This window comes from Ursus americanus, chromosome 21 (genome assembly GCF_024610735.1).
Source record: "Ursus americanus isolate L20-20 chromosome 21, mUrsAme1.1.p, whole genome shotgun sequence".
Taxonomy (NCBI): domain Eukaryota; kingdom Metazoa; phylum Chordata; class Mammalia; order Carnivora; family Ursidae; genus Ursus; species Ursus americanus.
In genome coordinates this window covers 55,013,048-55,083,930 of record NC_142147.1, presented here as the reverse complement: position 1 = coordinate 55,083,930, position 70,883 = coordinate 55,013,048, and the positions used below count along the sequence as shown (strand labels likewise).

At 46.7% G+C, this 70,883-nt stretch overlaps 2 protein-coding genes and 1 pseudogene across 10 annotated transcripts; 2 read left to right on the top strand and 1 right to left on the bottom strand.

Annotated features, from left to right (window-relative positions):
* Positions 1–17,620: 17,620 nt before the first annotated feature.
* On the top strand, positions 17,621–25,223 carry LOC123787025 (cationic amino acid transporter 3-like). 3 transcript variants are annotated; one of them, XM_087853374.1, is made up of 12 exons: positions 17,621–17,631; positions 20,406–20,779; positions 21,504–21,662; positions 22,434–22,611; positions 22,800–22,912; positions 23,077–23,299; positions 23,451–23,590; positions 23,689–23,791; positions 23,967–24,169; positions 24,358–24,524; positions 24,828–24,936; positions 25,102–25,223. In XM_087853374.1, exons 1-12 carry the CDS (start codon positions 17,624–17,626, stop codon positions 25,221–25,223), a joined length of 1,899 nt encoding a protein of 632 aa, XP_087709500.1. In that variant the 5' UTR covers positions 17,621–17,623. The 3 variants fall into 3 exon arrangements, with proteins under 3 accessions (XP_087709500.1, XP_045645409.2, XP_087709499.1); XM_045789453.2 differs by lacking the exon at positions 17,621–17,631 and having other exon boundaries at positions 20,392–20,779; XM_087853373.1 differs by lacking the exon at positions 17,621–17,631 and having other exon boundaries at positions 20,407–20,779; positions 22,434–22,616; positions 23,226–23,299.
* A 10,570-nt stretch (positions 25,224–35,793) lies between these two features.
* Positions 35,794–49,395, bottom strand: ZNF331 (zinc finger protein 331). Of its 7 annotated transcripts, none has more exons than XM_045789423.2 (6): positions 49,256–49,395; positions 47,311–48,565; positions 46,552–46,651; positions 41,510–41,557; positions 40,149–40,275; positions 35,794–37,596 (listed from the first exon to the last, which is right to left on the bottom strand). In XM_045789423.2, exons 4-6 carry the CDS (start codon positions 41,516–41,518, stop codon positions 36,260–36,262), a joined length of 1,473 nt encoding a protein of 490 aa, XP_045645379.1. In that variant the 5' UTR covers positions 41,519–41,557; positions 46,552–46,651; positions 47,311–48,565; positions 49,256–49,395; the 3' UTR covers positions 35,794–36,259. The 7 variants fall into 7 exon arrangements, with proteins under 7 accessions (XP_045645379.1, XP_045645377.1, XP_045645386.1 ...); XM_045789421.2 differs by having other exon boundaries at positions 46,573–46,651; XM_045789430.2 differs by having other exon boundaries at positions 48,500–48,565.
* Positions 49,396–68,002: 18,607 nt separating this feature from the next.
* LOC123787041 (vomeronasal type-1 receptor 2-like) lies at positions 68,003–68,863 on the top strand (annotated as a pseudogene).
* Positions 68,864–70,883: the final 2,020 nt, after the last annotated feature.

The following is a 70,883-nucleotide window of genomic DNA, read 5'->3' as shown; positions in this document are numbered from 1 at the left end:
AAATCCCGCCATTTGCAACAACACGAATGGATCTTGAGGGCATTATGCTAAGTGAAGTAAATCAGAAAGACAAAATACTGTATGGTACGACTTATACACGGGATCTAAAAAAGCCGAACTTGTAGAAACGGAATGGGGGTTCCCAGGCACAGGGGGTGGTGGGTGGTGTTGTAACAGGGTACAGACTGGCAACTAGGAGATGAGTCCTGGAGATCGAATGCCCAGTACAGTGATTATAGTCAACAATACTCTAGTATAAACTTCAGAATTGCTAAGTGACTAGATCTGAAATGTTCTCACCCCCTCAAAAAAGGGTAATTATGTGTTGGGATAGAGGTGTTGCTAACCTGAGGTGGTGGTAATCATATCAAATATATAAACGTATCAAATCAATGCATTGTATACCTTAAACTTATACAGTGTTATACGTCCATTATTCCTGAAAAAGAGATCCAAAGCTTCGCTCATGCCGGGCACTTTTCTAAGAGCTTTGTGAATATTTACTGACTCAATTCTCATCGTTCCCCATGGGGTTGGTACAGATGTGTAAACTGAGGCACGGGGAGATTAAGTGACGGGTTTGAGGCTGTGCTATGGCCCATCTCTCGGGAACCAGTGGCCCACCCATACTTAACAGTGTAGTTTATTGAACTGGGCTCCAGGGTTCATGACCGAGTCCTAGCGTTCCTGTTTACCTGCTGTGTGGCTTTGGGGCAAGCACATCATCTCCCTCAATGTTCTCTGTAAAATTGAGACTTCCGGCCATAACTGCTTTATTATTTTAAAAAATATTTTATTTGCAAGTAATCTCTACACCCAGCGTGGGGCTGGAACTCGTGACCCTGAGATCAAGAGTCGCACGCTCCGCTGCACGGACCGAGCCAGCCAGGGGCCCCTAGTTGTAACCACTTTAAAGGGTTTGTTTTTTTTTTAAAGATTTTATTTATTTATTCGACAGAGACAGCCAGCAAGAGAGGGAACACAAGCAGGGGGAGTGGGAGAGGAAGAAGCAGGCTCACAGCGGAGGAGCCTGATGTGGGGCTCGATCCCACAACGCCGGGATCACGCCCCGGGCCGAAGGCAGACGCCCAACCACTGTGCCACCCAGGCGCCCCCACTTTAAAGGGTTTTAACGGTTGATTGTGTGAAAGTGGTTTAGCACGAGCCTGGGAATCAGGTATGTGCTTGGTGAAATGATAAGATTTCCAGAAATCTTAACCAGATTTCTTGGTTAAGCCTCCATTCTATGACTTAATCACCCCATAGGGATCAGAGGCCCCATTTCTGAAGATCAGTGGAAATGTGACACAGCTAACAAGGGGAAGATTTGGAATTCAAAGACAGAATTGGGTTTCCCTCTACTGGGTTTGCCCTTGGAGGACAGCCTCGTCTCCACCACCTGCATCAGCGGCTCTCCACGCCTTCACATGATGTCCTTCAGTTCCCATCCCTGGGCTTACCTTTAGGAAGGTCCCCTGCGCCTGACATCCTGAGATCTGGCTGGTCCTGGGTCAAGAGCGGGCGAAGGTGGCATCACAACTTAAAAACATCCCTCGGCAGCCACACCCAGTCCCACCCCTCCGCCTTTTGTTTTGTTTTGTTTTGTTTTGTTTTCCCCAATCCATTAATCTGATCCCTGGGTCCTCAAGCCCCTGGTTGTCTGCTATTTGTCTGATGTGAAGTCCACACCCAGCAGCGTCAGTGTCACCTGGGCGTTTGCTAAATGCAGAATCTCCACGTACTGGTCAAAGGGTGCAAACTTCCCGTTATAAGATGGACAAGTTCTGGTAATCTAATGCACAGCATGGTGACTAGAGCTAGTAATGTTGTATTATAGACTTGATAGTTGCTGAGCCAGTAGATAGATCTTAAATGTTCCCACTGCAAAAAAAGAAGTGGTATGTGAAGGGATGGAGGGTTTAGCTGCTAGGATGGCTAAGCTCTCACGTGGCAACTTGTTGCAACTTGTATATGTGTTAGATCACATCTCACTGCAACCGGAAACAAATGCAGATTGCACAGAGCTGCTGAGACTGAGTCGGCCTTTCCCAAGAGCCCAGGTGGTTGGAGTGCCCAGCAGAGACTGAGCAGCACGGCCCTGCCTCAGGTCAGGGCCTCAGAGCGGCAGGGAGCTCAGGATCACCTGGAGTGCTCGCTGAAACACGGGTTGCTGGGGCCTGAGGATTATGCTACCTGAGGAGGTCCCAGATGATGGGGCTCGGTGATGGGGACTGGTTGGGTGGCTGTCAATAACAGAGTCACTCGGGCAGCATGCGGAGTGCTTAGTGTATGCCTGACATTGCTCTAAGCACCTACAGGTATGAATTTATTTAATCCACTGAAATCGCATTTTGCAGAGGAGGAAACTGATAAAAAGGTAAATTTAATTGACTTGGCCAGTGTCCCATAACCACTAAATGACAGAGGCAGTATTTTTCCCAGGTCACCTTGCTCTGGTCACCCTGCTTTAATCGCTGAGGTGCTATTGCCCCTAAGTTGAGTTGGGGGAGCCGGGGGACCCACAAGTAAGCAAAGAACAGTGATTTAACACGCATAATTGCATGGAAGGAAACACGCTAAAATAAAGGCGCTGAAGACATGTTAGAAATAGCATTTCTAGTAAGCCTGCTTCTTGTAACTAGATTTCTGCCTCCCTTCTGTCTTGGGCTTCGTGTTTTGGACCAGAAAGCATCCGGCCAGTTCACCTATCATCTCAGCAAGTAAAAAATAATCGCATAATGAGACATGATGATCGGACAATGAGAAACAATCACACTGTTATCACCGTCAGAAAATTAGCCTCATCTGCTGTTAACCGGATTAACGAATAATGTATCTGAGAGGCAATGAAAACCTCTTTAGTGGAGAATCAGACGCACCAAGCAACAGTGTATGAGCCATAATTTCATCTTCTGGTCGTGTTACACCAATTTTAAAAGAGCCACCATTCTGCTTTGTTTTTCTGGATTTACCTGTTAGGGGTATTTCGCATAAATGGGATCGGACAGCATGTGACCTCTTGCGTCCTGGCTTTCACTGGGCATACTGTTTTCAAGGGGAATCCTTCATTCCTTTTTGGGGCTGAATTATACTCCGTTGTATGGATCGACCATAATTTGCTTCTTTATTCATCTGTTGATGGATGGGCTGTACCTGCTTAACGAGCACATGGATTCTTTTGGGGTAGTGAAAGCATTTTCAAGCTGGATATAGGTGCTTGCACTAAATGCTGCTGAATTGTGACTTTAAAATGGTTAACTTGGGGGCGCCTGGGTGGCTCCGTCGGTTAAGCGTCTGCCTGTGGCTCAGGTCATGATCCCGGGGTCCTGGGATCGAGTCCCGCATCGGGCTCCCTGCTCAGTGGGGAGTCTGCTTGTCCCTTTCCCTCTGCCCCTCCACCCTGCTCGTGCTCTCTCTCTCTCTGTCAAATAAATAAATAAAATCTCAAAAAGTCATTAAAAAAATTAATGAAATGGTTAACTTGGGGGCACCTGGATGGCTCAGTCAGTTAAATGTCTGCCTTTGGCTTGGGTCGTGATCTCCAGGTCTTAGGATTGAGCCCAGAGTTGGGGCTCCCTGCTCAGCCAGGAGTCTGCTTGTCCCTCTCCCTCTGCCGTCCCTCCCACCTCGTGCTCTCTTTCAAATAAATAAATAAAATCTTTAAAATAAAATGGTTAGGGGCGCCTGGGTGGCGCAGTTGTTAAGCGTTTGCCTTCGGCTCAGGGCGTGGTCCTGGTGTTCTGGGATCGAGCCCCACATCAGGCTCTTCCACTATGAGCCTGCTTCTTCCTCACCCACTCCCCCTGATTGTGTTCCCTCTCTCGCTGGCGGTCTCTCTCTGTGTCAAATAAATAAATAAAATCTTAGAAAAAAATAAAATGGTTAATTTTACTTTAAGTGCGGTTCACCTCCATGAAAAAAGCCACTAAGAAAGTGTCCCTTAGGGATGGCTGGCTGTGTCAGTTGGAGGGGTGTGCTGCTCGATCTTGGGGTCGTGAGTTCAAGCCCCATGTCAGGTGTAGAGATTACTTAAATTAATAAACCAAAAAAAAAAAAAAGTGTCACATCAAGTCCAGTTATTGGAGGTACAAAGGCCTGCTTTCCCTCAAGCTGTTACCATCAGTCCAAAGGGGCTAAACCCATGGCTTGCTTGTTTCTGTCTTTGGGTAAAGTTTCTCCCCCTTTCTTGGGAAAGGACCAATTGCTGTAGGTTGGCCTCAGGAGAACCTAAATGGTATAGAAAACTTGCTTTTTTAAAAAAAGGAAAGGGGCGCCTGACTGACTCAGTCAGAAAAGCATGCAACTCATGATCTCAGGGTTGTGAATTTGAGCCCCACGTTAGCTGTAGAGATTACTGAAAACATAAACTTAAAAAAAAAAAAAGACAGGGGCGCCTGGGTGGCACAGCGGTTAATCGTCTGCCTTCGGCTCAGGGCGTGATCCCGGCGTTACAGGATCGAGCCCCACATCAGGCTCTTCCGCTAGGAGCCTGCTTCTTCCTCTCCCACTCCCCCTGCTTGTGTTCCCTCTCTCGCTGGCTGTCTCTCTCTGTCGAATAAATAAATAAAATCTTAAAAAAAAATAAATTAAAAAAAAAAGACAAAAGATAATCTTTATATTCCAAGTTTTTCTTGAAGTGGTTCACTCCTCTTTTCCAAGGTTTCACTGCCCTTTTTATTTATTTCACTTCATATTTTATATTTTATTTATGGTATTTTAAATTTTGTTTTATCTTGAATTTAATTTTCTATTTTATTTATTGTCTTTTATATTTAAAAAAATTTTGTATTTTAATTTTGTGTTTGGTTTATTTACTTGGGCTGCGTACCATGCACTTTATTGACGGCAGTGACAAGGTGCCACTCCCTAAGCCCTCCCCCGCTCCAGGGAGTCTGGCATGGGCGCGGTCAAGGATGGAGATTCTCTGTGTGTTGGGGACTGAACTGGGCCAAGGACTTCCCAGCAGCCGAGGGCCTCTGTCTTCCTTTTGAGCTCTTGCTAGGGCCAGTGGTGCGGGGCTCTTACGCCTTGGAGGCCACACTGTAGTCAAATTCGTTGTCATACCAGGAAATGAGCTTAACAGGTGCCAGACCCGGCCGCAGATGCGGAAGAGTGGGCGTCCCTGTTAAAGACGCAGGAGACCAGCTGGTCCTCCGTGTGACCCAGGATGCCCCTGCGGGGGCTTGCTGATGCTGAGCCCACCACCTTCTTTCTTCAGATGGCAGGGCAGATCCAGGACCCATGTTGACTGGCCGTGAGCCAGCGTCCCATTCAACTCAGGGATGACCTTGCCAACAGCCTTGGCAGTGCTGGTGGACACAGGAGGGTATTCTGGGGAGCCCTTTGCTCCTTATGCACGCAGCTTCCCAGAGGGGCCATCCACGGTCTTCTGGGTGGCAGTGATGGCATAGACCGTGATCAGTCGAGTCCTGCCGTGATGCAGAGTTGTCATGGATGATGTTGGCCTGGGGGGCCAACTTGTTGGTGCAGGAGGCATTGCTGACAGTCCTCAGGGAGCTGTCCTACTTCTCACGGTTCACGCCCATCACCAACATGGGGCATCAGCAGATGGGGCAGAGGATGAGAGAGGATGAGCCTCTTGGCTGCACACTTCAAGTGAGCCCCAGCCTTCTCCAGGGCAGTGAGGACTCTGGCCGACTCCACAATTTGTTCGGCCTCAGATTCACCCCACGTGGTGCCCTTGATCCTGGAAGATGAAGATGGGCTGTTCATTGATGAGAAGCCTTGACTGTGCCATTGAGCTTGCGGTGGGTGGAATCACAGTGCAATGTGTGGCCCGTGTAGCTGGGGTCAGTGAAGGGGTCACTGGTGGTGACGGTATCCCCCTTGCCAGAGTTAAGAGCAGAGCTGGTGACCAGACACCCAATACGGTCAAATCCATGTACTCTGACCTTCAGCATTGTGCAAAAGTCACACGTCTCAGAGACGGCCACTGACAACACAAGAAGATCTGGTGGCCTGTCGAATGGGAGGAGCAAAGGGCCGGCCTAAACTTTTAAAATTCAGTGGTTTCAGAAATTCCACCTGAGTCTGAAAAAGCACCCCTCAAGGATAAGCCTGCAGCTTCAGGGGGGACAGGAAGACATTAATGACGTGGAGTTAGTGGTGTTTTCACCCATGCCCGTATATCGTCAGCCTCTGTGGACTTTTAAAAAATGCCTGGGGCTCCACCGCAGGTCAGTAACCCAATCTCTGCAGGTGGGGCCTGAGCATAAAGATTTGCCTGCAGTCTTCCAGCCGTTCTAGAGCCCAGGTAGGGCTGGAAATTGCTTCATCATCAGCATTATTAAGCTGGTGTCTCCAGGAATTCACCTTGGAGCCTGGGGGATCAGGTGTGCCGCAGAGTACTCGGGACGTCCGGTGACAGCAGCACTCTTTAGCTAACACTCATTTTTGTTTTTTAATTTTTTTTTAAAGATTTTATTTATTTATTGGACAGAGAGAGACACAGCGAGAGAGGGAACACAAGCAGGGGGAGCAGCAGGCAGAGGGAGAAGCAGGCTTCCCGCTGAGCAAGGAGCCCATGTTGGACTCGATCCCAGCACCCTGGGATCATGACCCGAGGCAAAGGCCTACGCTTAACTGACTGAGCCACGCAGGCGTCCCCCTAGCTAACACTTATTGCCAGTCCCAGGAAAGGAGGCTGGACACTACCCCCCCAAATCAATGGGATTAACCTCTTATCAGTGCCTGGCTCAGCCTCTAATCTTATCATGGCTCTCAGATCTTTTATAATCTGAGGCAATCCCCGGCCCACCTTTCCCTGTAAACCGTTTTCCCGCTCCTGCTGGAATCAGCGGTCTGACTTCAGCTACTCCCACTGGCATTTTTCTTTTTCTTTTTTTTTTTAAAGATTTTATTTATTTATTTGACAGAGATAGAGACAGCCAGTGAGAGAGGGAACACAAGCAGGGGGAGTGGGAGAGGAAGAAGCAGGCTCATAGCGAAAGAGCCTGATGTGGGGCTCGATCCCACAACGCTGGGATCACGCCCTGAGCCGAAGGCAGGCGCCTAACCGCTGTGCCACCCAGGCGCCCCAGCCGCTGGCATTTTTCAGTGCTCTTCTCTGACTAATCTTTCACACTCTTGCTCTAAAATTCCTGAGGATTTGGTTTTCCCTCCCGCGTGAGTGGAGGGTATTTACCCATCCACATCCCGTTGGTGGGTGGGATATGTATTCACTGCTCTTCAGTGCTGAACGTTGACTGTTGTTCACCCTTCGTCCTTAAACAGAGACATGAATTTGAAACATCCATTAGATGCAGCGTCTGCTGCCTAGACCCATGCCTCTTGACTAGGTCTTGTCCTTGGGTAGACCTTTGGTGATGTCTGGAGACATGTTTGGCTGTGACGCCCAGGGAGGGGAGGATTCGACTGCCATCTAGTGGGTTAGAAGCCAAGGATGATGCTAAAAGTCCCGCAGGGCACAGTACAGTCCCCATGGGGAACACTCATCAGTCCCCAAGCGTCAGGAGTAACAAGGTTGAGAAACCCTGCCTTAGACTGTCCCATCCGCTGTAATTCCTTAGTGAGGTTATCTAGCCTCGTCTTGATTCCCCCTGTCTGTAGACTGAAGACTAGAATGTTCTACCGGAGAGTCACATGGCTTCCTTCACCTTCCTCTAAATCTCTGTCACCTCCGCAAAGTAGAAATAAGCACAACAGATCCCCCTCCATCTCAAAATTAAAACAAGTAAATGCTGTCCCTACGTATCCTATCTTTTTTTTTTTTTTAAAGATTTTATTTATTTATTTGACAGAGATAGAGACAGCCAGCGAGAGAGGGAACACAAGCAGGGGGAGTGGGAGAGGAAGAAGCAGGCTCATAGCGGAGGAGCCTGATGTGGGGCTCGATCCCATAATGCTGCGATCACGCCCTGAGCCGAAGGCAGACGCTTAACCGCTGTGCCACCCAGGCACCCCCCTACGTATCCTATCTTAACGGCATCCATCAGGCTTCATCCCTCTGCACTGCCTCATTTTTCTTTAGCACACTTATCATTTCTTGGCATTACATTTCCTCTCTCTTCATTGCCTCTCTTCTTTACCTGAACGTAATATCTATGAAATCAGGGCTTCTGTCGTTCCCCACTGGATTCACCCATTTGCTCAACAGGTATTAACTGGCTGATGATACCAGTCACTGTTGTAGACACCAGAGATCCAGGACGTACAGACAAACCCACATCCGTTTATGGTTGAAGGAGATTGCATCATGTTTTAGGGGAGAGTGCAGCTAAAGGACCGGAATGTTCTGAGCTGATCAAGCAGTCAGTTAACGGTCCATGTGCTCTTCAGTAATGAAGGAGCTCCAGATGCAAGTATCTAGGGAGACAGGAAGGATCAGAGTCATTGCCCTCATGGAGGCTTTTTATTTCCCGGCGGGGCACTCTGCTGATAAGTTAACAAACGTAGGGCAGTTCATATTTTGAGAAAGCAATGAGTGCCGGAGGGAACAGAGCAGGATGAAGCTATGGAGTATGCCCGGGGAGGAGTGCGGGGTCAGAGCAGTATTCTGCTCTCATCAAGGACGCCCCTCATTTTCACGGGAGGGATTCGAAGGTTGAGAAGGATATATCCCGACGCATATACGAGGGTCCTTATCTTCCCCAAATAATTGTCTCGAAAGACCCCTCAAGATGGTTCCATTTGGAAAGTCTCCCCCAATTCATTTCCAGGGTGACGCAAAGGCTGCTGGTTTTGGGCGGACGCTGCCCAGTGTCCCGGCTGGTGGTACGAGCTCCTTGCTGCTTCTGTGCTCCAGCAGCCCCAGCCACGTCCAGTGGTGTCTGTGGTCGTGAGGACACTCCCGGCCTCTCTGGCAAGCGTCGGTTACAGAGCGCTTACACAGGGATTCTAGGTTCCGCAGCAAGGCCACGCCTTCCACGACGGAACTGCTTACTGTTGGGGACGCGGCTCCTGGAATGCTGAGTCCTGATCAGTCTTGCGCCTCTGAACGTGGGACATCAAGGGGCCACCCAGACAGCAATGCCCATCATGATTGGGGTGCGGTTAGAACCCCGAGGACTGGGTCCCATACCGGGATGGGCGCGGCAGCTGTTGCTTGCGTGTGGAAGACGTGCCTGGAGGAACTGAGCTGAGAATCTGGTCCAGAGAGCACGGGTAAGTCACACGAAAAACTGGCATCGGATCCCGGTGTTTCCAACGCAGTTTCATTGGTGCTTCTTCCTCAGGGCACACCACGGTCTCCCGGGGTTTCTTGAGGGCAGCTGAGAGAGGGGAGACCTGCAGCCTGGCTCACAGGGTCCATGGGTCCACGCGGGTGCTCCTCAGAGGTGGCCCTGCGGTCGTCGCGATTGGGAATTCTGGTCGTCCCAGCGACCAGAGCTGTGAGCGGTACCCACGGCTTCCCACTCTGCACGGAGGGAGACCTGGCCTGAAATCAGGTTGTATATGGACTTCTGGGGCCTGGAAAATTGAGTGGCTTATTAGTCAGGGAAAGGAAGAAGGTTGAAAGATGGGCGTCAGAGCGATGTGTGGACAAGGCAGCTCCGTGCCCAGTGAAAAAGCACACCGAGCGTGTAGAACTTTGTGTCTGCTGTGCATGCCCTTCAGGGAGCATTCAGCACAGAGAAGGCCCTCGCCAGCTAGGTAGAGGTGCTCTGTCTAGTGGACGTGAGGTCTCAGAGCCGTGCTTGCGTCTTGAGCCCTGACGTGGGCTCTTATAAACCACCAGCTCACACCGAGGGTTCGTGTTGTGCTGCAGAGGGCGTCGGTCCGCGCGTGACTGCGAATCCGTTCGTATCCTGGAGCGCGTTCTGCAGAGCCAGCTGCCACAGCGGGGTGGCCCGTGAAGGGCTCTGGATGACATCCCGTGGGGGTGGGGTGCGCTGGGCCTCGAACCGACAAGGCTCAGTGTAAGGTGCTGTGTCCCTAGTAGCTGGAACACACGACTCTCACCCTCGAGGGGTGACGATGGGATTGGCTTTCATCACTGTCATTTCTGAGGACTCACTTGAAGAATTTGTGCTTCCTGTCCCTCAACCTCAGCAGCTGTTGGTTTTGAGGTGTCTTCATTTTCAGAAGGGCGACACTTCTACTGGGAACCAGGAAGGTTCCTGCCTGGTTACTCTGGGCTTTCTGTGCTAATTAACCAGTGAGCAGAGAAATGAGTTACCTGACGGGCATGGATAGTGAACCATGACGACTACCGGGGACTAGGGTTACTGCTACATAATGGGGTCAGGAGCTCCTGTGTCTGGCACCCAGAGGATGCCCTGTGCCCTACAGTCATGGGGACAAGGAAACTGCACGTCTGCGACCCAATAAAAGCAGAGTTACTGAGATAACCCCGAGGGATGGTGAAATAAGACTCAGTCGAATCAGGGATTTTTGATACCCGGCATCAAACTTTATTAATAATTCCAAGGGTACAGATAATTGCAAGACAAGCAAAGCATGGAGAAAGTCAGAGGTCACCAACACGGCTGCTCTGACCCTTCGTCGTCACATTAGAACGACCCTCGATTTAAGATAGGAGGTCCTCATGTAAGTGATGTGTATTGGGGCCTCACGTACACAGAGGAGTTCCTTTGATTAATGACTTTCTCTCCCGCTGCTCCCATTCTCTGATAATTAAATTGGAGCACATTTTCCAAAGATCGCTGCCCTTGTAAACCCACACATCCTGGGTGTGTTTACTATGTGTCTAGAAAGCCCAGGTATGTCCTGTGAAAAGCATTTCATAGATAAGGAATCTAGTTTGGTTTCCTCGGATACCACGAGAAGGTCTAATTAGTGTGTTTACAAGCCAGGATAGGAAGAGTGGATTATAGACCAGCTGCTAACTCTCATTTCTAGCAGCCCACGATTCAGACCTTTCAGAAAGGAAGGCCCATAGCCAAACTACGGAAAGAGCCCAGATAATCCATCGACAGATGAATGGATAAAGATGTGTATGCACAATGGAACGTTACTCAGCCATTAAAAAAATAGAAATCTTGCCAATTTCAACGACATGGATGGAACCTAGAGGGTATTATGCTAAGCGAAATAAGTCAGTCAAAGAAAGACAATTATATGATCTCACTCATATGTGGAATTTAAGAAACAAAACAGGATCATAGGGAAAGGGAAGGAAAAATAAGACAAAATCAGAGGGAAACAAACCATAAGGGACTCTTACCTATAGGAAACAAACTGAGGCTTGCTGGAGGGGAATTGGGGTGGGGAGGTGGGGTACCTGGGTGATGGGCATTAAGGAGAGCACATGACGGAATGAGCACTAGTTGTTATATGTAACAGATGAATCACTGACCTCTACCCCTGAAACTAATAATACGCTACGTGTTAATTAATTGAATTTAAACCAAATAAAATAATTAAATAAATAACATCAAATTAAAAAAAAAAAAGGAAGGCCCAAATCACCCCACCAAACGACTTAGACAAAAATACAGTGCTGACCCAGCACAAAAGAGAGAGGTGAGTAACCCTAGTGGTCTGGGGTCCAAGGTGCGGTGGGAACTGTGGCTTGTTCCACTAAGCATGTTGAAGTAGGAATTCCGTGTAGTCTGTGGCCGGATCCCGAAGGACTCGACGACTGGGTGGGCTTAAGGTGGGAAGGAGTATACTTGAGAAGTGCAAGGCTTGTGCAGTCGCTCACGTCGCATCGTATCCCCTTGGTGCACCTGGAACGTCGGTCTGGGCTTCGATGTGCAATGTCATGCAAACACGGACTCCCCTTATTCTGCCATAATCTTACCTCAAGCCTGGGCCATTCATCCTTCTGTGTTCATCCCCGGCGTCTTCGCTGGGGTTCTTTACCCCATAGAAAATATTAACCCAGAACTGCAGGACGTCAGTGCCTCCGAGGAAAACTAGCCAGTGGGGGAGGGGTTAAACTTGGTACTTAAATACCCCAGGCCCCCATCTTTCCTGCAGGGGATTATACGAGGCATCATGTATGCTCCTCAGTAGAGTTCAAAGGCATGAACCGCCCAGCATCGCTCACACCATGGATCCCAGTCACTTACCCTTATGTCGGCTCCCTTCCTGCCCCCATCTTACTCTCCTTGCTACCTCCTCCTCGTTTGGGGGGATCATTTTCCAAACAGACATCTTGAACTCCAGTCCCTGTATCAGGCTCTGATCTGGGGAATCCAGATTAAGGCAAAGAGGCAGAAGTGAAAGATCTCCATCTCCCTTAAAAAAAGTCCGTTATGGATAAAATCACGAGAGTACAAAAGACTCAGGGACAGAAAAACGTAAAGAAATGTTAGTGCCATTGCTTTTGCAACTCTTTTCTCTCTCCCCAGTTCATACCGCCTCCAAATTCTTACACTACACTTAAAATAGTTCCTCTAGGGGAAAGGTTTGGTGCATCAGAAGTCTATCGATGTGTATATGGTGAAGGTAAGAGCTGCTCATTTGGAAATAAGTCCCTCCAGTGACCCCAGGTCGTCCCACGTCCTTCTGCAAGTCAGTTCAAGAAAACCTATCTGTGGTGATCCCTGTTCCGATCCAAGACTATGCAGTTCATGGGTGAGGTCGCAAGTCAGTAGTAGAACTTGGGAGTTCAGAGTGCCAGGGCTGAAAGAAAATAATAATAATTAGAAAATAAAAATGAAAAAAAAAAAGCCAGGGCTAGGGTGTGACATACCTTGGAACTGGGAACCAAACGTGAGCTCTGGTAGTTCCCAGGCTGGCCTGCAGGGATCCCGTGGCCACGAAACAGACTGCAGCGTCCACAGAAGGGGAGGCAGAAAAGGCACGTGTGCACGTGGAACAGAATGTGTGGAGGGGGGATGTTTCGGGGGCAGGAGGTGTAGACTACGTGGGTGAAAGATTTGCCTTGATCTTGGTCATACTGGCCTTGACTTACAATCTAAGAGTTTACTGCTGTTCTTCCTGCGACAACTTTTATGCCCCTCCTCTATCTGGATGGAGTCCGTCCCCTCTTAGACCAGGACTGGAGAATGTGCGGAGGGTGGGCTGCACCTGGAGAGTTCTCCTCATCCTTCAGGAGGCAGCTGCTGCCTCCGGGCACTGACATTTGGTGCACATCTCTTCATCCCAGATGAAATGAAGAGGACCCCCCACATTTGCTCCTAGCTAGGTATTTCCAGATGGAGTAAAGGAGACGTGAAGTAGAAGTGAAGAGATTGCAAGAAAGAGGAAAGATCAGGAGCTCTGCAGAGGGTGGAAAGAAATGAATCCATCCTGGAAGCTCTTCTGCGGAGTTCCATAAGGGCCTTGTGGTGTGGTCAGCAAGATCCAGCTTAGAGAACTCTGAATATGATCTGGAGTATGGGTGCTCAGGGATTATCTTAAAGGGTTTTTGGGCCTTGGAGACGCTGAGGAAATCCCTGGGTTGGGGTCAAGAGTGCATTCAATAGACCCATAGTGGGGACGGGTTCTGTACTCAAGAAAGCATCTTGGTCGTTGGAAACACCTGGTTGAATAGATTCCACGGGAGCACAGAACACATAACTGGTGGGTCTATATATCAGTGGCTTTACAACATGACCCAGTACACAGACGTATGCATAACCACCCATTTGGACAATTGTGCTTTGATGTTTCTGATTGGCTCTTGGTCTGTGTTTTAAAAAATCTGAATATAACACGCTGATTTCATCATCCACTAATTTGTCATGGTGAGCAGTTTGACAACCACTGCCGGAGTGGGGAAGGACTGTCTTTCCAGTAAGTGGCGCTGGGACCACTGAATATGCATACGGGGAGGGGGGAAGGTTTTGGACCTCTACCTCACCCTATACACAGCATTAATTCTAGTTGGTTGTAGGACTTAAATGTGAAAGGCAGGGCATGAAAGCTTACAGAAGATCATCATGACTTCCGGACTAGGAAATCCTCTCTTAAACGGAAGACAAAAATATTAACCATAAAGGAAAAAGACTGAAATATTTTCTTATATTAAAATTAAGGATTTGTGTTAATCAAGACTATTTAAGACATTCCCTATAGCATAATTCTGAATCTCCATGCATCCTTTAAAAATCAGATCAACAGAACAAATAAAATCACCCATTGCCACACGTTAGGGCATAACAGAGGGATCTTGACCCTATCTTTCCCCATACACAATAATCCAATATGAATGGTTTACAAACCTAAAGTCAGAGGGCAGGACAGTATGTTTTTAGAAGACAACATACAAGAACATTTTGCTCATCTAGGAGTAAGCTAAGATTTACTGAAAAGGACATAATAGAGTTTTATAGTGAAGATACATTAATTAGACTATATTAAGGACTTCTGTTCTTAAAAAAAAAAAAAACACCAACCTTGAGAAAGGGGAAAGGCAGTCCACGGCGTGGGAAAACATAGGCAACAGCAGATAAAGAACTTGCAAATGGGGTGCCTGGGTGGCTCAGTCGGCTAAGTGTCTGCCTTCAGCTTGGGTCGTGATCCCAGGGTCCTGGGATTGAGTCCCACATCCCGGGCTCGGCGGGGAGCCTGCTTCTCCCTCTCCCTCTGCCTGCCTCTTTCTCTCTGTCAAATAAATAAAATCTTTAAAAAAAGCCTTGCAAATCAGTACAGAAAAAGAAAAGGTAATTCAGTACAAGAATGAGCGAAAGACATGGGCAGAGAAAAAGAAGGCAAGAGTGGGTGGCATCATGGCATTACGGCAGCGAAAGCCGTGTATCTGAGCTCCAGGGTGCAGAATTCTGTGACCCCCCGATAAAGAATTCAAGATTGCAGTATACAGATGGATCAGACCAACACCTGAAATTGCACACCTCAAATTCACACAATGCTAATGTGTAAGTTATATCACAGTAAAAAATGAGAACAAAAATTGCCCAAGACCAACCACTGTAGGTATTTAAGAGAATTTCAGGAATTAAATGGGAATTGTATACAATGGGTGCTAAGCTTTTCTGAATGAGGAAAGTGTGTGTCATTTGACTAACACCATTCAGAACCACTCCCATGGAACCCAACCTGGGAAAGTCTACAGTAATCTAAAAATATCTCTTTCAGTACCACTTACACAGCTGTCCTGAGTATCATAAACCTTTCTTTTTGTATATGCGTGAAAGACTTGGGGTGTAAACTCCATGTCATGGCACACATCAAGGACCTGTTATAGCCACTCCCTGATCTCTATCCAAACTGATCCTCATTGCTCAGCAATTGGAGGTCGTTGGAAGCATCTTTGGATCTTGTACGAGGATAACAAGTTTACCCAATGGTACCATACCAGAAGAGCATTATATTATAGAGTGTTCTGCGTTGAGTCAGATAAGGCAAGTGCCAAGAAGCCTTCTTTCTGCGTCTGCTGAGTCTCAGAAGGCTTCCCTTTAAAATAATCCTTGACCCTGGGCTTCTGAGTTGGTTTCCACACAACCAAGCACAACTCTCCACAACAGCTTGTATGGCTGGCTTTTTGAAAGTTAGTGGAAGAGTTACTGCATTTAAATCCCATTTTGGTGACTCGTACCCCGCATTTCAGCATGTTGGGGATTTGATTTTTCAACACGTTGGGGATGTCGTAATCTGGTCTGTCAGTCCTTCACCAGCAGCGTCGGCTGCACCGTGACCCTTCCTGCACCCAGGTCTCTCCTTCTTTCTCGGTCTGGATGCTCTGTATGCTCTGCTTTCCCAGCAAACTGAGCTCCTTGAAGAACGGGATCGGGTCACCCTCATCTGTCTTTTCCCGTCCCCACGTGCTAGGTGAGCGATGCTCATTACATGCTTTGGTTGTATGAATTAACAAACATCAGAGCTCCCCTTCTTCTGGTTGGAGCCCAGCTCGGCTTGGAGGTCTCCTGCACTCGAGTGTCCCAGGCATGGGCAGACGGTGGACAGTCAAGGAGCCTAAGAAGACTGGGAGGGAGGAGGGTTGTGAGTGGGTCCCATGTTATATAGCTGCTACTTCTCAGGGGCTTTGATGATCAAATGGATTCAAGCATTTAAACATCTTAGGAATATATTGAAGGGGTCCAGGACAGCACCCCCCACCCTAGCCAAATGTGCCATATTGTGTGTAGATTTTAAGCTAAAGGCAGTTGAGACCCTGAGGGCTCAAGAGAAACTTTTACCCTTCCCTTAACTACATAGAAGAATCTAAATTGGAGGGTATTTTTTTTTTTAAGATTTTATTTATTCATGAGACATAGATAGAGGGAGAAGCAGCAGGCAGCCCATTGGGGGACTCAATCCCAGGACTCCAGGATCACAACCTGAGCTGAATGCAGACACTTCACTGACTGAGCCACCCACGCACCCCGGAGGGTCTTTCTAGAGTAAAGGTTATTAGCAAAGATAAATTTTGTCTGAGTGATCCAGCTGGATGGCAAGGCAAACATTTAGTTACCAGCTTTTTTTTCGGGGGGGGTGGGCAGGGGAGAAAGAGCACGTGTGAGCAGGGTCGGGGCAGAGAGAAAGAGAGTCTTTTTTTTTTTTTTTAAAGATTTTATTTATTTATTTGACAGAGATAGAGACAGCCAGCAAGAGAGGGAACACAAGCAGGGGGAGTGGGAGAGGAAGAAGCAGGCTCATAGCGGAGGAGCCTGATGTGGGGCTCGATCCCATAATGCCAGGATCACGCCCTGAGCTGAAGGCAGACGCTTAACCGCTGTGCCACCCAGGCGCCCCAGAGAGAGAGAGTCTTAAGCAGACTCCCTGCTCAGTGTGGAGCCCAGTGCAGGGCTCGATTTCATGACTCCGAGATCATGACCTGAGCCGATATCAAGAGTCAGGTGCTTAACCGACTGAGCCACCCAGGCACCCCAAAACATCTGCTCATATTGCCCTGTGAACTATATCCCTTCCCTCTGAAATCCCAGACTCCAACCCCCTTCTCCTTCATTCAGGATGACACATATGCCTCATCTTGCCTGACTGTCTTTGGAATTTCCACGTGTATGTGGATTCCCCAGACATACCCTATTAAATTTGATTTTGTCCTGTTAATCTGTCTCATGTCAATTTGGTTCTGCATCCAGCTAGAAGGACCCTTGAAGGGGACAGGAGTTCTTGCTCCCCAACACTATGACCCAGGAATTCCACTTCTGGTTACATATCTTAAAGAATGGAAATCAGGGTCTGGAAAAGATATCTGTACACTTGAGTTCATAGTAGCATTATTGACAGTAGCTAAAACACGAAAGCTCCTCACATGCCCATTGACCATTGAATGGATAAGCAAAATGTGGTATGCACACACAAAGGAGTATTACACAGCACTGAAAAGGAAGGAACACCTAACACACGGTAAAACACGCATGAACCTTGAGGACATTCTACTAAGTGAAAGAGGCCAGACACGACAGGACGGCTATTGCCTGATTCCACTTCTGTGAAGTGCCTAGAGGTCAACCTCATAGAACAGAAACTTGAATAAGTTGAAGGCTGACAGCCAGGGGCTGGGGGAGGGGGACGTGTGAATTGTTGCTTAATGGGGACAGAGTTTCAGTTTTGCAGGATGAAGAGTTCTGGACGTGGATGGTGGGGACGGTTGTACAAAATATGAATGTATGTAATATGACTGAACTTTACGCTTAGAAATGGTTCAGGGGCGCCTGGGTGGCACAGTGGTTAAGCATCTGCCTTCGGCTCAGGGTGTGATCCCGGAGTCATGGGATCGAGCCCCACATCAGGCTCCTCCACTATGAGCCTGCTTCTTCCTCTCCCACTCCTCCTGCTTGTGTTCCCTTTCTCACTGGCTGTCTCTATCTCTGTCAAATAAATAAATAAAAATAAAATCTAAAAAAAAAAAAAAAAAGAAATGGTTTAGATGGCAAATTTTATGTTACGCGTATTTGACCGCAATTGAAAAAAAAGGCTTAAAACTCTGTGGAACCACGGGAGCGTCCCTGTCGGACAGCATTGTTGCAGAAGGGCCCTGCCCCACCCGTCCCCACCCCACCGACCCAGCAGTCAGAGTTGCCTTGCGTGCCTGTGGGCTCCCAGCTTTGGTGTTAGAGCTGGATGAGCTCCCGCCCGGCTCGGCGGAACTCCGCTCTGCTGACTGACCCCGCACGCGCTCCAGGGTCTGCTCCCACCCCCCGGTAAGCTTTGGGTGACCCCTCTTCTGTAGGAGACCGGGGGCACAGTGCAGACACTCCTAAAGAGAGCTGCAACCCAATTGTGGGGTGGAGGATGGGAGAGCCCGTCTTCCGCATAGAGGGAGCTGGGAACTGTGTGTAAGGGGTGGGGGTGGGGGAGGCTGGATATTGTCCAGGGGCTCAAAGACTCGGTTTCTTTGACTTGTGTTCAAACAGTAGTGAAGATTAAACCTTACAGGGGGTTTGTGATCTTAGCCTCGCATTTGGTCATCCGTTTGGTACCGGTGGCAACGCAGTGAGGCTGCTTGCATTATTAACACCGGCAGCATTTTATTTTATTATTTTACTTATTTAGATTGTATTTATTTGTTTGAGAGAGCGAGCACAAGCAGATGGAGGGGCAGAGGGAGAGGGAGAAGCTGACTCCCTGCTGAGCAGGGAGCCTGATGCAGGACTCGATCCCAGGACCCTGAGATCATGACCAGAGCTGAGGGCAGACGCTTCACCAACTGAACCACATAAACGCCCTATTGGCAGGATTTCAAAAAAAATGGTGGTAAAATACACATAAAATTTATCTCCTTAAGCCATTTCTTGAATGTACATTGTGCAGCCGATCTCCAGGACTCTTTCAATCCTGCGAAATGAAGCTCTGTACCCATTAAACAAGGCCTCCCCCCCCCATCCCCGTAACCTGTGGCAACCACGGTTCCACTTTCCGTCACCATGAATTTGACGACTCTCAGTCCTTCTAGAAGTGGAACTTCACAGCGGCCTTTTCGTGATTGGCTTATTTCAGTTACCATGACGTCTTCAAGATTCATTTTTTTTTTTTCTGGCGAAAGAGAGAGCGAGTGAGCGAGCGAGCACAAGCAAGGGTAGGGGCAGAGGGAGAAGCAGGCTCCCCTCTGAGCAAGGATCCCGATGCAGGACTCGATCCCAGGACCCTGGGACCATAACCTGAGCTGAAGGCAGACGCTGGGTGCCCCAAGATTCATCCATTTTGTAGCATGCATCAGAATTTCCTGTCTTTTAAAGGCTGAGTAATATTCCGTTGGGGGCGCCCAGCTGGCTCCGTCGGGACAACATGCAGCTAGCTCTTGAGCTCGGGGTTGTGAGTTCAAGCCCCATATTGGGCGTAGAGCTTACATTAAAAAAAAAAAGTAAAAAAAAAAAATTCTTTGTATGTATACACCACGTGGTTTATCCCTTGCTGGTGGGTGGGCGTCTGGGATGCTCCCACCTTTTGGCTGTTGTGAATAATGCTATGAAGAGGGATGTACACAGAGCTCTTTGAGACCCTCCTTTCCATTCTTTTGGCTATATATCCCTGGAAGTGGAGTTGCTGAGTCATATGGTAGTTCCGTTTTCGATGGTTGGAACACCCACACCTTACCCACAGCAGCCGCACCCTCTTAGGCTCCTCGTAACGGCGCACGAGGGTTCATCCGCAGCGTTAGGGAAGGAAGGAGTAGATGGCCACGCGGTGGCACACTGGTTACCGTGGTGCCGAGATCCTTTGAATCTGCTTCCTGGCTCGTGAATCCTTGCTCTTCACCAAAACGCCGAACTTGTACTTTGGATTATCGTCGGCAGAAGCCCCTGACATAACTGGTGTTGACTGGCTCAGCCTTGCCCCGCAGAGCAGAGCAGTGAGGAGACCTTCCGTGCCCCAAAGGAGCAAGCAGCAGGCCTGTCTCTCCTGCCTCGGAGACAAGGTCGGTCCTCCCTCCCTCCAGGCGACTGGGAGGTCACTCAGGTCTCCTGCTCTGCCCTACCCAGGCTAGTCCGTCTCTCCCTGCAAATTCCGTCTCATTCTGCCCCAACTCAGGACTCCAGTTCCATTTTACCCTGCAGGTGGATGAGGCAAGCTGTTGGGTTGCACGATCCTTGGTGTAGACGTGTGTGGAGTGGGAGCTCTCGGATCGCCAAGCCCTGCAAAGCAGGCGTCGCTTCCCATGTAACGAGGGAGGGAGGGAGCAGGGACAATAATGATGATCTTTCCCTGTTTTATGGAGGGGAGGTAGCTCGTGCGAGATTGGATGGCTGATGTGAGAACCTGGATGGTCTGGCTCCCGGGGTCAGGCTCTTGTCCCCTCAGCTAACAGGGATGACTTTCCCGTCCTGCGAGCTTTTGCTTGCTTCTTTTCAAGTGACCCTCCCAGTAACTTCAAGACGTACTAAAAGTCATACTTACGTTTGAGAAAACAGGAAACGGAGGCGCAGAGATGGGTGACTGGCCCAGGTTGTCCTGTCACCATGCTTTGCGGGATCGGTCTTCTATCCGACGACTCCCAGGGCCACGGGGGATGGACATTCCTGACGGTATTCTCTTGTTTTCTCTGCAGATATTGGCCTCCTCCTCCACTCCTCCACTCCACCGAGGATGCTGTGTCAGCCTGTTTGCCGGTTTGGCCGGAAGCTGGTGCGCCGGCGGCCCCTGGGTCCGAGAGAGGGGGCTGAGAGTCGCTTGGCCCGGTGCCTGAGCACCCTCGATCTAGTGGCCTTGGGTGTGGGCAGCACCCTGGGAGCGGGCGTGTATGTCCTGGCGGGCGAGGTGGCCAAGGACAAAGCGGGGCCGGCCATCATCATCTGCTTCCTGGTGGCCGCCCTGTCTTCTGTGCTGTCCGGGCTCTGCTATGCGGAGTTTGGGGCCCGTGTGCCAGGCTCCGGTTCTGCGTATCTCTACAGCTATGTCACAGTGGGACAATTGTGTGCTTTCATCACCGGCTGGAACCTCATACTGTCCTATGTCATTGGTGAGATGGCGAGGGAAGGTGGGGGGAGCGAGGGACTCAAGGTCAGGGAAAGAGGCACGGCCTTGGGGCTTCCCTCTCTGTTGTGAGTACTTTGTTATTCGCCTTGTGGGGGGAGGTGGGTTGTAGCGCAGGAAAACCCCAAAACTTCATTCTACTCAACTCTGTCCTGCTTTCCTAGAACAACAGGAATGGGGGCTGTAGGACGTGGGGAGGCAGAGCTCCGGTGGGAGAGAGCGAGACAAGTTTGGGAAAGCAGGGGCGCCTGGGTGGCACAGCGGTTAAGCGTCTGCCTTCGGCTCGGGGCGTGATCCCGGCATTATGGGATCGAGCCCCACGTCAGGCTCCTCTGCTATGGGCCTGCTTCTTCCTCTCCCACTCCCCCTGCTTGTGTTCCCTCTCTCGCTGGCTGTCTCTATCTCTGTCGAATAAATAAATAAAATCTTAAAAAAAAAAAAAAGTTTGGGAAGGCAAATTCCCCCTGTCCCTCCCAGCTTCCCTCTTTTCTTGCCTGACATAATCTCGACCTCTTTCTAACCATATTAAATAGTTGACCTATTTTATGAATCATCTGTGTCTGCTCTCCCCACCCCACGAAAAGAAACTCTAAGACATTAGGCATTTTGTCGGGCTTCTTTCCCCCATCCCCCCAAAAAGATATCCCATGGCGCATAGCAGGAGTTCAGTTTATGTTTGCCCGTGAACATTCCTCCTCCTACCCCCGCAGGTGCCGCCAGTGTGGCCAGGGCCTGGAGCTCCGCCTTCGACGACCTGATTGGGAACCAGGTCTCTCTGCTCCTGAAGGGAGGTTTCTCTCTGCAGGTCCCCCACGTGCTGGCCACGCACCTGGACTTCTTCGCGCTGGGCCTGGTGCTGCTGCTCACTGGTGAGGCATCGTCTAGCGTGGGAAGAGCGGGGGGTGGCGGGGGAGCCATGCACGGAACGGTGGGCGGCACTGGAAGGGAGGGTCTGGGATGAGAGACAGGAAGGCAAGTCTTAGACCTCTGCTTCTGTCCCTGGGCGTTACTGACATTTTGGGCTGGATCAATGTCTTTGGTGTGGAGGGCTGTCCTGTGCATTACGGGTGCGCGTATGTGTGTGGGTGTGTTTCATTCATTGCTGGATGCTGAGTAGCGTCCCTGGCCTCTGCCACTCCCTAGATGCTGGTGGCACCCACCCGCCAAATCGTGACAGTCAGAATGTCTCCAGACATTGCCAAATACCCTTGGGGAACAAAATCACCCCCAGCTGAGCATCATTTCCTTAGACTGACAGATTTCTTCCTTCGTACTGAGACCAAAGGTTTTTTTAATCGAGGTGGAATTCACATCACATCAAATCAGCCACTTCGTTTTATTGCCAGCTTTACTGAGATTTAATTGACCTACGACATCGTGCAAGCTCCAGGTGTACATCATGTGTGTATCACAGGCTGGTTACCACGATAAGGAATTAACCATCTTCGAGGGCACAGTGTTGGGCACCCCCATGTCGTTCCAAACCCCAAAAGCACCAGTACCCCCAAGAAGGAACCCTCTTGGCTACTAAGCAGGCACTGCCCATCCCCTGTCCCCCCCGCCCCTGGTGACCACCGGTCTGCTTTCCGTCTGTATGGGTTTAGTTATTTTGGATATTTCGTATTCCGTCTTTCCCGCAGGACTCCTGGTCCTGGGAGCTAGTGAGTCGGCCCTGGTTACCAAGGTGTTCACGGGCGTGAACCTTTTGGTTCTTAGCTTCGTCATCCTGTCTGGCTTCATGAAGGGAGATCTGCACCACTGGCAGCTCACTGAACAGGACTACAGACTGGCCATGTCTGCATCCAATGACACTTCTAGGTTAGGCGGGCACCCCTGGCCATGGTAGAGTGCGTGGGGAGTACAGCTGGGAACACGGTGGGGAATGAAGCGGAGTATGGTGGGCTGGTGGATCCAGATGGTGAGGGAGGACTTACGGTATCGACCGAGCCGTCAGTAGAGATGGCTGAACACGTCCCCGTGTCCTCCCTTGTTCTTTCTCACCACAGCCTGGGCCCTCTGGGCTCTGGAGGGTTTATGCCTTTTGGCTTTGAGGGGATTCTCCATGGAGCAGCGACGTGTTTCTACGCATTCATTGGTTTCGATTGTATTGCCACGACAGGTGACACGGTCGTTCTGCCCCATCAAGGGTGTGGGCACAGTTGGGCTGCCCTCGGGCAAAGGGTTGGTAGGGGGGTAGCCTGCTTCTGAAGGTGGAAGAGGGAAGAGGATTTTGTGCCTTCACCCCCGTATTTTCCTGACCCACAACGTCTGCCCATCCTGCAGGGGAAGAAGCCCGTAATCCTCAGCGTTCCATCCCCTTAAGCATCATCATCTCTCTCTTCATCTGCTTTTTGGCGTATTTTGGTGTCTCGGCGGCACTCACCCTCATGATGCCCTACTACCAGATTCATCCCGGCAGCCCCCTGCCACAGGCGTTTCTCCATGTGGGATGGGCCCCTGCCAGATACACCGTGGCTGCTGGAACCCTCTGTGCTCTTTCATCCAGGTCAGTGTCTGCTTTCTCCCTGTCTGGGAGATTCTCAGGTATCCCAGCCCTTGGGCTTGAGAGAGGAGAGGGAGAGACACCTGGCCCCATGCCGGCTGGGGTCTGTCCTGCCCCTCCACGAGCTCACGTACACTCCCGTTGTCTCCTCCAGCCTCCTGGGTACCATGTTCCCCATGCCTCGAGTGATCTATGCAATGGCCGACGATGGGCTCCTTTTCCGGGGACTCGCCCGGATTCATCCCCGCACACACACCCCCATCATGGCCACCATTGTGTCTGGAATTTTTGCAGGTGAGGAAACAAAACCCACTCCTTCCATCGGTTTCCTTACCTTGGATATTTCCAGTGGTTCCTCATCCTTCCCCCATCTCGTTTGTGCCTCATTCTAGCATTCATGGCATTCCTCTTCGAGCTCAGTGATCTTGTGGACCTCATGTCCATTGGGACCCTGCTTGCTTACTCCCTGGTGGTCTTTTCCGTTCTTGTCCTCAGGTGAGACTCCACTGTGTCTTGACTGGGGGTTCTTGGACTCATGGGGGTTGGTGAGGAGCTAATCCTCTTCTGCTCCATGCTGCCTCCGTGTACTGCGGCACCCAGGGCGGGAAGGCTGCCTGATGTTGGATGAGTGGGGGCTGGTGTTCATATTGCCTCGATACCTCTCATTCAGGTACCAGCCAGACGAGAATTTCGGCAAGAACGAGAAAACAGAGGTGGAAATAGCTGAGATCAAGCCTGCCCCTCAAGCAGGTTCTTCGGAATCTGTACCTGAAGCCGGACCCCCACAGGCTCTGGCGAGTCTGTGTAACCCAGTCAACACCACCCCGACTCTGAAATCTGGCCGCATTGTCTATGCATGTGCCTTACTGCTGGGTGAGCAGTGGGGTTTCTGTCTGTGGTGGGAGGGGGTGGGAGTTTGTGTCTTTGGGAGCCAAGGAGGAGGCTCAGCGAGATGGTGGCCCTTCTTGACGGGGGCAGTTTTGGGGTGGGGTGGGACCCAAGGTCTTGACATGTTTGGCTTTTGGAGTTGGACCTGTTCTCCTGCACCTTGCCCCGTGCAGCTCTCCTGCTGACCATCCTGGGCCTGCTGCTGGCCCAGTGGCCCAGGCCTGTGCTGTTTGGGGACCCGGCGTACACCACAGGGGCTGTGCTGCTGTTGCTGCTCATTACTGGGCTCACGTTTGTCATCTGGAGGCAGCCCCAGAACCCCGCTCCTCTTCACTTCAAGGTAGGTGACTGACCGTGTGTCCCCAGACGATGCACCTTGAGCAAATGAACTCTGTCTGCTTTGAAGTCTACCACTCTTGGCTGGGTCAGGGAAGAAGGTGGTCCGTTGCTAAAACAATGAACTGTTCCCTGACCCATACTCAGTACTTGATTACCTCCATTGACCAACACCCACTCCCTCGGGAACGCCCAGTGGGATAGGAGTAGGCCCTGAAGGTGCCATGTAGGACCGGACCCTGGTGGCGTGGGGATCTCCCCTTCAGACATCTGTGCTGTGTTCAGGGTGCACTGACTTTGCCCGCAGGTCCCTGCTTTGCCTGTGCTCCCACTGCTAAGCATCTTCGTGAATGTTTACTTGATGATGCAGATGACCCCTGGGACCTGGGCCCGATTCGGCATCTGGATGCTGATTGGTAAGTGGCTTTCTGGGGAGAAGAGGCTCTCAAGGGCTGCAACTCAGCCCTCTTCCTACTACCTTTCCCCAAAACTGTCTCAGAGGCCACAGTAGAAGGCCTGTTGGGCACTTCTAAGTGGGGGGAAAGCCTACTTTTCCATCATTTGTCTCATTTCTCTACTAGGATTTGCCATATACTTTGGATATGGGATCCGACACAGCTTGGAGAAGGAGAGTGGTCAACAGCCACCAGCCTCAAGCTTCCCAGCTGTTGACAAAAACATCCCTAGTGCTGAATTAGCTTAACAGGAAATAGATGCTGCGCAGAATTGCTCCACGCACTAGAGGCATCTTCTGGTGCAAGGGAGACTTTGAGCCTCTATGGAGTGTCAAGTTGGGATGCGTTTAGAGCTCTGTATTCGTTGCCAGGGGACGAAGCTGCCTTTAGTCTTGTTTAATTTTTAAGTAAACTTTTAAAAGCATGCTATACAAAAAATTGCATACTTCATAAATGTGCAGCAAGATGAATTTTCACAAGGTACCAGCAATGTAACCAGCAAACAGAGGAAGGAATAAAAGATACCACCTGCACGTAAGAAGTGCCTTCTTGTGCCTATTTGCAGTGAAAACACAGATTGCCACATGGGAAGAAAACACACGTTTCACCTCTATATTGTGTCAAGAATTGTACTTTATTATTTTTTAAAATTTAATTAAAAAAATAATCTCTATCCCCAACGTGGGGCTCGAACTCATGACCCCAAGATCAAGACTCGTGTGCTCTACCCACTTGAGCCAGCCAGGCGCCCCCAAAGAATTGGAAGGGAAGAGACACATCTTGGAAGTGGTCACAGGAAGCTGGGATAGCTATGTTAATATCAGACAAAGGAGACTCGAAGAAAGAGCATAGTATCTGATGAAGTGGATCATTCCATAATGTCCAAGAGAACTGGTTTTTATGTTCCTGCCGGCTTTATTGAGATATGATTGATTTATAACCTTGTGTAAGTGATCGTCTTTCTTTACGTTTCCGTGGTACTCTTAGAGTTACACAGTCGGGTTGATGAGGAAAAGTTGTGAGTTGAAGAAAACATCATTGCCAGAAGTGGGGCGGTGTGGGAAGTAATGGTGGTTGATCCCTGGGTGCCGTTGGTTGAAACCAAAAGTCAAGACATCAGAACACAACACTTGAAACTGAGATTCTAGATGCTGAAGATGTCGGAGATAACCAAGGGCAGGATTGCCTGTGGGGTGAACAACTCAAGGAGAGGGACCATTGCAGGGATGGAGGTCAAGAAACTGAGTAGCAAAGTTATTCGGTGAATTTAAAAACATAGATGGAGGAGGATTGACAGCATTAGAATTATCGCCGTTTTGCAAGTCCTCTTGAAACGACGGGGCTAGGCGGCGTTAGTTAACGGGGACAAATTAAGGGGGAAGTCGGATGCGAAAAGGTTATCATTGTCACTGCTAACGTGAGACCACCAGAAACACGTGCATCCCAGCGGGCTGCAGTAGGCGACAGAGCGCGACCCATAAAGGGGTGTGACAGCAAATCAGAACATCATCAAGCCTCTAGGACCATCAGCTCGTAGAAGGCATAGGGGATAGGGTCACATGGCTACTGAAAACGCAATCAGCCAAAACCGGAACGTGGGCAATTCTCCAGGAAAAAGAAAAATGAAATGAAAGGACCCAAACCAGAGAGTTGATTGTTTCCGACTGAATATTTATGAGACATGAGAGCCAGATGCTGACGTTGGGAGGGTCCGTCTACCTTGTCTTTTGCCAGGCAGAAGTCGTAGTCTATCACCCAATTTTGTAGGGTCTGATAGAGGTATTGGGGCTGTTTTTAAAATGTGTGAGATTTTGGATGGGCTTTAAAGACCTCAGCTGTGGGGGCCGCAGGCAAGGGGCTGGGAAAGCGCTGTCTGGATCCGATTCAGAACAAGTTCACTGTTCGATTAAGACCGTGAGAGACGGTTGTGCAAATTTGATTTAAAGGATATTAAAGAGTTGATTATTGTAAATTTCTAAGACCTATAAAAGTGGTTGCTGGAGGTCGACAGTGTCTCGTGTCGAGAGTAGCGGTGACAAGCTCCTCAGACGTGAATACTGTGCTTACTCGCAGGGGCCTTGTGGGCGAGCCGGCTACTGTGGTTCCGTGCACTTCCGCAGGCGACAGCCCGTGCGCAGTGGGTGGAGGACTCCACAGGTGCCGTGGAAGGGAACGTGGAGGGTAGCTGGCTGACAGAGGCAGCCCTAGGGAGCAGACGGTGCTGGCGGCAGTCCCCCTTCTGCAGGTGTTATCTGCTCACGATGGTGCTGGGAACGCAGTGCTGGACGTGAGAGCCACGCTCATCTGCTTCAAGATACGTTTCCTTCATGTAGGGGATTCCACTGATGGTGCAATGCTCAGAGACATATGTGGCTCTCCCTTCATGGCGTACTGCTGGCCCTGTCCGTGCCTTGGCATCCCCACCAGAACGTGGGGACAGAGTGTCTACAGATAGGACTGCCTCGGGACTTAGTCCACACAAAGCCCCCTGCATGGTGGCTGGCACATGGTGCCCTCGCGGGGGTCACTGAGCACAATGACTAAGGACGTGATCTCGGAGGCAGCCTGGCCGGGCTGGAGTCCAGCGTCACCGCGCAGTATTGGTGTGCCCTCGGGCAAGTTACTTAACCTTACTGCATCTCCATGTCCTCATGGAAAATCAGAAGAACGATGATACCTACGTCATAGCGTTATTGTAGTCGGTATTGAATGTGAGTTTTAGAGACATTGCCGCAGGGATGAGTAATGTGGGTTTTGGTGCCAGGGTGGTGCAGAGCACCACCTTACAGGAGTGGTGGGTAACGCCCTTGACCTGTACATTAAAAACATGCTCAAGATCACCACTGGGAGAGCTAGTGGTGAGACGCGTGCGGAGCATGTGGCCGTGATTCATTTCCACTTTATCAAAGTTCAACACTGTGATGCTACCACTGAAATTGTATCTGGATTTTTACTTTCTACAAACGTTCTCTGAAACCTTTCCTCGGGACCCCTGCATCTGTCTAGCATTTATTCAGAAGCCACATTCTCAGTGAAGCCTCCCCTCTATGTCCTGAAAAGATCTCAAATTCCAGACTCCCTCCATCTCCCTCCCCATCTGCAGCAGCCCATCTCTGGTTTACCAGCAAGGCTGGAAGCACGAGGCGCTCCGCTGCTCATGCTTTTTGTCTCCCACTGAGGTCCTGCCTGCAGACCATTCGGTCCAATTTCACCCCAGACTTGTCAAAGTATGTGTGTGTGTGTGTGTGTGTGTGTGTGTGTGTGTGTGTATTGTAGTTGACAATGTGACATTAGTTTCAGGTGTACAATGTACTGATTTGACAAGTCTATCAAAGTATTTTTCTTAACTAAAAAATTTTTGTTTAAAAAGCTTCTTTTAGGGGCTCCTGGGTGGCTGAGTCGGTTGGGCGTCTGGCTTTGGCTCAGATCATGGTCCCAGAGTCCCGGGATTGAGCCCTGTGTTGGGAGCAGGGAGCCTGCTTCTCCCTCGACCCTTCACCCCGGGGACTCATGCTCACACTCGTGCTCTCAAAGAAATAAATAAAACCTTAAAAAAAAAAAAAAGCTGCTTTCAGCCAAATAAAACATACTTTTTGAGCCAAAACACCGCCCAGGCTGTGAGTTCCCAATCTTCTCCTCTACAATCCAGTTCTGCTATTCTGATGTAGAAGCGAAGAAAAGTATCAGTCTTTTTTTTTTTTTTTTGTTATGTTGTTAGTCACCATACAGTACATCATTAGTTTTTGATGTAGTGTTCCATGATTCATTGTTTGCGTATAACACCCAGTGATCCATGCAATACGTGCCCTCCTTAATACCCATCACTGGTCTAACCCATCCTCCCACTCTCCCCCCCCCCCCTGAAATCTTGTTTGTTTCCCGGAGTTCACAGTCCGTCATGGTTCACGCCCCCCTATTTCCCCCCTTCATTTTTCCCTTCCTTCTCCTAATGTCCTCCCTGTTATTCCTTATGTTCCACAAATAAGTGAAACCACATGATAATTGTCTTTTTGTTTGACTTATTTCACTTAGCATAATCTTCTCCAGTCCCATCCATGTTGATGCAAATGGTGGGTAATCATCCTTTCTGATGGCTGAGTAATATTCCATTGTATATATAGACCACAGTTTCTTTATCCATTTGTCTGTTGAAGGGCATCTCGGCTCCTTCCACGGTTTGGCATTTGTGGACATTGCTGCTATGAACATTGGGGTGCAGGTGCCCCTTCTTTTCACTACATCTGTATCTTTGGGGTAAATAGAAAAACAAAGCTGGGGGCATCACATTGCCTGATTTCAAGCTGTACTACAAAGCTGTGATAATCACAAAGACAGCATGGTATTGGCACAAAAACAGACACATAGACCAATGGAACAGAACAGAGAACCCAGAAATGGACCCTCGACTCTATGGGCAACTAATCATTGATAAAGCAGGAAAAAAACATCCAGTGGAAAAAAGGCAGTCTCTTCAATAAATGGTGCTGGGAAAATTGGACAGCTAGATACAGAAGAATGGAACTTAACCACTCTCTCACACTATACACAAAGATAAACTCTAAATGGATGAAAGACCCCGATGTGAGACAGGAATCCATGAAAATCATAGAGGAGAACATAGGCAGTAACTTCTTCGACATCGGCCACAGCAACTTCATTCATGACAAGTATCGGAGTCCCTTAAGGGCTTCTTAAGACCTAGCACTGGGTTGGGCACCGACGAGAGCAGTGGTTAGAAATGCAGGCTGTGGTGTCCAGCTCTGTTGAACCCACTCATTGGCTCTATTTTAGCTGTAGGACTGTTGGATATGTTAGTAAACCTCGCTAGAGATTTGTCAATGTATATAAATGCTCTAATTTTGTTTATTTGAATTTCACAGTTGGCTAGTTTACTTATTATGTAATAGTCGAAAGGGTATGAAGTCTTGTCTAGCAAAAAACAGAGGGTAGGTTTTCCAAGTAACCTGGTATAAACATGTGGAAATGTTTGATGGACCTGCCTGTGACTTTCCCTCCTACCAATCCTGCGATGCCCCCTTCCCTGACTCTCCAGGGGAAGTCAGTGATCAATGTAATTTTCACCAAGGAGACTCTGCGAATAAGAGGAGGTTCTCTGGGAAAGGTGATACGTGTAATACCATAAAAATAATATATCCTTCTAAGTGGAAATGCTGAGTCAAAGCATATACACTTAAAAGTTTTGGCAAATATTGCCAAATTGCAGCAGTAGAGATTAGTGCTGTCCAAACAGATATAAAGAGAGTCACATAGGTAATTTAAAATGTTCTAGTATCACGTAAAAAAAAAAAAAAAGTAAAAAACAGGTGAAATTAATTTTAGTAATAGATTTTATTTAGCTTAGTATATCCAAAATGTTATTTCAACATGTAATAAATGTAAAAATTACTAATGAGGTAGTTTACTTTTTTATTTCTGGACAGTCTGCCAATCCCAGTATATATTTTACACTTATTTGACAGAGAGAGAGACATCGAGAGAGGGAACACAAGCAGGGGGAGTGGGAGAGGAAGAAGCAGGATTCCAGCAGAGCAGGGAGCCCGACGTGGGGTTCGATCCCAGGACTCCAGGATCACGACCTGAGCCAAAGGCAGATGCTTAACGACTGAGCCACCCCGGCGCCCCTACACTTAGTTTACCAACTAGCCACATTTCAAGAGACCGATAGTCGTACGTAGCCATTGGCTACCATGCTGCATAATGCTGCTCTAGAATTTTCTCCCACGCTCACACGTTGGCTTAGTGCAGCAGTCAGGTAAACTATAGCCCACGCCCCAAATATTGCTCGTGGCCCTATTTTTGTACGGTCTAGAGGCTAAGAGTGGTTTTTATTTTTTAAAAGCTTGTAAAAAGAAAAAAAAAGTACGTGACTCAGAGCATATGTGACCTGCAAAACCTAAAATATTTAGTATCTGGTTCTTGCTAGACAAAGCTTGGCAACCCTGGGTTTGGTGGAACGGAACGTGCTCAGGTTTATTCTGTGCACCTGCTGTGTTGATGCATTCAGATTCACCTTCGCCACCTACGCCTACAAGAGACTGGAAGCATCGCTAGTGATCTCTGGCTTTTCTTTGTATAATTACTGTATTACCTTTTTCTCTTAGTCAACCTAGCCAAAGGCTTGTCAATTTTGGTGATTTTTTTCAAAGAACCAACTTTTGGTTCCATTAATTCTTTGTACCTTTCTTTTTTAAAGTAGGCTCCACGCCCAGCATGGAGCCCAACAGAGGGCCTGAACTCACAACCCCAAGACCAAGACGTGAGCTGAGATCAAGAGCCAGACGTTCAACCAACTGAGCCACCCAGGTGCCCCTTTATGCCATTTTTCTAGTCTCCATTTTGTTTTTCCTCCACTCCAGTCCCTGTTATTTTCTTCCTTCTCCTAGCTTTGGGTTTCGTTTGCTCTTCTTTTCCAGGCTTCCTAGCTTTTCAAATGTAGGGGTTTACTGCTCTGAGTGTCCTTCTGAGCACTGCTTTCCTGGCACCCCACACGTGTTTTGATTTTCGCTCCCATTTTCCAGTTTCCTTGTGAGCTCTTCTTTGACCTGTTTGTTGTAGAGTGTGGTTTAATTTCCATACGATTTTCCTCTCCTTCTGTTGATTTCTGGTTTGATTCCATCATGGTTGGAGGAGATACTAGGATCCAGTGCTTTTCGGTTTGTTGAGACTTGCTTTGTGGCCTAACATATGGTCCGTCCTGGAGAATGTTCTCTGTGTGTTCTGTTGCTGGTGGGGTGTCTGTGAGTTCTGCTTGGGTTTGTAGTGTAGTCTTTTTTTTTTGTTATTTTAAAATAGATTTAGTTATTTGTTTATGTGAGAATGTGAGCAGGGGGAGGAGCAGAGGGAGAATTTTTTAAAAAAATTTAGTGAGAGACGAGGGGTGGGGTGAGAGAGCACGTGTGTGAGTGCATGAGCAAGGGAGGGCAGAGGGAAGGAGAGAGAGAATCCTTAAGCCGACTCCCTGCTCAGTGTGGAGCCCGATGCTGGGCTCGATCCCATGACTCTGAGATCGTGACCTGAGCCGAAACCAGTAGTCGGGTGCTTAATCAACTGAGCCACCCAGGTGCTGGTCTTCTCTTTTTCAAATCAATCTCTTGCCCAGATGTTCTAACCATGACTGAAAGTGGGGGTACTGAAATCTTTATGACTGCAGAACTATTTCTCTTTGGTTGTCAATGTTCATTTCGTGTATTTTGAGGTTCCTTTGGTGTGTACATAATTGGTGTATGAATTTTATTAATATATGATGTTCTTCGTTTCCTGTAGAAGTTTTAGACTTGAAGCCTGTTTTGTCTGATTAATGTAGCCACTCCAGCTATCGAATGGATGAGGAAGGAATTTGCATTTGTAAAGATATTTTCTTAATGATGACCATGGGGACTGTGACTGACATCTTAAGTTCATAACAATCTAGTTTGAACTGATGCCAGCCTAGAAAAAGTAACAGAGACATTGCTCTCCGCGAGCTCTTACCCAATTCCTGCCTGTCGTTCATGGTCGGTTACAGCTTTATACATTTTGTGCCTATTAACAGACTGATCTTTCTCATGCATGTATCCTTTAAATCATGTAGGAAATAAGAGGGATTACAAACAACAGGTGCATCACTCACTGGCTTTTGTATTTACCTGTGTAGTTACTGTTTCTTTACATGCCTTCAAATTATGGTCCAAGGTCCTTTCAGTTCAGCCTGAAGGACTCCCTTTGGCATTTCTTGTAGGGCGGATCTGTTGGCAAGCAACTCCTTTACCTTTTGTCTTAATTTCTCTCTTGTTTTTGAAGGACAGTTTTGACAGGTAAAGAATTCTTGGCTGGCATCCTTTTCTTTCAGCACCTTGTATCATTCCTCCACCATGAGATCACATGAACCCTTGCAACAACTTCTAGACGTATCCTTAATGATAAAGTATGTCTTATGCTCATACATTTGAGAAGGGAATCATCAATTAATGCATCATTGAGGCTCAAATTCATTTGTTCAATAGACATTTCCTGACTGCCTACAACGTACATGGTGCTTACTGTTCAAAGGGGTGAGGAGTCAGAGGTGAGCAAGTCAAAAAAGGTCACAGGATTCAAGAACTCACACTCTAATGCAGAACATAGACAATACCAGGGAACCGGTAGAAACTTCTGTTTCGGATATGCACAAGAAGCAAATGAATAGTGATGTAACGGGGAGAGCTGCGTCAAGATGCTTTAAACCTTATTCTCTCAAAAACTGAGCCTGAAGCAAGGATTACGTACTGACGCTTTGATGGGCAGCCAGAAAACACTTGTCGGAACTGCTCTGATGTCAGAGTGGCAACCACCGAGAGACTACTCTCTTCAAAACTAGATTAAAAACACAGTCCAAAAAAAGCAGTTTGAAGGTTAACATTGAAATTGTGGAACAAAGGGGGCCTCTGTTGTAAAGGGAATGGAGGTCTGATGTAGAGGATGAAATGCTGAGATGGGACTGGCTACCAGGCAAACAATGGAAACCCTGGCTGAGAAGCACAATACTGGGAACTTTGGCGATTTTCAGGCGAGCAGTGCCAAGCACTAGAAGAGCTGAACCGAGTGGAGGATGTGCTCATGAAGTGACACCGTGTGCTGGAGGCCCATGTTCAGAAAGACACTTAAACTATAAAGTATGGTGTTAGAAATTATATAGGGCATTTGGATAGCATATGCTTCTAACCCTTGATGGACTAGTGGAGTACATGAACGGTTCTGTGGTAAACTGGACATTGCAGGCAATTTTAAGGCAAACTTTGGAGCGCTAATAAACAGGGAAGGTGGCCAGGCCAAGGTTGCACCATGCCACTAGTGAGTTAAACTCTTATATTTTATGGACCTCCCTCCATCCCCAAACCCAGGATTGTACTGCTCTTCGTAAGGGTCATCTTAAAGCTGAAGAGGGACAGAAGCACTGAGATGCTGCCTCCACCCCCTGCCCCTACACACACCAGCAAGGGGTGGGGGTCAGTGTCTTCTGAATCCACACCCTCACCTGTTGCAGGAATGTTCTGTTCCTGGCCTGATGTGCACAGCGGCTGACTCTGCCTGCCCAGTATCTGGTCAGGGTATGTGAGAGTTCCTGATGTTAAAATCCCCAGCCCCAGTCTCTGTGTGAGAGCCTTAGGCGAGCTCCAGGATGGTTAAAAGGCTTGGCTGGCACCTGAGATGTTCCCAGTCCATCCTGCCCTGGGCAGAGTTTCCAGGACAGACTCATGAACCAGTCAGTCAGCGAGACTCCATTCTGCAAAGCCTGTGGAAGTGTCTGGGAGACTTTTCTACCTGGGACTGCAAGTCCTAAGTATGACGGGTCCTGGCGTGGTCAGGACCACCGTGTGTAGCCTCAGCATAAAAGCTACCCAAGAAAGCAGAGCACAGACGCAAGGCAGATACCTTGTTTTGTGAGAGCCTGGGTCCACTGGAGGCTAAAGCCAGTGATTCCTCTGCACAAGTCAATTTTTATTCTCCCCACTCTCCTCTCTTTGGCTACTTTCAATTAGGTTTTTGCTCCTTGAACCAGGAGTCTTGACTGATACACATGCTTCCACTTCCTTCTGCGCACCCAGGCAGTGTTCACCTGTGGCCTGACCAGTACTGCCTCTCCCCCTGGGGCGTCCAGTTTGTCAGTGTGACCTCCACTGTGACCCCCTGTTCCTCCTCTTTATGGCCCCCCCATACCCTTCCAACTTGTCCCCTCACTCCCTCCCTCATCACACTCCTCCCCTTGTCTTCTCCCTCCTCCATTTATTCAGGACAGCACCCACCCACACCTGTGGTCTGTGGATACTGGCACCCCAACCCTGGGGCAAAACACACATAAGCCCTACTTTGATCCCAGACTCTGGATCCCTTGTCGGCCTTTGCGGGACACTCCTCTGTGCTCTAACCACACTGCCAGCCTAGTGCCAAGGCTTTCCTTAGGTCTCCCAGGCCACAAACATGAGCAGTAAAGTCTTCCAGCTCTTGAAGGCTCCCCTGGACTCTCCTTGAGTCTCCCAGAACCTGTCTGAGCACTAGCCATTCCTCCCACACACACCAGCCCCTCCCGCCCCTCCCCCAGCTTCTCAACTCAACTCCCGTGGGCTCTAGTCCTTTCCACAAAAGGACCCACTCCCTTCTCTCTAGGACTGAACCCAGGCCCTAGCTCCTCCCCCAGGACACACTCACTCGCCCTCCTTAAGCATCACCTCTTTGCCCCTGCTGCAGGACCTCCAGGATCTGGCGGAGGTCCCGTGTGGTGGCCCCATTCCTTTCTGAACAGGTCACAAGTGACCACCCAGCGAAGTGCCAGGCTCATACGTGATTTTAACGTCAGCTATTCTAGTGATTGTCTAGTGAAATCGCATGGTGGCTTTACTTTGCGTTTCCTTGATGAGAAATGATGTTGAGCCCGTTCTCACTCGCTCACTGACCATTTGGCCATCTTCTTTTCTAAGTGCTTATTTAAATCCCCTCACCCGTTTAAAATAGGTTTATTACTGACTTGGGGAATGTGTTTTCTACGTGAGTCCTTTATCAGGTGTGTGGAGAATACATATTACTTCTCCTAGTCTGCCTGTTGCTTTTTTCTGTCTTCATGGTATCACCTGAGGAACAGAACTTTGTACTTTTGATAAAGTCCAACGTATAAACTTTTTATTTCACGTTTAGCGTCTTCTGTGTACTAAGAAACATCATCCACCCAAGGCTGTGACAGTAATCTCCTGTATTTCTTCTACAAGTTTGACCGTCTTTCCTAACTTCTTTGCACCCATAGGGGGTGTTCCCGTAGGAACTCACTAAGAGCAGCACTACCGGTAATGATGGTAAGAACAACAACAACTAATATTTATTGAGCTTACACAATGTTCCAGAGAGTTTACAGGTACCACACTCAGTCACCACAACAGCAGCATTAGGCAGGTGTGACTGTCCCCATTTCACACACAATGCACAGGGGTAACAGGTCATTTTCCCAGTGTGTCACAGGAGTCAAGAGGGCGATGGTGATGGTCACAGGGAGGGTGTGTACCACGGTGGGAGGCTTTCCCGCATATGTTACATTAGCAGAGTTATTCCCTAGAACAAATCTGATGTGAGACGGAGCTTGAATGGTAGCGGGAGGCTTCTATCCACTCATTAAACCAATTCAGCAAAACAGAAAAAACAAGAAACAAGTCTACACTGTGTTGTGATCACTAAGAAAAAGTGATTTCTCTATTCCTCGAGCATGACTATTCTGAGATGCTATAAGCAGGAGAGTGACCAGTGAAGGCTTTCTTATGTATCATGGATTCTCCTTGTGCTGTGGAAGGAATGCATGTTGTATAGAAGCTTCTGCACCTTCTTTTTGTTCAAGAGGTTTTTCAGCAGTGTGAACTCTCTGATGTTCTCTAAGATGGTTTACGTGGTTACATGCCTTCCCACATTCCTTACACTCAAAGGATTTCTCACCAGTGTGAACTTTCTGATGCTGTGTAAGCTGATGGCCATGACTAAAGGCCTTCCCACACTCTTTACATTCATAGGGTTTCTCCCCTGTATGGATCCTCTCATGTTTAACAAGGCTTGACCCATAGATGAAGGCCTTCCCACACTCCTTACACTTGTAAGGCGTTTCCCCCGTGTGGATCCTCTCATGCTGGGTGAGGTGGTAGCCACAATTAAAGGCCTTCCCACACTCTGTGCACTTATATGGCTTCTCACCAGTATGAATTCTCTCGTGTTTAACAAGGCTCGAACCCCAGCGAAAGGCCTTCCCACACTCCTTACATTCGTGAGGTTTCTCACCAGTGTGGATTTTCTGATGCTGAGTGAGATAATTGACTCGCGTAAAGGCCTTCCCACATTCCTGGCATTCATAGGGCTTCTCACCAGTATGAATTCTCTTATGCTGAACGAGGCTTGAGCCACAGATAAAGGCTTTCCCGCAGTCCTTACATTCATAGGGTTTCTCACCACTATGAATTCTCTTGTGCTGAATCAGTTTATACACGCGGCTAAAGGTCTTGCCACAGTCTTTGCATTCATAGTCTTTCTCCCCAGTGTGAAATCTCTGATGCTGAGTGAGCTCGTCACCACGTCTAAAGGCTTTCCCGCAGTCCTTACATTCATAGGGTTTCTCACCCGTATGGATTCTCTTATGAATGACGAGGCTTGAACCCCATCTAAAGGCCTTCCCGCAGTCCTTACATTCATAGGGTTTCTCACCAGTGTGGATTTTCTGATGCTGAGTGAGTTGATTACCCCAACGAAAGGCCTTTTTACATTCCTTACATTCGTAGGGTTTCTCCCCTGTGTGAATTTTCTGATGCTGAGTGAGCTGGTAGCCACGACTAAAGGCCTTCCCACATTCCTTACATTCATAGGAATTCTCCCTAGTATGCAGTCTTTGATGTGGTCTAACAGAGGTATTTTCTCTACAAGTGGGCGTTTTCTCACAGTTGACTACCATTTGATTGAAACAGCCCTCTTGAGGGCCCTGCGGTCCTTCAAACTCACCTTCACACATCCAGTCCAGGCCAAGGGATTTACTTTTTCCATTTGAGTTCCATTTGGACAAATTTATTTCATAAATGCCCTTTTCTGTAGGTAAACTCTTGGTCCCATATGGTGACTCTAAATCTGGAAAAAAAGTAACATTTTATTTCCTGTTAAGGAAAATGAAAACACAAACAAATCTAACCACAAACGAACAACTTCTCTGACAGAAATAAACCTTCTCTAGGAGAAAGGACATGAATCACTAGGGCTCTCCTTAAGCGTACAGTCCACACCTGGCACCACAATAATGAGGAAACACTGGGGACGCTCCTGCTAAAGTCAGACAAGGAAAAGGAACTGCCTGTTAGTTCTTCTATTTCCTGTCAGCTGACACAAGTAAGCAAAAAGCAATCGGAGGAGCAGATCTCAAAAATAAAAATGGAGAAGAGCACGATTTGCAGATGATGTGACGACATACCTGGAAAACCCAGGAAAATCAAATATAGAACTCGTGTGTAGAGCAAGAATATACAGCTGGTCACCTGGGTATAAAATTAATACTCTGAAATGAATATATCTGTCAGTCATATAGTGAAGAGTGATTCTGAACAAAAAGACCCACCATCAAAGGCAATAAAAGGGACAACGTGTAGGATTAACTGTAACAAACACGGTAAACGCCTGTGAGGGAATGTTGAGGGTCCGACCATCAATGAGGACGCTAACTCCAACACGAGGCAAAACCCAGAAATGCTTAAATTCAGGAGTTCATGCTGATGGTACAAAGTGTCAAACGATCAGCTGTGGAGCATGCTAGCCAACCAGGCCTTTATTATAAGAACGAGTCATTTTTCCTTTAAAAACAACGCTTTTATCCACTGTGAACAGTGTCACTACATAACCAACGAGCAGATGGAGTGCAGTTTCTCTGTAAAGAATTAGTAGAGCAAACGGCGCAGTGATGGAAGACTGCCACAGTGAACGCCCGCTGAACCGTGGATCTCAGCACCGAGTGTGCGTCTGAACAGCACAAGACGTCTTGTGATGTTAGAACGGAACAGCAGCCAGGAAGAAGTATTAGCAAAAATTAGATAAAAGGAAAAAAGCACTTGAAGCTAGGATACCAACCAACTTGCAGGAGCTACAAAGGGCACGGGATCATGTTGTCTACACCCCTGCTATTCACGGTGTGGTCCACGGACCAGCAGCATCAGCAGCACGTGAAGCAGGAGCAAAACAGAAGCAAACCGGCGGGAGGGGAATGGGGCGAAGATCGGGTTCACGGTGGTTACTTCTTCCCCAGAGGCTGTCCGTGGCCTTCATAGGGAGCTTTCCAAATACCCCAGGGGCGCACCTGCTCCTGTCTGGCCCGGCTGCTTACTGCAGTGATGGCTTGTCCCAGCCAGACTGGCTGTCACTCTCCTCTGCACCTGTCTCCCTCAGCCATCACGGTTCTTTCCCGCGTTCCCCAAAGCAGCAAGTCTCATCTGGCTTAGAAATGAAAGGGCCTGCTTTCAAAAAAAGAAATGCCACATGGTGTAGAATTTAAGAAAAAAATTATATGCTCAAATTCTTTGGAGGAGCACCTGGCTGGCTCAGATGGTTAAGCATCTGCCTTCGGCTCAGGTCGTGATCTCCGGGTCTTGGGATGGAGCCCCACGTCAGGCTCCCTGCTCAGCAAGAAGTCTGCTTCTCCCTCTGCCTGCTGCTCCCCCTGCCCCCGCTCGTGTGCTCTGTCTCTCTCTCAAATGAATAAATAAAATCTTAAAAAAATAACCCCTTTGATGGAGACTTAGTCAAGTTTATGACAAGCTGGAAGTCAAAGTGATAAGACTTCAGAAAAGAGAAAGGATTAAATAACAGGCAACCAGACAGGAAAAGTCTTATTTTAAACTTCTGAGGGCCTTACCGTGGAGGCAAGTACAAGAGGGTAGATGGCAGTGTGGATTCTTGGTTCTGCCTCCCCTGTCTGATCAAGTCACTCCGTGCCTGAGTAAACTCACCTACCAATTAGACCTCGCCACCTGCCTACCTCATAAACTGATGGGACTGGGGTGAAGCGTATCTGCACACACACAGTGCTCCCAGCGACGCCTGGTATAGGCCGAGCACAACACCAGCCATTACTACTATGGCTGTTATTTCTCTAACAGACAAGACACAGCCCAAGACGTTTACCAGACGTTGTCATCCCACGCGTAGCTCAGAATTCAGGAATCCTAACGTCTACCCTCACTTCAGGTACAATGCACAGCTAATGTAAAATGCTTGCTTTGGTTTTACATGAATGCTGTCCATTCAGTCCACCTCCACATCAAGCACAAAGGCTGGTTTACTGGAAGAGATGGGGGCTCCCTGAGGCGGGTCCCCAGAGTGCCCCAGGCCATCAGCAGCGCTCTGGGCATGAACATACTAGCACAGTACGACGCTCAGCGCTCTGAAGATGGCCGTGAGATGAACAGCCCAGAACTGGAATTCACCCTTCGGTTACTAAGGAGGAGAGGTGACAACAGGAAGGGCCAGACAAAGGTGGGAAGAGGACGAGGCGACAAAGGGGCGTGATGCCCATTTCAGATGCGACAAGGCTCAAGACACTTCTTGAGAAGAGGAAGCAGAAATTGAACTCGTTTCTTGGAAGTCAGTCCTGACACTGCCAGTGGAGGGAGCTGGCATTCCAGGCAGCAGCAACTCACCCAGGGAGACCAGGTTACTGTAGTTCTCCAACATCACGTCCCAGTACAGGTCCCTCTGCGTGGAGTCCAGGCATGCCCACTCCTCCTGAGAGAAGTCGATGGCTACGTCTGAGAACGTCACCAAACCCTGAAAACACAAACCCACACGTCCCTGAGGACACGAAGGACGGCACAGAAGGGGCTCCACTCTGGGTTGGGCTGGACCCAGCAGCAGACCACAGGCCTGTGTCGTGTGTAGGGCGCGGTGGGGACTGTGACTGAGCAGAGCCCCTCATGTTCCTGAAGAGCCCGCTGCTGCAGAGAAACCCACACCCTTGCAACGCTTCGTCATCCCAAGCCGTCAGGACGCACGAAACACTCCTGCTCACGAGCACGGGGCCCACTGCGGGCCTGCCTCGTAACAACTCGGCAGGTGTGGATGCCTGTGGCATCCTTTCCACCTTCAAGGGAAGGAAAATGCCCAGGGTTTTGTTTCTGCCGTGTGAAGTGAGATGTTTTACTTCTGAAACTAGAGTTTACGTCTCTGAATGTTCTCAGCCTCAAGGGCATCATTTTGCCAAGGGCTTACGCAGTCTTCCTATCTAAGTACCAGAGCATTTTCTTATTCCACCGCAGGGATGGACTGGACTTAACTCTCAGAGTTGTACACTTTGGTACAACCAAACATCTAAGGTTTTCCCCAATTCCAGGGGTATGTGATCACCTGGGCCTCCTATACTGGGTGACCCTCTTACCCATGACTACCCACCACCCCTGGCTTTTCTCTGCTCCTGGTTTAGGTAGTGGTGTCAGATGACATGGATACACGCCGAGGTCTAGACGGTGTGCTCAACAGCACGCACCCCTCATATCCCCTGATAACACCGCAGCCTCTTAGTGCTCAGGCCCCAAGCACAGCCCTAGCCAATCCCAAAAGCCTCATGGAGCTCCAGCTCTCACCACTGACACAGAGACCGACCAACGTGAACATTCCCTCCTCCCCGCCTGGAAAAAACGTCCATGGAGAACAGCAGGGAGTTTTCGTTTTTGCAGGTGGTCAAACGGGACCACCTTCTTCAACTCCTAAACCACACACGTGACTCAAGTGTTTCTCTCAAGGGCCTCTCCTCCCCTACTGCTCCAGCATGACTCTTGACAAGGTGAGCACAGAGGAGACACTGAGCCCCCAGCTCAGTGGGGATGTGGGCATCAGCCACACAGGTGGGCACAGGGCCGTATGGCATTATTGTTTGCTGGAACAGGAAGAACCGGGCCGTGGGTAATTACATGGGCCTCGGTTGGGCAGGAGTCTTCAGGATAATTCACAGAAATAGCCATAGGACCTAAATATCACATTTCAAGAAGGAAAGAGAAATACTTACGTGCGCCATAGTTTTAGAATCAAGAACTGATCAGTCCTCTTGGGGTTTCTTTTACCAAAGACACAAAATCCAGAGAAGCCACAGATATACGAGAAAAAAAGAGGCATTAAAATAAGTGCACCTTGGTCCCAGAATGACTTAATACAAGCTTCTTGCTCCGTCTTTGCTTCCAAACCCCCCCACCCCGGCTGTTTCCTCCCACAGCACGCACACATCAACGTGCCACATCCAGAGAGGATGAAGAGGAATCTAGACAAAAGGCGAAAAAGCTCTCCCTGAAACCCTACGAAACCCAGCTGTGCACAGAGAAGAATTTTTATTTGTTTTTAACTTGAAGTCAGACTGACTTTCACCTGTCGTTTCTCAGTCTAACTTGAAATTGTTTTTAAAGTAGGTTCACCCCTCACACGGGGTTGAACTCACGACCCTAAGACTGAGTTGCATTCTCCACCAAACGAGCCAGCCAGGCACAATGTTACGTGAGTGTCAGGCATACAACACAGCGATTCCCCAAGTCTGTACGCCACGCTGTGCGCACCATGTGTGGCTGCCATCTGTCACCACGTGACGCTATCACAGAGCCACGGACTGTGTTCCCTATGCTGTGCCTTTCCTCCCCGTCACTCACTCCACCACTGGAAGCCTGGGCCTCCCTCCCCTCTGGCAACTATGTCTGTCTGTTCTCTCGATTTATGGGTTTGTTTCTGTTTTTGTTTGTTCATATGCTTTATTATTTAGGTTCCACATATAAGTGAAGTCATACGGTTTTTTCTTTCTCTTTTCATTTGGCATAATACTCTCTAGATACATCCATCTTGTTGCAAATGGTAAGATCTCATTCTTTTTTTGTCATGTGCCCCCAACTTCTAAGAAGTAATCTACGTTATACCTGATAGGAATGTCTTTGTTTTGGGTGCAGATGGCCATCCCCAACCAGTCTTAGGGCGGGAACTGGCTACACCAAGAAGACCAACCAGGTGATTCAGGGTGTGTACTTTGGGTCATGGAATATCAACTGGCCAGGGGACTGAGATTGACATGCAGACAGTGAGTCAGTCATGTCTGGATGATCGATCATTCAATCAATCAACTGTGCCCACGCACTGAAGCTCCAGTGCAAACTCTGGGCCTCGAAGCTCAGGTGAGCTTCCCTGGTTGGCAGTACTCTATGCATATTGTCCTACCTCGATGCCAACAGAGCATCCAGTCCTAGCTCCAGGGGGAGGGGACACTGGAAGCTCATGGTGGGGACACTCCTGGACTTTAGCTTAAGTGCTTGTTTCCCTGGCTGGTGTCAATCTGCATCTTCTCCCTGGAATTAACTGGAACTCTGAGTAGAACGGCTCTCAGTGAGTTCTAGGGATCCTTCGAGTCCTGAGGGTGGTTTCAGGAAAGTCCTGAACATGGATTTCAGTGTCAGAACTGAGGGTGATCTTGTGTGGATACTGTGCCCCCAATCCTCTCAGTCTGGCTAACTCTGGGCAGGGGCGCTGTGATCCCGAACCTGAGAGGGGGTGTGTTTAGGGTGCTTGGTCTGACTCTGAGCAACACCCCACTCCCTCCAGCCGCACCATCCAGGGTGGAGGGGCTGCACCATCCATTCTGGAACCTCTCCTGGCCTCTAGGCAGGGTGAGGTCGGTCAAGATGTGGCAGGTGGACAGGGTGGAGAGGGGAAGCCCCAGGCAACATTCAGCACCCCGTGCCCAGAAGAGCTCACTGCAGAAATACATGCAGAAGATTGGTGTGAAAGAGTAAAGGACCATGAAATGCTAAGTTGGAAGACATCCTCACAAGACACGAATGACACTTCAGATACACTGTCAGCAGAGAAATCAGGCTACCAATATACTTGTGAAATTCTACATACGAACATGTGTGCATATGTATATATATACACTGGACGCGAATATATAGAGTACATATAGCTGTATCTAGACAGATCGAGAGAAGAGACACACAGACAGAAACAAACCAGAACACCAATAGAGAGATATAAAATAGAAATAGAGAAACAGAAAGAAAAAGCCTGGAAGTTATAGATCCCTTGTGCAGAAAGACAGTAACGAGCAGGTTTGAAACTGCATGCAGGACTGGCCCTTGGCTGGACTTCCAGAGGGTTCCGCTGTTCCCTGACAAGGCTCACTGCTCTTCAACTGTTTGTATAAACGATGTGGTTTACATTGCTAAGCCCTTGCTTTCCTCTGAGTCTGGAATGTTGGTATGTGCAGAGAGAGGGTGCCTCGGTGACTGACCCCCTAAAAACCCTGGCCTCTTGACCCAGATGAGCTTCCCTGGTGGACAAGGCTTTGCACGTGTTGCTGTAACTTGCGGCTGGAGGAATCAAGCATGTCCTCTGTGGCTGCACTGGGAGAACGCTCTGGGAAGCATGCGCCTGGTTTCCTCCCAATGTTGTCTGTCCCATGTGCCTGTCCCTCTGCTGATGGTGCTGTGTATCCTTTCATTGTAATAAGTCCTGGCCCTGAACAGGACCACCTGTTGAATCCTGTGCGTTGACCTAGTGAATCACGGAACCTGGTGGTGGTCCTGGTGACTCTGAACTGGGTGTGTAACAAGAGCCAGGCATTTGCCTGACATATACATGTTTGTGCGTTTCTTTTCAATTCATAAATGATAGACTCTCAGAGCTTCTCTTCAGTTTCCTTGTGAGATATCTTTGCATCATTTTACGCACAACTTTTGCTTCCTTTCGCTTCCTACTACCTAAACCAACTCTTTGATGTCTACCCATACCCACATATGCCGGGGCACCGACTGGAAACATGACTAAGATTCCAAGGGACGTCCTGTACATACTGACGGCTGTCTTGGTGGGGGGTGAACTTGACTTCTGAGCTTGTCCTTCCAGCCATGCGTCCTATGGAATGCTAGGCCACCGGACCCTGTTCCCTTCACTTTGCGTCAGTGTCATTAGAGAAAACATGTAAGGTATAAAACTTAGAAAACAAATTCCACTGTATTCCACACAGAGCCCACGTGTTCAGAATTATCTGGTCATGACCTGACAACAGTGGCCACAGCGAGAATGATGTCCCCTTCCCAGCACCTCTCAGCGCACAATCACCTAGAAGTCTCCACAGGCCTTGACCGCAGGCTGCCCTGGGCTTCCGTTGTTTCCCTTTCTGGCTGGCTCATAAGCAATGTGCAGGTAACAATGTCCTCTTAGTCATCTGTCGTTCCAAGTACTCCTATCATATTGTAGGCACTTAACAAAAGTAAGGTTTTGATGCAACTTCTACTTTTTGGAACTTATCCCAAGGAAATAGGTACAGGAGTGCACAATATATATCAGAATGTTCAAGGGGTATGTTCCAAAATATCTTTTGAGATAAGTGTAGATTCACATGTAGTCGTAAGAAATAATACAGCGGGATCCCATGCCCTTTGCCCAGTGGACCCCAATGGTAATACATCACAAACCTGCAGTACAATAGAACCACCAGGACATTGATACTCAGGTAATCCAGCAATTTTATTCAGATTTTCCAGAGAATCATTTTAAAAAATGAAAAAAAAGGGTAGGAGTATCTCACAGTAGAGGACAGATTAAATAAATTATGGTCTGCTATAATGGCATCTAATATATTTACTAATAATGATATTTATACTATTTCTCTGAGAAAGAAATTTAGGATGAATTCCTAAGTGAAGAACGTAGGTTTAATAATGTATGCATTATCTGGGGGGAGAGCACTTGGTGAAAGTAAGAATAAGGCCCTGTGGTCTGACTTTCAGGATGTAAATCTGAGCTCTGACCATTACTAACCTCACACTGTTCCCCATGGTTAAGACTGGGGTAGAAGTAGTACCTGCCAGGTAAGACTGCATCGAATTTTTAGAAAGATAATCTACATAAAACTCAACATTAAGTTACTTAATACAAGTTAGCAGTTATGACTGAAAATCAGTAACGTTACACAACCCCTAACCTGATTTTATAGAAAAAACTCAAGCCTGAATTTTCCTTTCTTCTTATGCTAAAACATGCTTCTCATACCTGCTATCTATATAAACCACGGTAACTAAAAACTTTCAGAGCCTCTTAAAAATGAAATTCCTTTAAATTGACATTAGCAAAAGGAAAAAAAAAAGCCTAAGGCGTATATGGAGAAAATGTTCCCTCTCTACTAGTAGAGAGGGACAGACATGATCTGCACGGAAAATCCAGCTCAGAGAATGTAAACTGAGGGGCGCCTTGGTGCTTTAGTCAGTTAAGCGTCCGACCCTTGGTTTCGACTCAGGTCTTGATCTCAGCGTTGTGAGAGCGAGCCCCCCATCAGGATCCATGCTGGGCGTGGCGTCTACTTGAGACTCTCTCTCTCTCTTCCTCTCCCTCTGCTCCTCCCCTGCTCGCACTCTCTGTCTTAATAAAATGAAGTAAACGTAAACTGAGAAGATGCCAAATTGAGAACATTAGCCAGTGGCCGGATCTTGTATTCCATGTGATATGGAAGATTTCTGTGAACATTTTAATTTTTTTAAAAAGCAATGTCTCTACCCAATATGAGGTTTGAACCCATGACGCTGAGATTGAGAGTCACATGCGCCACTGACTGACCCATCCAGGTACCTCTGTTTATGTGAACGTTTTAAACTACTGTCATCTTACATTTTTCTCATGTATCTGCCCATAGAAATGTTATGGTACAGTTCATATTTGTAATAAGTCAGTGACTCCTGTCATGTTCTGTGAAAGAAAAATTCACATCTGAGAAAATCAAATTCTGAAAGCCTGTCTTTACTGATCATTTGTTCATGGGATTAGTTTCAAATGATGTCTTTCTAATCCTTCAAGGTGCAAATGTGTGAGAGGTTTTTTAAAGCCAGTCGGGGGTCACTGGAACGCCTCTCCTCCACACGCACACAGGTATCACGTCACCCACAGCTGAATTGGATTCCTCTATAAACTAAGATCTGGAGAGTGTTTGGCTCAATTACGTATCAGTAAGCAGGATCCAGTGCTCTAGAGACAAACCACACACATATGCATGGGGTGGGGGGGAAAGGCTGGAAACATACATACCAAAATATCAACAGCAATTACCTCTGGGTGGTACAGCTATGGGTAATTTCGAGTTTCTTCTTTACGAGCTCCTTAGGAAACTGAACCTTTTGCTGCAGGCCTGTATTAATTCCATGATAAGAAATATGATTTAAGATAGTCCCAAATTTAAAACAAATCAACAAAGCAAAAGTCCACAGTTATGGGGGAGTGAGTATACTGTGGTCATCAGGGGAACTGTGGACGGATAGGCCTGTGGCAGGCAGGACAACTGTCTCCCAAACATGTCCGCGTCCTAACCCTGGAGCCTGTGAATATGTTACATTACATGGCAAAGGGGAGTGAGGCTGCAGGTGGACTTGGGGTCGCTGGTCACCTGACCTCAATACAGGAAGGTATCCTGAAGCATGCCAGGTGGGCCCAATGTAATGGCAGGGGTCCTTCCAAGCAAATGAGGGGGTGAGAAGAGAGAAAGATGTGACCACCAAGGCAGGGTCAGAGTGACTAGGCTCTAGTAACAGCGCTTCTGAAACATGTAGCTGTCATTTGGGGAGACCTGGTCTTTGAAACAGGAGTGACTTCACAGTAGAGAAAACGGACAAACCACCTCAGCGAGAGGACCAAGTTCACACTCAGCAATCATAAATCATGCTGACAGTTTGTGTTTTTGCCATGACATGATGAAAGCAGTGATCTTCCACCCCCAACACCGTATGCCCAGTCCAATCACGAGAAAAGCATCAGGTTCCAAGAGAGGAGCATCCTACCAAATACCTGTACCTCTTAAAACCTTCAAGGTCATCAGAAACAAGGGAAGTCTGAGAAACTGTCACAGCCAAGAGGAGCTTAAGGACACATGACAATGAAATGTAACGTGATCTCCGGGATGGCATCCTGGAACACATGAAGAACGTCATGTAAAAACTAAGGATATCTGAATAAAGCACGGACTTCAGTTAACGATAACGTATCAAAACTGGCTCACCAACTGTAAATAATATCCCACACTAATGTAAGCTGTTAACAACAGGGGACAGCAGGTACAGGGTACCTGGGAATTCTCCATACTAACCTTGCAATTTTTTCCCTGCCAATCTAAAACCATTCTAAAAATTAACAAGATCAATTAAAGAAGAAGAATATGGAACCGTATGTGGCCCACAAAACATGAACTATTCAAATACATGACCTTTTAGAGAAAAAGTCTGCCAAACCCTGCTCTAGTTTCAGAACTCACACTCAACATCAAACCATGTTGCTTCTCACAGTTCATATGAAGATGCAACTGAAACAGACTGAAGCTGTCAGACCTCCAACAAGATGTGGATAATACAACAAATTTCTATGTACTGATCACTGAAAAAAAAAAAAGAAAAACTCCCTGCACTGATGACAAAGACCTTTGCGCAAACCCCACTTTTATTTATTTTCTTATTAAAATAATGGCTCAATTCCTTTGAATTTCATTTTAGTAATTTTAAATTTTAAGTAGGCTCCTTGGCGAAAGTGGGGCTGGAACTCACGACCCCGGATAAAGAGCTGCACGCTCTAGTGCTCCTTCAGCACATTTGGTAAGAGTTGCACACTACCGACTGGGCCAGCCAGGCGCCCCTCAAACCCCACCTTTAAAGCATCACCAAGCTGGTAACTTTGTCATTTACTGGCCGAAACAATCAAACCTTCTCTGTTCTCACTGTGCTCTGAAAGTCAGGCCTCTGCGAAAGACCGAGGATCCCATCTTAAAACAAGTATCCTCCTGACCAAATCCCAGGTTCAAATAAAGCACAACACGAACCTCCCCACCGTTCTTCGGTAATGCGTTCTGCGCATACACCTGCAAGGCCCCATCACACCTCTCCGGAAAGAATGAGTCACTGCTGGGAAGAACATTTCTGACCAGGGAAAGCAAATATCCTGAAGTCCTATAAACACAAGACATTTACTCAACAAAAAGGTAACTCATCTGAACCTTGACTTTAAGATGTGTAACAAGTCGTCTTCCTCCTCAGGATGCTTGTTCCGGAGGACGCCTGGCCTGGGGGAAAGAGGAGGAGACACTAGGGCCTTTCTGGAGCACAAGCTGGATCAGAAAGCACCCTCCAGGCCCACACAGCCCAACTAAAACCAATCGGAGACAAGGGGGAACCTGGGGACTAGGCCGCAGTAAGCGGGGTTCTGAAATACGCAGCAGCCCCCTGCCCGCATCCCCCCTTTCCGTCCTGCCTCTCAGGGAGTCTGGAAAGAGAGCGCTTCTCGTCCTCAGGACTGATCCTACGCCCTTTCTACTGGTCACTTTCTCTGCGGGGTTCGGGCTCTGCCCTCCCTCCGGGGCCACTGCCCCTGCGTGGGCCTGCGAGGCCGGAGAAAGCAGCCGCGACCCCAGAGCTGCAGGCTAGACGGTCCTCCCCAACCCACGGTCCCCCCACCGGGTCCCGCGGCCACCCCCGCGGCGGCGCAGGGGCCCCTCCCACCGCCGCGCAGTCGCTGCGAGCCGCGCCGCCCCACCCCACCCCCACACACTCCCCGAAGTGCGTCACAGCCCCGGAGCCGGAGTCTCTCCCCTCCCCGGGGTCCCCGGGCCCCGATACCCCTGCGCACCCCCCGTACTTCTCTCCGGGGCTGCGGGCCCGGGCTCAAAGTCCAGCCTCCTCTCCCGGGGCGCCCTCCTAGCCGCCCTTCCCGCCGCAGCGCGCGTGCCTTCCCCGCCAGGAGGCCAACCACTCACCGCTCGGGGCCCACGACCCACAGGGCGTCGGGAGGGGGCGCAAGGCTTGAGATCAACTCGGGAGCGCGTCGGCGGAACGCTGAGCCCAGACAATCCTCGGCGCAGTAAGCTTCTTCCAGCAGGCACCTCGCTGCGCTCCGACTCTGGGGAGGAGGCGGTACACGGGCCCTCTGGGAAATGTAGTCCAACAGCCCGGCAATACACGGAGCTGGACGCGCGGTGGTCCACTTCCCCGGCATGCAACCCTACGCGGCCCCCCCCCCAAGGAGCTGTGTCTCACAGACTTCTGGGAAATGTAGTTCAGAACAAAGAATTGCGTAGGGACGGGAGGCCGGCCCTGCTCCCAACATGCATTTCGGCCGCTTACGTAAGGGTGGCTAGTCATCTGTGTGATGTTACTCGTTGCTAAATGATTGATATGGGAGTGATTGAGACTTGTCCCTCAGATCATTATTTGAATTATTAAAAAAAAAACCCCAACAACCCCGTTTTTCTAATTCTGTCATTCCTTCTACAACCATTAACTGGGATATTTCTATAAAGTAAGGCTTTCCCTTCTATAGGCGGACTATGTGGTTCCACTCTAGTATTGATCCCTTGTAAAGGCAGCGTATTTGTCTCTTTAATTGATGCTTTCTAGAGTAATCAGTCTTTTAAAAAGCTACCTTGAATGATGATAAGTTATTTCTGGCTTTTCCTTGTAGGCACTATTTATTTATTTATTTATTTATTTATTTATTTATTTATTTATTTATACAGATTTTATTTATTTGAGAGAGAGCGTGCACCAGTCGGGGGTGGGGCAGAGGGAGAAGGAGAAGCAGGCTCTCCAACTAGCAGGGAGCAGGGAGCCCCACCTGGAGGTCGGTGTGGGGCTTGGTGGGGGGCTCAATCTCAGCACCCTGGGATCATGACCTGAGCTAAAGGCAGAAGCTTAACCGACTGAGCTACCCAGGCGCGCTCTTGTAGATTTACTTTATTCTTTCTCTATCCCAGATGCAGAATTAGCCACTTCTTCAAAAAGCCTTGATGCCTGTTACTTGGAAATGACAGTAGAGAACAAAAACTCTGTACTCTTGGGTGGACACTGCTTTTATGTATTTCCAGTGAACAGAAGTAGGAAAATAATTCTTACATTCCTATTCAAATATTTTCGAATCAAATTTAACCTTATAGCATTGTTCCCTCAATCTGTTAAATCCCAACTGATGTAGGAAAGACATTAGGGTTCAAAGCTGAAGCCTAAGAAAGAATTCTTGAGACCTCTTTGTGCGATAAAGTGGTTTTAGTAAAGCATGGGGACAGGACCCATGGGCAGAAAGAGCTGCACTGGGATCATGAGGAGTGGCCCATTATGTACTTTAAAGTTGGGAGGGGGTTAGGGTTAGCGTGGGTCTCTAAGGACTTTTGGAAGCAAGGCTTCCAGGACCTTGAGGGGGCTAGCTGTTGTTGGGAAAATGTCATTTATTACTGTCTAATAAAATCTGAGTCATGAGACTGTCCGGGTATATATTGGTGGATCATATGCTTGGGGGATGATTGCCAACATGTATCTTGGGAGGTAGAGATAAAAGAAGTTTCCAAAGGAATTTCTATATGTTAAATTAGACTCACAGGATCCTGGGGGTTGGGCTAAGATTGCCTTTTGCCCTTAGCAAAGTATTAACATCGAGGCAGCAGAATTCCTCGAGGAATGTCACTCTGCCTGTTTCAAGGACTTGTCAATGGGCTGTAGACAGTAAGGAAATTTAATATTTTTTCTTCTACCCTTGTTTCCCACATCATCAACTTTATAACTAATTATTTCCTGTTACCTACAATATAAAGGAAATACTTTCAAAATAACAATGTCAATAGTAGTATCTGTGCTGTAACTAAAGAAAATCTGAAATGTTCTCTGTAATTCCTTTTGTCTTTAGAATGGGTAAAGCCAACGGGGCACCTGGGTGTCTCAGTTGGTGAAGCATCTGACTTAGACTTGGGTCATGATCTCAGGGTCCTGGGATTGACTTCCATATCGGGCTCTGTGCTCAGCAGGGAGTCTGTTTGTCTCTCTGCCCCTCCCCCTGCTCGTGCTCTCCTTGTCTCTCTCAAATAAATTAAGTAAAAGACTTTATTTATTTGAGAGAGTGACTGAGAGAGAGAGAGAGTGTGCGTGTACAAGTGGGGGGAGGAGCAGAGGGGAGAAGCAGACTCCCTGTTGAGCAGGGAGCCAGTCACGGGGCTTGATCCCGGGACTCTAGGATCATGACTGGAGCCCAAGGCAGACGCTTAACTGAATGAGCCACCCACATGCTCCTAAAACCTTAAACAACAACAACAACAACAACAACAATAAAAACAAAAAGAATGGGTAAAGTCAAGATAGTGTACTGTTTCTTCATCAGTAGTGAACTATTTAAAAATTATGTTGGAATGACAGAGTACTTATTTGGAGAAAGATCAAATTCATTCACTATCTCAAATTATATATCAGAATAAAGTACAAATGGATCAGAGATGCAAACGTAAAAAAAAAAAAAAAAGCCCTCAAAAAGTTAAAAATAGAACTACCCTACAACCCAGCAATTGCACTACTAGGTATTGATCCAAAGGATACAAAAACAGTGATTCAAAGGGCACATGCACCCCAATGTTTATAGCAGCAATGTTCGCAACAGCCAAAATATGGAAAGAGCCCAGATGTCCATTGACAGATGAATGGATAAAGAAGATGTGGTGTATATACACAATGGAATATTACTCAGCCATCAAAAAGAATGAAATCTTGCCATTTGCAATGATGTGGATGGAACTAGAGGGTATTATGCTAAGTGAAATAAGTCAGTCAGATAAAGACAAATACCATATGGTTTTACTTATATATGGAATTTAAGAAACAAAACAGATGAACGTAGGGTAAGGGAAGGAAACTCCAGGAAACCATAGTGATAACTCTAAGAACCATAACTCTAGGAAACAAACAGGATTGCTGGAGGGGAGGTGTATGGGGGGATGGGGTAACTGGGTGATGGGCATTAAGGAGGGCACCATTGAGCACTGGGTGTTATATGCAACTGATGAATGACTAAATTCTACCCCTGAAACCAATACTACACTATATGTTAACTAAATTGAATTTAAATAAAAAAATTAAAAAAAAATAAGTCATAAACATGATAAAAATGTGTCCATAATATGGAAATAAGGAGATCATTCCTAACTACAATTCAAAATCCAGAAGCTGTAAGAGATACGTCATAAAGTGTTGAAAGCAAAGGACAAAGAAAAAAATCCTGAAGCAGTGAGAGAAAAGACTCAATACGGTGAGGGTAACCACAGCAGGGCTAATGCCTGGCACTTCATCAGCAGCAGTACACAAATGAAGGCAACGGAATAAAATAGTCAAAGTGCTGAAAGAATAAAAAAAAGTCAAACAGGAATGCTATATCCAGCAGAACTACCATTAAAAAATTAGGGCAAAATGAGCACACTTCCATGTGTATAATAGGCAAAGAACTTTTACAACTTATGAAGAAACCAACCCAATTAAAAAAGAAATGGGAAAAAGACTTGAATAGACATGTCACCAAAGATATATGAATGGCTCATAAGCAAATGAGAACACGCTCACCATCACCAGGCATTAGGAAAAGGCGAATCAAAACTATAACGCGGTCACACCCCTACAATGGCTACAATACGGAAGAGCGGAAGCGTTGTTACAAAGCCCGTGGAGAAACTGGAGGCCGAATGTACTTCTGCTCAGAATATAAAATCGTAAAGCACCTTCTATTTTTAAAAACATCTGTATTTTTAAGGGAAACGTATTATTTTCTAGAGTGTGTTGCAAATCCTGACTGAAAAAGAAAACAATCTGGGGGCATCTGGGTGGCTCAGTAGGTTAAGCATCCAACTCTAGATTTTGGCTCAGGTCATGGTCTCAAGGTCATGAGCATTGGGCTCCATGCTCAGCGGGGAGTCTGCTTGAGATTCTCTCTCTCCCTCTCCTACTGCCCCTCCCCTCTCTCTCTTAAATAAATAAAATCTTAAAAAAAAAAAAAAAGAAACAATCTGCATAACCGGTTTCAATATGCAGATTAAAAGGCACTGGAGGTCTCTGAATCTAATAAGGTCTGATTCATTTTGAGCCAGATATAGTTCCAATGTGATGTAAACTCTTTTAAGGAAGATAAATTAACTTGTTCACATTATAATATTAGGCTATTAAAAAAACAACAAAATGAGGGGTGCCTGTATGGCGCGGTCAGTTAAGGCTCCTCCTACTCTTTGCTTCCGCTCAGGTCATGATCTCAGGTTTCTGGGATAGAGGGAAGTGTGCTTCCCCTCTCTCTCCCTCGGCCCCTCCCCCCCACGTGTTCCCCCCCCAATTAAATAAGTAAATCTTAAAAAAAAAAAACCTGAACAAAATGAAAAAAGAGTAAATTCTAACTTGAATCTCCTTTAAATGCATAATGTAAAGATATAAGTATGATTTTAGCCATTTAAATTTAGCCAGTTAGTACTTAATATTAGCCAAATTCACTTTATTCCATTAACGAAAAAAATATTCCATATTAAAACACTGATTAATGCAATACATCAAAATAACAGATTTAAACAAAATATATTTGAGCAGTGTAGCTCCTTCAGTAAGATATTTAATAATTTAATCATGCCAAATACGACATAAAAAATTATTTTTCAGTAAGAACGTTCCAGCAATTATGATCAGCAGTCAACACTGGGAGCATTTTCATGAAAGTGAGGCTGAGACTAGGGGCCCAGTCAGGGTTCTCCCCATTCACCACCACACAGGACGCCTGAGCTGGGACCCAGAGGAAACAGGTAAAGGTGGACACAAGACAAGGAAAGCAGGAGGCTAAAACTTACTACTCACAGATGACGTGATTACATACCTGAAACAGCAGAGATTCTATTTTGACTGTTAGAGTAATGAGAGAATTGAGAGTGTGGGGGAGGAAGACCTTCCTCTGCCCTGTGGTCCTTCTAGCTGGACTTGGAATCAAATTGACATGAGACAGATTAACAGGTGTCCGTACAGGGAATCCAAACCGACATGAAAGTCCAAAGACAACAAGGCACCAAGAAGCTAGGAAGAGGGGTAGGGGAGAAAACTCATTAGCAAGGTGAAAAGAGAAGTTTGGAAAAACAAGATTGTTCTGTTATGCAGATGAGGGGCCTCGGTTAATACTTGTCTTCCTGTTGCGGGCTCTCCTTTCCAATGTATATTGAGGCAGTTAAGGGGGAGGCAGAGTGCCTTTCCTGCACCTGCTGGGTTTTCATTACTTTTAGCTCAAAAGAACCTTTATGCCAAAGTGGCACATTTTGGAGCAGTCTGCCCTGGACCCCTACAAGAACAGAGAGCAAATCCTTAACATAGTGACATCAGTCTTTCTTCTTTACTAGTAATTAAAAAATAACGCAAACAAAAATGAAACAGCTTGCATTCCCATCAGCAGATATACTGTGACCCCTTCTTATGAGGCATTTCTAGATTTGTGTGAAGAAGCCATAAAACTTTATGAGGGACATAACAAATATATGATTAAAGACTGAAAAACCTATCACTATTGATATTTAACACATAACTTTAGGCAAGAAAAAAGGCTGTTGGATATTAGGTGGTCTGGTTAAACTAGTTTTTGACTGTTAATATAAAAGATCATCACTAACCTTACTATTATAAATTGAATCGTGCTCTTTCCCAAAGAAGATATTAAGTCCTAACCCCTCGTACCTCAATGTGATCTTACTGGAAGTGGGGTCATCGCTGATATAATTAGTGAAGATAAGATTATCCTGGGGTAGAGCAAGCCTCTAATTCAATATGACAGGTGTCCCTTTATAGAGACATGCATCTTGTGAAGATGAAGGGTTGGAGCGATGCCTCACATGCCAGGGAAAGTCAAACACTGCTCACAAAGGCCAGAAGCTAGAAGAGCCAAGAGGAAGGATTCTCCCCTACAGGTTTCAGAGGAAACAGGGCCCTGCAGACACATTCCACACTCAGGACTAGGAATCAGTACATCTGTTTTTGTTCTGAACGTTTCTGTTGTTTTATGCCACCCTATTTGTGGTATTTTGTGAAAGCAGCACTAGGACTCCAATATGCTTAGCAAATACACAATGAAATAGTGTAAAATTATTTACTAGATACTCAAGAATATTTTCAATATATAATTATTATAAAACCCTTGAGACCTCATCTGAAACGATTTAAAGGAAAGACACTGGAAATTTAAAAAAAAATTAACAAATTTGGAACCAAATTTAAATGAAATTTGAGGATACAGGGATGGAAAAACAAAACAAAACCAAACCCATGCCCCCTCCAGGGGGAAAACCCTTTCCAGTGGGGCACTGGGGCTGTACACACACAGCTGAGAGGAGTTCAGGAGCCTCCATTTTGACCTCAAACTTTCTGGTTGGGTTCTTCTTTCGAGCTCCACTCTCAGCTTACATGGAAGACCCTGAAGGCAAAACATCATGAGTGAAACTGAAACGAACTACCCCCTCAAGCAGTAAGGGCACCCCTGAGCCAGCAAGTCCTCACCCATGATTGACTCACAGACACCATTGCTTTGACTTCCATTGCCTACCTGCCCTACTCACCTACCCACCTTTGCCCTACATTTTCCTTAAATACCTGGGAGTATTTTCAGCACTTTGGAGACCATCTTTGAGAGACTACTCTGCTGTCTTCCCGCTGTCCTGAAGTAAATCCCTTTCTCCTTTCACCACCACCGGTTTCTCTGCCTTTGAATTTTGACAGCAGGCGTGGTGGAACCTGGTCTGTTTGGGACCCCAGTAGACGTGGATCCCAGCCCTTGGCTGTGATGTGGGAAACAGAGGCAGAAGAGAAATTATTAAATTCCCTTACTACCTACAGCCCACTGACAAGTCCTTGAAACAGGCAGAGTGACCTTCCTCTAGGGACTCAGATGCCTCAATGTTAATACTTTGCTGAGGGCAAAAGGCAATCCTAGCCCGACACCCAGGATCCTGTAAGTCTACTTAAACATATAAAAATTCCTTTGGAAACTTCCTTTATCTCTAAACCACCTGAGAGAGATGTTGGCAGTCGTCCCCCAAGCATATGACCAACTGATAGACATCTCATGACCAAGGTTTTAGTAGACAGTAAAATGACCCTTTCCCAACAATAGCTGGCCCCCTCAAGGTCCTTGCTTCCAAAATTCCTTAGAGGCTCAGGCTAACCCTAACCCCCTCTCAACTTGAAAGTAAATAATGGGCCACTCCTCACGATCTCGGGGCAGCTCTTTCTGCCCACAGGTCCTGTACCCATGCTTTAATAACACCACCTTTTTGCACAAAGACGTCTCAAGACTTCTCTGTTGGCCTTCAGACACTGAGGTCTTTCCTACGTCAGCTGCTCTTGCACAGCTGCACTTGAGCCACACCAGGACTAGCTCGGTTATGGGATGAGCCTGGCGACGGAACAAACACGACTTTTCACGGACAGGAGCCTGTCACCTTCCGCAGAGAGAGCAACAGTGAAAAGAAGCCCCGCGGAAGACCGGTGGCGATGCTGTGGGGGTGGTGCCTCAGGACAGGGTGAGGTCTGCAGAAGCCCAGGATCAGGGAGGAAACCCGGCAGGGGGCGGACACTCGGGGGGAGGGCCCGGCGGGAGGGGCGAGAATCCGTGCACCCAGGGGGGACGTCACACGAAACCAGGTGCGTGAGGACGGTCGGCCAAGGGTACCAAGCAGAAAAATTACGAGGCAGGTGGTGTCCCCACGCCAGACGCAGAGAGGGAGCACGGATGGCCTCCAGGCAATTTTAAACGGCAACGGACGCGGATGCCAGCTCTCCTATGGTCCTGGTGGCGGCGGAGCTCACCACCGGAAGACGCCAGGGGCTTTAGTACTCTAGCGACCCCTGCACCCACGCATGGACTTCTGCGCACTGAGGGGCAGCGGCGCTCAAGCCTGAACCGGAAAGACAAGTGTCCCTCCGCAGGGAGACTGCCACTTCTCCGGATCCGTTTCCGGGTCTGCCGGAAAGTGCGTAAGGGCCGTGCTGGGAGGGGGCGTGGGGCGGGGCCGCGTTGGGGGGCGGGGTCTGGGAGGGGCGGGGCGTTTCTGGATCTGCGGAACCTAACTTGGTCTTCGGGTTTGGATCCTTTGTGTTTCTCTGGTGTAATGCAGAGCAAGGTGCTTCCTGCCTGTTCTCCGTAAATGTTTCCAACAAATTAGTGTAAAAGCTTACGGTATGTGGACACTTACCCTGGAAGCTGAGATGTTTTCCTCCTACTAGGCTGGAAAGGGTTTGAGTCTGAGTCTGAAGCTGCCGTTGCTAGCGGGTGAAGACGAGAGGGGGCGCTGGGACCTCGGCGGGGATCCGTGTAGACCGTGGCTCCACCCGGGATAAGCTGCGGCCCGGACAAGGAGAATGGCTGATTCAGGTGATGAAGGACTGGAGCTGTCTGTCCAGGGGACACAAGCTGGAAGGGGACTTGCAAACTGTGCCCCTGCAGAATGTAACCCACTTGCACCAGAACACGGCTTCTGTTCTTCACCACCTGCAGGGCAGACAAGCAACCAGGGGGTTCAGGTCCTGCAGCTTTCAAGGGACAAGGATGGTTGGGTGGGTGGGTGGAGAGGACTCTGATAATTTAGCTCACCAATCTATTGCTTTGAAACATCAATTAGGGGCACCTGGGTGGCTCAGTGGGTTGAGTGTGGGTCTTGTGATTTCAGCTCAGGTCATGATCTCATGGGTCCTGGGATTGAGCCCCTTATAGGGCTCGGTGCTCAGCCGGGAGTCCGCTTGAGAGTTTCTCCCTCTGCCCCTCCCCCAATACGCACAGGCTCTCTCCTCTAAAATAAAGAAATCTTTAAAAAAAATCAATTAAAAAAACTTAAAAAACAGATACTAGTTTCTTGGTTCATCCGTCTCCAGTGTTGATCTGTTTATTATGTGCTGGAGGTGAGCCATAAGTCCATGTATCTTGAAATAAAGTTGGATTGCATCTACTTTTTTTTTCAGTTCGCTGAAATTTTCTTTTGACCTAGTAATCCCACATTTTGATAGACGTTCTGTTGTTACAGAACCTGAAGTTCAGCTGCCCGTGGCTCAAAAGGCCAATACCCAAGAGACAAAAGATGAGTATTTTTTTTTTTTTTAAGTATGCTCCACACCCAGCAGGTAGTGCAAGGTGGGGCTTGAACTCGAGGCCCTTCGATCAAGACCTGAGCTAAGATCAAGAGTCGGAGGCTTAACTCACTGAGCTACCCACATGCTCCCTAAGAGATGAGTATGGACTGGAAAGGAATGTGAGCTTTATTCAGGAGTCTGGCCACCTGGAGAGAAGGCAGACGCTGATGGCACCAGCCACAGGTATTATCTCAGTGTTGGAATTTGTACAAGGGGGTCTGGTTCCTTATGCCCCAGAGGTTGTGCAAGGGGGTCTGATTCCTTAGTGCCTGAGGGTTACACAGGGGGTCTGGTTTCTGTTTCATGAGGTGCAGAGGTGCTCTGCTGTTTCTAGGAAAGAATGCATGATCTATAGATATTCGAAGACAGGATAATTAATCAATCACGAAGGCTAAGGGTGCTTGCTATAGTTTAAAGACTGCTGGGTTGGCTGGAGGGGCCGAGGCAGCTTCACTCTGTGAAGAAAGAGTATTTCTTAGGGGCTCCTGGCTGGCTCAACAGGTAGAGCATGCAACTCTTGGTCTCAGGGTCGTGAGTGTGAGCCCTACATTTAGGTGTAGGGCTTACTTAAACCAAAACACATTGTTTACCAAAAGTGTAAGAAGAAACAGTACTTAAACACAAATATTTTATTGTAGAGAAATATCATAAGCTATTAAATAAAAGCATTTCAGCAGAGAAAAAAACTAATGAGTTTGTAATTCTCTCCAATTGTCAGAGGGAAAAATGTACCAAATACATCAATCCTAGGGCACCAGCATTCCACTGAAAGGAAACCAGATTTCAAAATCTTTCACAGGTTTCAAATTTCTCACTGGTTTCAGAATCTTTCACAAGATTTCCTGACAATCTGGTGAGATATGGGCGTGTTAATTACCTTTAAAATAATCAACTCTCCTCAAACAATGAAAAGAAAACATACGAAGATACAAAAGCATGAAAACAGAGAATATGATGCAGACTGATGGAGAAGTGGTCCCAATTCTTTTTTTAAACATGTATTATTGAAGTAGAGTGGTCATACAATGTTACATTAGTTTCAGGTGTTCAGCATAGTGATCTGACAATTTTGTATGTCCCTCAGTGCTCACCATGATAAATTTATTTTATTATTTTATTATTTTTTAAAGATATTATTTATTTATTCGACAGAGATAGAGACAGCCAGCGAGAGAGGGAACACAAGCAGGGGGAGTGGGAGAGGAAGAAGCAGGCTCATAGCGGAGGAGCCTGATGTGGGGCTCGATCCCATAACGCCGGGATCACGCCCCGAGCCGAAGGCAGACGCTTAACCGCAGTGCCACTCAGGCGCCCCACCATGATAAATTTAATCACCATACAGTGTTAATTACAGTATCATTGACTGTATTTCCCATACCGACTTATTTATTTTATAACTGGAAGTTTGTACCTGTTAATCCCCTTCACCTATTTCACCCATTCCCCCACCATTTCTCTCAGGCAAGCACCCATTTGTTCTCTGTATTTAAGAGTTTGGTTTTTTGTGTGTGTTTGTTTTGTTTTTTAGACTCCACATATAAATGAAATCCTATGGTATTTGTCTTTCTCTGTCTGACTTACTTCACTTTGCATAATACCCAGTCCTGATTGTTTCTTTCTGTTTTAGTCATCTCTCTGTCCAACAAGGGGCTCGAACTCACAACCCCACGATCAAGAGTGCATGCTCCACTGACAGCCAGCCAGGCACCCCAACCCTGATTCTTAATAGCAAACATCATTCCCATCTGACAGCTGCTTCTAGAGCCACACCATGATACTTTTCAAACTTCCACGTTCATAGGAATCCCCAGAGAAGATATTATAAGATATATTAGAATTTGACAAGTACTGATAGGATTTTCAATATGGTCATCTAGGACAGCACATCTCGAAATCCCTGATGCCAGGCATGGGATGCAATTCCATCAGAATCTCTGGTGTGGTTTTTGAAACTCCGCAGGAATTCTAAAGTGCTGCCTGGTTTGAGAAACAACACCTAGGGTGTCTTGAGGCAGATTCAGTCATGGACTGAGTTTGTTTCTTCTCCAGATTGCTTGAACACAGCCTTTGGTCCAAAGGAAGCCAGAGTAGCCCTCTCCGTCTGTGATCATATAAGGTCCATAGAGAAAGCTGGGGAGCCTGGCTGGCTCAGTCAGGACAGCATGCAACTCTTGATCTTGAGGTCGTGGGTTCAAGCCCCACATTGGGGATTACTTAAAAAAAAAAAAAAGTTTGTTCTATTGTGGCTGCTTATGTCTGCATCAGGAGCTGTAGACGATCCAGAGAATAGGGAACTCTGAGTGCTGACATAGGGAGTCCACCTTCCCACCTCTAGGTAAGAGGGCATCTTTGGGGATTCTCTCTTATTGTGGTGTGGGTTAATACCAGGTGTGGGGAGGGTGGGGACAGAGGAGAGGGTCGTGTGTTTGGGGGCAGAGTATCTTTTTAGAATTTCCAGTGATAAAGGAAATTTTCAACTTTTAGTGTTTGTGGGTCCTGCTCCTGGGCTCCCAGGGAAGCTATACTGTAACATTTACCAAGGTCAAAATGACTCGGCAAAACCTTGGAGCATGGGCTCTATTTCTGCCTCGAGTATACATTGTACATTTGCTTTCTTAAAAACAAAACTGGAGGGTATTATGCTAAGTGAAATAAATCATGCAGCCTTGCAGATACTAAAAGTAGAAGATAAAGTCCGTAACTTTCCAGAATGTCTTTTGTCATGATGATCTGTAACTCTTCATGTACCAAAAAGCATATAGCCCTGCACTAAATGTTACTTCCCCCGAGCACTCTCTACTTTGTGAAGATTGTATATCCTGGGCAGCTGTTCTAATGTGAGCGCAAATAAAACTCTTTTCCTTTCCCTTAAAAAATTTTTTTTTCTTCTTTCCAAAATGCTATCTTTCAGAAAGCTTGATTTCTTTCCAGTTTTCCTGTCCTGCAAAAGTCCTATTTCAGGTCCAGCTTACTCATTTTTCTCATTTTGGGTAATTAGATGTAACACAGTTATGGCCTTAACATCTCTGAGTATTCTCTCCTGTGATATCATGACTTATACAAAATATATATTTGGTCATTCAGATAACCAAAATTTATTTCACAGATCTATCTGGTTTTCATCCGCAGTTCCTAAAAACGCTTCAGAGCTATAGAAGTGAAACGAGACTCCTTATTAATGGAGGTGACTTTCGGGCTTCACCCAAGGGCAGGGGCTAGTTGCCAGGATCACAGAATCAACCTGTGATTAGAGGGTTGGAGATTTTAGTCCCACCCCCTGACCTCCGGGGCGGGGACAGAGACTGGAGGTGCAATCAGCCAGTGGCCTGTGTCTTAGTCAATCATGACGATGTAATGAAGCCTCCATAAAAACCCAAGAGCCCATTTTCTGGAGAGCTTGCCTGCCTGGGGAGCTTCAATGCCACCATGTGCCAAAGAGTAAAAGCTCCTTTGTTTGATCCCTTGCCCTAGGTATCTTTTCATCTGGCTGTTGATTTGGTCCTTTAAAAAAACTGGTAAGTAAGTGTTTCCCTGAGTTCTGTGAGCCGTTCTAGCAAATTAATTGAACCTAAGGAGGAAGTTGTTGGCACCTCCAATCTGTAACCTGTCAATCAGAAGCAGAGTGGCAGCCTGGGGCTGGCAGCTGGCATCTGAAGTTGGGTTGGGAGATGGGGGTTGGAGAGGCCATCCTGCAGGACCAAGACCTTAACCTCTGCACTCCGATGCTGTCTGTGGGTAGATAGTGTCAGAATTCCTTGGTGTTGTGTGGGTGGGAACCCTGCACCCTGCCATGGTGGGTTCACAGGCCCTAACAGATATCCCTAATGAATACATTCTCAATGAGAAATAATCAAATAGTTTGACAATATTTGGAATATGAAAGTATCAAAATTTATTCATTTAGATTATTTATTGAGCACATGCAAGCAGGGGGAAGGGCAGAGGGAGAGAGAGAATCTCAAGCCGACTCTATGCTGAGTGCAGAGTCTGCCACGGGGCTCCATCCCATGACCCTGTTATCATGACCTGAGCCAAAATCAAGAGTCAAATGCTTAACTGATTGAGCCACCCGGGCACCCCTAAGATACAAGAATTAAAATAGAAAAATAAAAATACATTCTATGTATTTTTTTTTAAAAGATTTACTTATTTATTTGAAAGCAAGAGAGCCGTGCACCTGTGAGCGGGGGTGGGGGAGGGGAGGGGCAGACTCCCAGAAGAGCAAGGAGCCTGACTTGGGGCTCCATCCCAGGATCCTGGGACCACAACCTGAGCCGAAGGCAGACACCCAACTGACTGAGCCACCCAGGGACCCCACATTCTATATCTTTTTAACCGATTAAACGGGTAGAATTTGTGTGTGTGTGTGTGTGTGTGTATGCACGCGCACACACACACACACACACATATATATATATAATGGAGTTTAAGATTAAAGCAGTTCATTATTGTCATTAGTATTGTATTTTATTTAATTTTTAATTTTCCAGTGTATTGATTGATGGAATACATGAAAACATGCATATCTATTGCTTAGTGGTCTAATATGTGGTGAGTATTTCTAAGTATCTCACAAGAACTAAAAATATGTTTCTCTGTTTTTCTTGCATAAGATTTAATATGTATTAGGTCAGACTCATTCTTTCGTTTTTCCATTATTGAATATTTATTACTTTGTACCAGCTTTATAATGTGAATATGGATAGAGCCATATTAATATGTCTCTGAAAATTGAGGAAATACACATTTTACTCCTTTGAGAATGACAGGCCAAAAACTCCATGTAAACAATACGACTTCATGGCTCAGCCCTGCAAATGGCTAGTCCTCCAGTGCTTCAAGAATCATGGAAGACCCCACTGTTGCCACATTCCTCACCCCTGTTTCCTGCCAGCATGTCCAATTGGCATGTGCACATACTAGGCAAAATCTCCCTGGGTTCCTGGGTCGCTCAGTTGGTTGGGTGGCTGACTCTTGGTTTCCATTCAGGTCATGATCTCAGTGTCCTGTGACCTAGCCCAGCATCGGCCTCCACACTCACTCATCATGGAGTCTGCTTGAGGATTCTTTCTCCCCCTCTGACCCCCGCCCTCAAATAAATAAACAAATCTTAAAAAAAATATATTTATTTAAGGTTCTTGCCTTTCTTTTCAGGGCTCCATAGCTCATTTCCTTTCTTTTTGGCATTGAATAGAATCTGTCTGCAGGGACCACAGTTAACTTACTTATTCTTTCACCTCCTGAAGGATGTCTTGGTTGCTTACAAGTTTTGGCAGCTATGAATAAAGCTGCTATAAACACTTGCATGCAGAACTTTGTGTGGACATAAATGTCCAACTCATTTGGATAAATACCTAGGAGTGAGATTTCTGGATCATATGAGAGGCCGTTTAATTTTGTAGGAAACCCTCATCTGTCTTCCAAGGTGGCTATCCCATTTTGCATTTCTCACCAACGGTGAATGCAAGTTCCTGCTGTTCTGTCTCCATGCTAGCGTTTGGTGGTGTCGTTTTTGGAGTGTACCTCTCAAATGTACATGTAATGTATCTCGCTGTTTGAATTTGTGACTCTCTAATGTATGATACGAGCATCTGTTCGTACACTTTTTTGCTACCTGTGTGTCTTCTTGGTGAGGTGTCTGTGTAGATCTTTTGCCCATTTAAAAAATCAAGTTGTTTGATTTCTTATTGTTGAATTGTAACAGTTCTTTGTATATTTTGGATCATGGTCTTTTGTCAGATATGTCTTGTTTTCTCCCAATATCTGGCTTGTCTTCTCATTCCCTTGACAGTGTCTTTCATAGAGAAGTTTGTAATTTTAATGAATTCTGACTTTGCAATTATTTTTTCATGGATTATGCCTTTGGTATTATATCTGAACAGTTATCATAGAACCTAAGATCATCTAGATTTTCTCCTGTTATCTTCTGGGGGTTTTATAGTTTTGTGTTTTGCATTGAAGTCAGTGATCCGAGTTTATTTTTTGTGAAGGATGTAAGGTCTGTATCTAGAGTGATTGATTGATTGATTTACTTGGGTGTGGATGTCTACTTGTTCCAGCGCCATTTGCTGAAAACACTATCCTTTTTTATTTTTAAGGTTTTATTTATTTAATTGTCAGAGAGAGCAAGAGCTAGCAGCACAAGCAGGGGGAGCAGCAGGCAGAGGGATCCCAGGTCCTGGGATCATGACCCGAGCGGGAGGCAGACACTTAACTGACTGAGCCACCCAGGCGTCCCAAAACTATCCTTTTCCCATTGAATTGCCTCAGCTCCTTTGTGAGAGAGCACTTGGCTGTACTTGTGTGAGTCTATTTCTGGGATCTTTATTCTGTTCTGTTTATTATTTGCCCATTATTTTACTGGTGACATACTGTTTTAATTAATGTAGCTTTATATTAAGTCTTTACACAGGGATGTATCAGTCCTCTGACTTTTTCTCCTACATTGACATTGGGCTGGCTTTTCTGGGCCTGATGCCTCCATCTACAGACTTGAGAATCAGTTCGTTGATACCTACGAGTGATTCCCTGGGATTTTGATTGGAATTTCATTGAATCTACAGATCAGTTTGGGAAGACCCGACATTTTAACAATATTGAGTCTTTTTATCCATGAACATAGATATAAGCTGTGCTCGATCATGCCGTAGTATTTTATGGCAATATTTGCAAATAATATTTCATAATTTTGGGTCCCTAGGCATGAGATTTGTGAAATACTTGTGGTAATCTTTGTAAGATTTCTGAAAATTATTAGGAAGTATCATCCTTCAGTATTTTTGGATCGCCTAAATAGCAATGGTTCATCTAATATTTGAGAGCAGTGAGTTGCTCTTGATAAAACTGTATGACCTCCTACTGTGTGTGTGAGGAACCTCTTGTTTTTTTTTTTAAAGATTTCATTTATTTATTTAACAGAGAGAGAGACAGCCAGCGAGAGAGGGAACACAGGCAGGGGGAGTGGGAGAGGAAGGAGCAGGCTCATAGCGGAGGAGCCTGATGTGGGGCTCGAACCCATAACGCCAGGATCACGCCCTGAGCCGAAGGCAGACGCCCAACCGCTGTGCCACCCAGACGCCACTAGGAACCTCTTTTATAAATATTGCCATTTATCCTATAGACATCGCTCAGCTTAGAATTTGTATCTCTTTTTGGGTCAATATTGATAAAATATATATTCCTAGAAATATCCACATCAACTAGACTTTTTTAAACCATTGCACGGAGTCTTGTGAAGCATCTCTAGTTAATCATTTTGTACCGCTCTTCTCTTCCTGAGGAATCCTTGTCAAGCCTTCTGTATCCTCCCATCTCCTTCCTTATTTTGCGGTTCTTAGGCTGGGCAGAAACAATTATTTTGAGGGGGTGGGCAGCGAACTTCTTAGGGAAGCACAGGGTCCAGTGAAATACATGTGGAATCAGGGCCAGCCCCTCCTTTCTGAGGTCGGAACATTTCCTGCTTCTGCCACCTGAGACCCTGTCTGCCTCCAGCTGTCGTGGAAGAAAGGAAGTTTCTCCCATACACTAAACTTGTTTCTTTGCAGAGCCTCTCTAGGAACTTATAATTGTTTCTGGGAGAAAGTTTTTAAAAAGTAGTCTCAACTGTCTCATTGCATAGTGTCACCGAGACTGCTGGTGAAGTGATAATTGTTGTTCTGTGGGGAGGTGAGGTCACAGAACCACAATCTTAGCAGAACCCGTATCTTAACTCTGGCTGCCTCCCTCCCACACACAAGCAGGGCGTGTCGTGACTGTCCCACTGAGCCCACATCCTGGCAGCAGGAAAGACTGGGATGAGTATGACATGAGGATGTCAGTCCGAATGACACAGTGTGTAAGGGAGTGAGGTGTATCAGGGTCTGTGTCTGGGTTGGTCATCATGGCTGGAAAAAGGATTCTTCCTGTGTAGAAATTGGTGTGATGTCAGAGTGTACAGGTAGGCACAATAGTTCCTGAGGCACAGGCTGAGTTATGGAGGGACTGGAGGTCTGAGGTCCTACACCACACTCACTGCTTCTAACACAGTTTAATGCATATCCCTCCCTGACCGAGATTGGTGGAGTTTGTTGCAAGTAGTAGCAAACACTGATGTTTACAGTCCTCAAGACTGCAATTCAGAAATTAATATGCTACCCAAGCTTTGCTATGAAACCACAGAGAAATGGACATATTTGGTATAGTTACCTCATTAAACTTCTGTGCATGTGATAATGAGTTTCATGGAGCTAAGCCCATCATTCGTATCTCAATGTGGATAATGTGATGAGTGGCATTTGCAGAACCGTAATTGTTTTTCTTGTATTTATTCTTGATGCATCTGGTAGAGATAATAATTATGTCTTTCCTGAAAATATTTGTAATCCATTGATCAAGAAAGGACAATTTTCCCCTGTGAAGTTAGGACAGGAGACTTTGAGAAAAAGGTAACTTCACATGGGAGGGATTTGGAGAGCAGAAAAATTAAGGACTTCAGCATATTTCAACTTAAATGTGTCTTCTTGTATTTTGTTTGGTTTTCAAAGTTCTGATATCGTTTTTAGGCTCATCCTTGCATTTCTCCTATTCGATGCCTTGAGGTTCCATTTTGCATGCTTGTTTTGTATCTTAGTATCTTTTTCAAATTAATTAGTTTCAGTTATTTTTTTCAAAAATCACAGCTAATTGCATGTTCTTTAATTAGAAATAACTTAGCTCCTACTCTAAATGTTTTATCTATCTCTACATGTTTTATTTAAATTACAGATCCCATAGTTTAGGGCAAAAGTGAAATACTACACAGTAATTTCTATTGTGGGTTCCACTGGCAAAAAAATAATATGATTATTTCTGTTGCTATACTAACATTGGTCCAGATTTGGTAAATCCATTTTGTACATGGATAATAGTCAGGTCCTTATTAAGACGTTTTCATCTTCATTCACAAACAATGATGGTTCATGGAACAAATATTTTAACAAAAATCAGAAATTGACACAACCAAACCTAAATTAAAATAAATTTCAAATATGGTAATGTATGCATGCATATATGTGGATTATTTAAAGATAGAACAAGGTAGGGGCACCTGGCTGGCTCAGTTGGTGGAGCTTGCAACTCTGGATAATAAGAACTCAGTTGTGAGTTCGAGGCCCATGTTGGGTGTAGAGATTACTTAAAAAAAAAAAGTCTTAAAAAAAAAAAAAGGTAAGGCCAGGTAGCTCTGAGAGTGTAGCATGATGGTAAACACCAAGTTTATTGCAACCTGGCCATTGCAATATTTAAATGAGTCATATAACCTCATTTTAATTAAATTCTGCTTGTCTGTAAAACATACAACTGTAAATATTAAATAATTTACAATAGGTAAAGCATGAGTAAGAGTGACTAAATGAGCACTATCTAAAGAAATACATCAAACTTGGGAAATCATTTGTATTTGAAAGAAATTCTCAGGAAAAAGTAGTAGCAAGGGGAGAATTTTTGAATTTATTTTTCACAAACAATCAACCCACAGCTCATGTTTTCATGCAGAGTCCTCTCTTTGTGAATGCGAACACTGAGCCCTGGAGAATGATAGAATGGCCTTAATGGATGGGAAATTTGCTGTGATCTTCCTATTCCAGATAGTCGTTGGAGCCCTGGGGAACTTCATGCCCTTCTGTCTTATACATCATCCCTTGACTTAAGGGGATACAGGTCGAAGTCCATAGATTGGATTCGCAGGCACTTGACTTTAACCAACTCCTTGGTCATTCTCTAGAGAGGAATCCCAGAGACCATGGCAGCTTTTGAGTTGAGATATTTTCTCAATGACTTTGAAGGCAAAGTTGTTTTCTTTGTTCACAGAGTGTCCAGGGGTGTGTCCGTTGGCACCACGTGCCTCCTGAGTGTCTATCAGGCCATCACCATCAGCCCCTGGAACTCCAGGTGGGCAGTGCTGAAAGGGAAAGCTCCCAAGTACATTGGCCCCTTAAATGTCCTCTGCTGAATCCTGAACATAATGCTAAAGATTACGGTTCCTGTGTACATGACTGACAGATGGAGCAACAAAAACACTCCCCAAACTGTGGATTTTGGATACTGTACTTCTACACTTCAGGACAAAAACACAGACTTACCATATATGGTATTGATATCCTCCCATGATGTTTTGTGCTTGGGACTCAGAACTTGGGCCAGTGGGTTCATGGTTTCCACCCTGTGCAGGCATAAGCAGCAGGTCCAGCACATTTATAGGACCAGAGTGTCCCCTAGAACCTCCCCCAAGATCAGAGCCACCCAAAGCACCCTTCTCATGGTGAGCACCTTTGTGTCTTTCTACACACTCTCCTCCATCATTTACCTGTATTTTTCTATTTTTTTGCAAGACCAGTTGGTGGCCGAAGAATGCCTCCCCCCTAATCAACGCATGTTTTCCAGCTGCCTGCCCCTTTGTTCTTAAGTCATGACCACTGTGTATCCAGACCCTTCTCTGTGTGCACGGGAAGAAATACACAATTCCCTCCTCTCATCAGAAAAATATAAACTGTCTGGTTTGCACTGTGTTCAGCTGCTTCTATACTCATCCTTCAAGGACTCTTCAGCAAAATTAGTCAGTCTCATTTTACATCGAGTTTTGAATAAGACAGACATTTCTGCTGCAGCAATAATTAGTGAATAATGGCCACTTGTAAATGAAATCCTATGTAAATATGTAAGTACTCATGTAATTGCATTTTATTAATGGCTGTAGTGGAAAAATTCAGAGTCTAATAAATAAAATAATCCCGAAATAATATGGAGATACTGGAAATGTCTTTGTACATTGGCTTACACATTTAGCCATGTGATAGTAAGGCCAGTGCCTTTAAAAGGAATAATGTGTGGGATGATCTTTCAGAGAATTCAGGCTAGAGGGTTCTGGGTTCTGTATTGTGATACAAATGGCCCGAGGTAAAGCTGGGGGAAAATTTTAGTTGTGAAGGATGACGACCAGGTTGTACAAATTGTGTCTTACGTCCTTTGAGAATGGTCTGCGTTTGAAATAAGAAAACGTGTGTGGAGAAAAAGAACCTATTAAAAATATTTTCAATTGGACATTGGAATTGTGAACTCTAGGGGATAAAGGAGAATCTTGCAGGAGGATATGTTACCTGATGTTTTAAAAGGGTAGAGGTGGAAAGCAAACATTAAATAGACGTTTTATATCTGTGATAAAAATGAATCGATGTTCAGGGTCCTTAGAAGGTAGATTGTTCTGGGTTAGGTCTTGGGGCCAACTGGCAGATTTCAGGGTGGGTGTCTGCATTTCCAATTTGAGGAGACAAGCTTACAAAGAAAGTCTTATCAAGCTTGGATTAGTAGAGGAGTAGCGATTTGGAGACCAGAGACACGAATCTATTGAATCTATTTTGTTTAATGAGTTTTCCTGCCTCTGAAATCACCCACCAGAGCAAATGGACACATTCAAAAGAAATGGTAGATATCAACTCACATGTAATATAAATATCTGTGAATAAATTAAATTATAAGGGGTTGCAACTTTATTTTTTTTTAAGATTTTATTTATTTATTTGACAGAGAGAGAGAGAGAGAGCATCAGCAGAGGGAGAGGGTGAAGCAGGCTTCACGCTGAGCAGAGAGCCCCGACTCGGGGTTTGATCCCAGAACCCTGGGATCATGACCTGAGTAGAAGGCCTATGCTTAACCGACTGAGCCACACAGGGGCTGGGGTTGCAACTTTAAATTTTTTATTTTGGAATCAGCTTAATTTTGCAGAAAAGTAGCAAAGAACATACAGAGAATTCCCATCTTCCACTCAGTCTGTTTCCCCTGTTGTTAACATCTTATGTTTCATGGTACCTTCCGGAAAACTAAGAAACCAACACTGGCACCACACTGGAAATTGAATTGTAGAATTTATTCTTATTTCATCAGTTTTAAGACAAATTTCTTTCCTTTTTTTTTTTTTTCTCTTCCAGGATCCAGTCCAGGATACCACATTACATGTGGCCAACATGTGTCTCATACCCCCTCTTCTCTCTGTCAGATTCTCCATCTCCTAGGTTGCTATGAACTTGACAGGTGTGTGGAGGACTGGCCAGGTACTTTTTAGAATACCTCTGAAATTGGGTTTGTCTGATGTTTTTGTCTGATTAGACGGTGTTTATAGATCTTTATAAAAACATCTCACAGCTCATCTCATCACATATCACATCAGAGAATTCATGCAATTAACCATTACTTATCACTGGCAATGTTAATCTCCATCACGTGGTTATCAAGTGTTGGTAGCGTTTTCCAGTTTCTCCACTGTGAAACTGCTATCTGCCCATCCCCATTCTGTATGGATTGGAAGGGAGTCAATAAGTTTAGCAGGTGAATTAATCTCCACCTCTTAGAAAGAGGAGTATCTGGGGCGCCCCAGTGACACAGTTGGTTAAGTGTCAGACTCTATTTCAGCTCAGGTCTGAGATCAAGCCCTGTGTT

What these genes read in the sequence shown, in the direction of transcription:
- ZNF331 (XM_045789414.2), bottom strand. An exon ending in CAGTAACCTGGTCTCCCTGG is followed by an intron (nt 37,597 to 40,148) that starts GTGAGTTGCTGC and finishes CTTTTTTTCCAG; the next exon opens with ATTTAGAGTCACCATATGGG.
- LOC123787025 (XM_087853374.1), top strand. An exon ending in CATACTGTCCTATGTCATTG is followed by an intron (nt 20,780 to 21,503) that starts GTGAGATGGCGA and finishes CTACCCCCGCAG; the next exon opens with GTGCCGCCAGTGTGGCCAGG. An exon ending in TTTTCCGTTCTTGTCCTCAG is followed by an intron (nt 23,792 to 23,966) that starts GTGAGACTCCAC and finishes CCTCTCATTCAG; the next exon opens with GTACCAGCCAGACGAGAATT.